This window comes from Coenobita brevimanus, chromosome 77, assembly GCF_032717465.1.
Source record: "Coenobita brevimanus isolate Jiangsu-jjx chromosome 77, ASM3271746v2, whole genome shotgun sequence".
In the NCBI taxonomy this organism is placed as follows: Eukaryota; Metazoa; Arthropoda; class Malacostraca; order Decapoda; family Coenobitidae; genus Coenobita; species Coenobita brevimanus.
The window spans coordinates 3,370,216-3,442,304 of record NC_137030.1 but is presented as its reverse complement, the minus strand read 5'-3'; the positions used below and the strand labels follow the sequence as shown (position 1 = coordinate 3,442,304).

Here is a 72,089-nt window from a genome sequence, read left to right as displayed (position 1 = left end):
ATATGTCCTAGGAGCTCGAGTATTATACAAACCAATATTAAATGAGAACTAATGTAGCTGAGACATAAAAGTCTACAAATGTTACATGAACCAACTTTAAATAAGGACTAACCTGATGCAATCCTGCAGGACTGGTGTGGGCATGGCGGGTGGGTCGTATCAACCGAGGACACCATCTTGTCCTGAGCATTGTATCCGGGACCTCACTATTCCTGCTCCTCCTGTCCCTCACCGCATCCCCGACACCAAACCTCCAACGTCACGGTGCACGTCACTTGGCCGCAAGACGGATACAACAACAGGCCGATGATTACACTGGGTCCAAGATCACTGGCAACCTGGATGATGCAAAATTAATGAGTAATGATGCTCTTGCCACCTTTCAAGCGGGAGAACTTCTAAATCATGCAAACCTGACAAATACAGGCAACAGAAAAACAGGGATACCATTCCCTGATAACACTAATCCCCAAGATGATCAGAATCCCACTGGTTCACATGGGCCTCAAAAGACGGATGGTGCAGAAGCAGTGCTCCTTAATTTACCAGTTTTGTCTCAGCCAGTCTCATCCACAAGACAGAGAGAGGTAAGCACTTCTTCATAAATTCGGTTTAGGAAAGTGCACCTGCTGTGAAAGCTGTACTGGAATCTATACCCAAGTAATCCTACTTGAGTAGTAGTAGTAGTAGTAGTAGTAGTAGTAGTAGTAGTAGTAGTAGTAGTAGCAGCAGCAGCAGCAGCAGCAGCAGTAGTAGTAGTAGTTGTAGTAGTAGTAGTAGTAGTAGTAGTAGTAGTAGTAGCACCTGCGACCCCAGGTACATCTGAATGTGAACCCAATGGACTGCAGGCTGAAGCTGCCCTCCTCCTGCAGTCCACCATCCTCTTTTCAGGGAACAGAGGGGGAGCTGAGGGACATTTGTATAACAATGGATGGAAGCAGACCATACTGCATATCAGTGCCATAGCAAGAAAAAGGGAAATGTTCCCCAAAGCTAGACTTATTAGATTACATAGCCCTGCTAGGTGACAGGAAGGCGCTACCCCTCCCAGCATGGCAGTTACCGGGCGTGGCTCAAACTCACGACCCGCTGGTCCCGAGTCTGACACACTACCACTGAGCCACCCTGCTCCCTGCCATTGCAAGAAGGCATCCATCTTCAGCACCAAAATTATTTATAAGTAGCAAGTGGGTAAGCTTTACAGTGACATATGGAAACTGATTGCCTGCCAGCACAAGCCTGAATTATGCTAGCTTGCCAATCTGCTTGATACAGTATTTTGCTGCTTCACTATACTCTGTCCAGTTTAACTTGGCCTAAAACTCCATCTCTTAATACTGACAGCTGAGCTGTAACAAGGGATTAACAATAAAATAAGGCACTAATCACAGAGAAGGGCTGTGCAGAGGATGAAGAGCTATAGTGATATCTTTTCCCCTATGAAGCTATGTGAATTTCCCGTCAAAAGATATAAAAATCTTTTCCAACTTAATGAGGACAGAGTGTAGGCAACAAATCCCTTACTGAAACATTACACATCCACCTAACCATTCTCAGCTTTAATGCCTCTGTTCATTAGCCTTCTTGACTTCCCAGATTTCACTACCATAAGAGATGCTCAGTAGCAGCATAAAAGAACATAAACAAAGCAATATATATATAATAAGGACTTACACAGTACTGTACAAACAGTACTTAAGTACAAACTTTGTTTATAAATAAACAATTATCCCCACACAACAGATTGACACAGGAATCGGACAAATTCAGCAAATTCACCCAAAAATGCAAAAAATGACTGACGGAACCAAGACAGCATCAGCGGTGAACCTGGGCCAGTTACCTGGCTTCTCACCAACCTACCAGCACCTGACTCCATCTGACCATAGTTTGTCACCATCCAAAAAAGACATCTTAGTGTCACAGAGGAACATTTTCCCATCTGGCCTTTTCAGCCCTAGTGATGCAAGGGAGGCATTGTCACAGGTGATATTGTGAGGTTTACAGAATGTCTTTTTCTTCTTCTTAGTCTGTGCCATAGTCTCATTACTTGGGGTGGCTGCTGTAGTCTCTTCCCTATGGTAACATTTTTCTGTTGTATTCTTTCTACTGCCAGACGGGTTTATTCGACATGAGTGAGACCTCTTGTCACAGTGGGACTAACAATGACTATACCTAACTCCTCCAGCTTGAAAGTTCCCTGTAGCTGAATAAACTGCTTCTACACAGTATTGTAGGAAAGACTTTTCAGACTAAATGGTATGGATATAGCCTTCAGTAACCCCTTTATTGCTAAAGCTCTTCTAAAACTACACATTTTCTCCACTTTTCTGCCCAACTTTCCAATGCAAGAGTTAACTGACACTCTCAATCTTTCATGTACATAAGTGACCAACTCATGGAAGTGTTTCATTCTGTCTTTCCCATTCCCACTGACCTCCAGGTTTTAAATTCAAAGTTTCCGGGCCTCTTTAAATGAAATGGTCTTAAGCATGGGATTCTCTTCATCAAGTTTACAGTCATGTCTTCCACCACCAAACAATGCTCTCTCATACCTCAATGCATGTCATCCTTCCTTCTGAATATTTGTTACCCTCAAGAATTTCCTTTTACTGGTTCCTTTGATGTTATTTTGACAAGCTTCCCTTTTTTCCTTTATCACTGCATGTTACAGTATTTACAGTGATAATTTAGAAAGCCCTTATTATAAATCACCATTGTTTTACTACTGTTTTTGCCTATCAGATTGCTACTGCAATTATAAAGACTAATTTCCCAGTCTCCCTCAATTTAGTGTATAAATCATACGGCATAAGTTGTAATATTTTGGAGGACATCCCTAATTTATGAAAAGGACTGCATGAATACTAGCACAGCACTGTACATGGGCAATATAAAACAAATGCAAAACAAAATATTATAACAGAAATATATTATAAACCTAAATGTTTTGCCCAAAATCCAGCTTGCTTTAGAGATCCAGCTAAATTCAATCACCCCAATTCCTGCTTGCATTAGAGATCCAACTACATTCTTTCATCCCCATTCCAGCTTACATTAAAGATCCAGCTACATTCTTTCACTTTTATTGCAGCTAAATTCTTTCATACCCATTTTGGCTTGTATTAGAACTCCAGCTAAGCTCTTTCATACCCATTTTAGGTTGCATTAAAGATCCAGCTAAATTCTTTCACACCTATTCCATGCATCTGAGGCCAAGCTAAATTCTTTCATCCCCATTCCAGCTTGCATTAGAGATCCCACGTACAATCAGTGAGAAACAGCAGCTAGTATCAGCCCAAGAGCGAGCCCTGGCAGCACTTCAACACGGGTACAGAATCACCGAGCAGCAGAAAACAATGCTGGCTCACCTCAGCCCTCACACCAGGGCTGCACTGGAGAAGAAAAGTTTAAAGGTAACACTGAATTTGTAGTGTACAGTGCAGTATTTCATATTTATGATTTGCGAAAGGTGAGTAGTAAGGAAATCAGCGGACACTAAAAAGATTATGCCTGGATGGCATGGTCATGTGGAGAGTATGGGTGTGAACAGCATGTTGAAAAGAGTGTATCCAAGTGAGTTTGAAGGTGGGATGAGGTGTGGAAGGCCAAGAAGGCAAACTGGTATGGTAAATGAATGTGTGAGAAAGCAAAGTATGGAGGTTGATGAAGCTAGGGAAGTGACAGTGGATGAAGTTACTCAAAGAATTATTAAGGATGAGTGTATAACTACAGCCTGCACCTCTTCTTCAACCTGATAGTTGAAAGAATGATTATTTGGGACATTTATGTAAAGTGTACTGTTAAAGAAAATACAAGCAAAATATGTGCAGTTGGCTAGACTTATAAAGTGGATCTAAGGTTCCGGGGTCTTGAATGATGTGTGATAAATTGTCTGAACCATTTCAGAGGACACACTGTTGATATTTCTCCCACTTTCATAATTTCCATGCATTTGGATCCTGCCTTACCTCATCTATGGGGGGAAAAAATTTCATGATGGTGATGATGATGATGATGATGACACTGAAGAGGAGGATGAGAACGGTGATGGTGTAATGATAATGATGATGATGATGATGTGATAAATTGCATCCTCAACAGACAAGGAAGGAGCAGGATAAAGCATACATAAGGCACCTACGAAATAAGCGTCAGATTTTGCCTCGTAAAGGCGGTGGTGAAGAGATCTACTCCAACCCTCGTATGACCGTGCGTTTCCCAGTCATCCTCAAAAAGCTGCATCCTAAGGAGTGGGAAGAACAGTATGCTATTTACACCAACCTGTGAGTATACCTGACATGGTTTTGTGTTTGTGTGTTTTTTTCTTGCTTCCTCCAGATGATTTCACTGTACTGTACTGTATTAAGATCTACAGTATTCCTATCCTTGCATATCCATCCTCAAGAAGCCACTCCTCTGCTATCTGTTCAGTTATCACGTTCTGAACACCTAGCCATGTTTGAACCAGTCAAAATATTTGTAATTACCAACACTGTACTGTAAAATATGAACAATACAGCAAGCATACCCTATTTTCATAAACCTGGCATCATGTGATGTAGGTACCAATGCAGTAAACCATTGCATGAATTTGATCTGAATTTGGCTCCTTTATTTTTTTTACATGGACAGAACAACTGTGTGGGCTTCTAGCCTTTGGTTCCTTCTTCCTTGGGGAAAAAAAAGAAAAAAAAAAAGAAATGTGCTGATGCACCATCAATTGCAATCTGTGTGAAGTCTGTGGTTCTTATTTAACTTTGACATTTTCTTTACAATAATGCAGAAGCATTGTACACAGCAGTTTCCAGCCATTCCGAATATATTTCAGGAATGCTAAAAGCTTATTAATGTAAAATGGAATGATCTCAACTCTGTGTTTAACAGTAATACTTCTGCTTCTGCAGGACTCATCACCCCTGGGCAACTTCAGTGGAATGCATCAACTACACCATCACATTCTACCCGCCCTCCTCCCACTCCACACGAGCACTGGCATCCTTCCCATCCTCCGGCAACACTTGGATCAGGTCTGTCATTTTACGGTTTTCAAATAAACTCATAAGGCATCACCACTTCATCATCATCATCCTAGACCTATTCTCACTAGTAAATGGGATGATTTAACTTCAGAACAAGAAATTAATTGCATAATAAGTGAATTGTCATGCGGCTACTTTTCAATATACAGTACTGTATCTATATGTCACCTCATTCTTCATTGCCCTATCAAGAGCACAAACATTTAAGGTGAAGGTAACCAGCTGCTTGCCTGAGTACCATTATATAAGCAATAAATTCCATCCAACTCTTCTTTTTAAACTCTTAGGGTCCACATCTAATTGGTATGCCTTAACTCATTAGACCATGATGCATCCAAACCCTGCTTTCCAGAACAGAATTTTATGCATCATAATATGACATCCAAAAGTGATTCTTGGCAAAATATGGCTGATGCTGGGCGGCCATTATTCACATGTTGTTTACACTGAGCCCTGTAAGAGCTCAGTGGTTGTTTAGGTCAAAAGTCTTTTGCTTGATGAGAACTTTCAAGAGGCTTAGTGGCAATCCTTGGTGACCAAAATTTTTATGGGGAGTATTAGGGGGCAAAACTAATTGGTTAGGTTAGGTTAGAATGCAGTATGCACTGATGTGTCCAGTCAGTGAGATCATGTCTAAACACACTGTCTTGGGGTGTCTTAACCCAAGGCATCCCATCAACGTATGGGTACGTCGCAACGTTTTGTCATAGCTAGTCCTGTCGACGTACTGATATGTTGCGCAATTGCAAGGTTCATAATTTGCACAATGGCCATACCACGTTGAGTACACCGCTTCCCATCCGATCAGCGAAGTTAAGCAACGTTGGGTCTGGTTAGTACTTGGATGGGTGACCGCCTGGGAACACCAGATGCTGATGGCATAACGTTCTCCCTACGTGTCAAGTGGGGTTGGTGGAGGATTAGTGCCCCTCCCTGTAAAACAATTAACTCTAAGCCCTTGGCCACCCCATTTGGGATACATGGCATCTGGCAATGAATGAATGGATGAATAATATAAAACAGAGTACAATGTCAGATATGCACATTATTAACTGATTTGTTTTTGTTTGTTTCTGTCTGAGAGGAAGTGTCTAACAACTTCCTGCATACTGTAATGTGGTACTCTTCCCTATTTTCTTAATTATATGGTACTGTACTGTACATTATTAAGCCATCAAATGACCTTTTAAACAATCCCAATCGTTTAATCTACATCTTTTCTCTACAGGTACCTAATTGAGGGAGCAACTGGGATATTCACTGGCTCACTCTATGATGACAATTCACTCACTCGAAAAGGTAACAAACACCAGCCATTGTGCTGTCAGCGGTTGCTGTAGTTATTCCATGTTATATGATGCCTTTTTTTTATGTCCTTTTTTTTGCAAATATATTGACAGTAAATTACAAAAAGGTTGTCTATTAAAGTTCCACTGCTACCAATAAAACAAATTTACCAGTCTCCTCCAATTTACAATACTGTACTTGTACCTGCTGTATGAAACAAGTTGTAAAATTTTAGAAAACATCCCAGGCTTATAACATGGAATGCCTGTACTGTATATTACAATTAATGCATTCTAATTTAAATCTGGATACACTTAGCACTCATTCTATCATTTTTTTTTTCTGGCTCTCTGGACCCCACCTCAACTCACCTTGGGGTAAAGGGGGTCTGAATGATGATAACGATGATGATGGTGATGTTGATGATGATGACAGAGAATCCCTACATAGTCCAAGTGTTGAACAGAGCTACTCAGCTACAGTTCTCTCACTTCAAATTGGTTCAGATTTTCATCGTTTTGCAACATATTTCACACAGCTCAGTGGCAGAAAACAATGCTGTGGCTTAGTACAGTAATCCCTTTATCATCCAGACACCCCACTACCTGGACATTTTGGGACTGGGCCTTCGGAACCCAAAAATGGCCAAAAAGAGAGAGAGAGAGAGAAAAAAAAAATCCAAATTTTCTCCCACCCATAATTTGAACTTGGCACGTGGCGCCGAACAGCTGTGTTTATGCACGGCCACCAGCCCCCTGCTGCTCCTCCCCTCCCCAGTTACCGCCGTACCATCGTGAGTAGATGCTCATCGCAATGGATGCCGCACGTGCTTGATTTTGCGAATAAGCAGTGAATAAACTGCAATACCTCGCCACCAGACCACATGGGAATTCACAGTGTTGTGCAGTGTTAAGAAATTAAAATTTAGAGTGCAAAGGATTAAGTATGGAGTGCAAACTGGCAGTTGAAATTGGCATGGCGCAATTAGGAACAGAATGTGCAATGTTAAACAAGTATAACTCACAGTGCAAAGAATTAAGTGCAGCACAACACCAGATTACTGTATGTGCTTCAAGAGCATTTTCACCACTGTCGGAGCCTTAGAGGAGGCGGCCACGGACGGGCTGTAAGTACCCTGTACACTGCTAAATATTTTCCATACTCACTTCTAATTCCTCATTCTCTGGTTCCTTTTCATTTATTTCATGCTTTATGTCCCTTATTTGTGTGAACAGGGACTTAAATAGGTGCTATGCATGTCCAGTAGGGAGTTATTTAGGTGGCTTTCAAAGTTAGGCTGGGTTAGGGTCCTTAAGTACCAGGCCAGGAGGCAGTGTCCCAGTATCCGGACAAACCCACTTCCTGGACATGCCTTTGGCTGTATTACATCGGATATTGGGAAGATTACTGTATCTTTTTCCAACGTACTTCTTCATAGCTAGCAAACTTGTTATAACTCAGTATTCAAAATGGAGATATGGCAATTTTAGGCCAGGTTAGAGTAAAAAGAATACAGGCATTTCTTTCATTTCCGCTCTTCTCCACAGCCGTGGCTCAGTGGGTTAGAGCGCTTCGCTCTGACCAAAGGGTCGGAGGATCGAATCCACCCAAGGGTCATTGGTAGATATCAGGAAGGGCATCCGGTCATAAAATGTTATACGCTCCAATCCAAAAGTCCTCTACCCATGGGCAACGCCTTAGCCCTTCGGGGATACCTGGCGTAAAACCAAATTATTATTTTTTATTTATCTTCTCCACAGGTCTGTATGGTGAGGGCCTGAAGTACGATTCTGGCATGACAGTGGCTCAGAAGAGTCACGGATACACAACAGGAGATGCAATGAGTCTTCCACATGACCAGAGGGTGAGTACTGTTTAAATGAGTTCAAGTCTGGCAAAAGTATCTCCATCCAGACAATAAATGCAGGTGCACAGTGGGAAAAGTGGGTTAGAGAAATGAATAACAACAATGATGATGGTAGTGGTGGTGACAGTTATGATAATGATAATGATGATAATGATGATGATAAAGATGATGATAATGCTGCTGCTGCTGTTGATGATGATGATGCATATTTTCCTTTGCCAGCTGGACAAGAACCACATGGCCGAGCTGAGCTACCAGGGCATCATCGTGATCCGTAACCCGTTTAAGGCGCTGATCTCCCACCGACACCTCGATGTTGGAGGACACACTGGATACGCGCCCAAGGCTCACTTTGTTGGTGCAGGTATGAGGAAAGGAGAGGAAAAATGGAGGGAAAGTAGAAAACATGGGAGGAAGAGACAGGGTTGTATCCAGGATTTATATTTACACACTCGCTTGAGGGCACTAGGAGAAATGCTCTGAGATGGTTTAACCATGTGGAGAGGACAAAGAATGACAGACTGAAAAGGGGAGCGTACATGAGTGAGGTGGAGGGGGGAAGGGGGAGACTGAAGATGAGATGGAGGGATGGGGTGGAGAGATATATGAAGGAGGGGGTGTGAGTTGGAGAAAAGGCAGCCAAATGATGGGAGGGAAAGAGTGGCTTGGAGACTAGTATTTGCTTTGTGGCCATCCTTTATGGGATTAAGGCATCTGGCAGCACACAGAAGGGTAGACAGATAGAGACTTCTCACCAGACAACAACCCCTTTTTATATGTCACCTTTTCTAATGTTAATTTTATCTAATAGGATCAAAGAACATTATAGAAAAGTTGAATACTAATGTTACACTGATGAACCGTAAGTGTTGATTTGCCAGTTCCCTCAATTTGTGATATTTATTACCACATGACTGACTTATAAAAATGACTGACAAAGCTTTGGGTCTGTCAAACACAGCCTCCTCAATAGAAAAATATTTCACATGCCACAAAGCTGTTAGCACAAGGCTCACTTTATTGGCATAAGTATGAGATGACGTTAACCAAAACAGAGGTAGAATTACAAAAGTACAGATCGTCCCTGCTACAATGATGAGATGAATTTGGGAAACCCATCACTGAGCTGGGGTATCATTAAACAGTGACGTTAAAACATAGAAAGTATAGGGATGCATTTGGAAGCCTTGGGATTCCCCCCCAACCAAGTCCAAAACCCACCCAAATGAGTTCAAAAACAAGTTTCTAGCTAACCCAAATCCCCAAATAGCTTTAAAACAAGCTAAACTAAGCCTAAAACCAGTTATAACTTACCTAAACCCAAAAATAAAATCTGGAATCATCAAATATGTCTGGAAAAAAATTAAACTTAGTACACTGTACCCAAAAATAAATGTCCACCCCACCTATGACTAAAACACATTAATCTAAATAAAGTCTGGTAATAGATAGATAGATAGATAAATCAACATAAACACAACATTTTAGTTTAAAACATCATCAAAATCAGTTCAAGAAAACAAAACTTATCACATAACTGGGGACTGGTCATCATTAAGCAAGGAAGGGCGTTAACATTTTTACATCGCTAAGGCAGGGTATCGTATAAAGGGAGATTGTATATAAAATTACATAATAATATCCCTTTCAGTTTGATCATTTCTTTGTTACAGTAATTTCTTTCTACCTCCAGATACTTTTCTTAAGCTTAGGAGAGACTTCTGAACTGAAGGGATTAAATCGACCTTCACTTACTCTATCACTAAAAGAGGTCTCCCTTTAGCTGAATAAAAATGCTTAGAGGTACTGTATGAAGAATACATATTGAAGACATTACTGGAAAGGGACAGCTTCAGAGTACAGTTCATTGGATTCCCATTCAGATGAACCTGGGTCCACAAAAGCAACAAAAATAATTTTCATAACACTGAAAAAAAATCTTCACTTTCTATGTATTCCAACATTCTCTTTCAGGTTGGGCAAGTTTTGTATCACTGAAGATTCGACTGTGGCAAGACTTTTACCTTGACTGGATAACCCGAACAAAACCAGACAAAATCCACATCACCCACTATGAAAACCTGAAGACTGACCCAGCTGGCGAGATGCGTAAGATCCTGGCCTACCTCAGGATTGAACCTGACGAAGGAAGACTCAGCTGCCTAAGGAAAAACACAGATGGATTATTCAAGCGCAAACCATCCAAACATGTGCCTCTAGACTCTAATCCATTTACCCAGGAGCTGAAGGATCTAGTGTATGAGGCGATAGAGAAAGTAAACACAGCTCTAGGCCAAGCTGGCAAGGAGCAACTGCCTCTGGACAGGTATGAAATATATGACCCACGGGAAGCCAAGGTTGCCAAGTACCTCAGGAAACAAAGATCATGAGGGTGGTATGGTCATATTCTTAACCCCAAGAGTCTGGTGACTTATTTTACTGGTTTATTCTTGCTATCTCCACACTAACTCACATAGGGACAGAGTTCTTGTTGAAAAGGGATAAATGAAGGTTATATCTGACTCTTCAATTCAAAAAGTCTCTCTGAAGCCGAATAAATAGTCTGGTGGTTGTAATAATAGAATACAGGTATAAAGTGTGTCATCAGAGTAAGAGGTTAAATGACAAAAAGACTTCATTACGCTGAAGGGGTTAAATCTGAGAGGACAAATGTGTTTTAAAGACCCCAATTTTCGACAGTCATTTATGGGACAGTTGTGTGTGCAAGCTATTCTACTGATAATTTATAATACATCTGGCTACCCTGCATGCCAAAATACAGACAGTCAAGTATGGGAAAACTATCTGCAAATCCATCACTTTCTGATGGCCATTTATCATGCATGTGGCTAGTCTGCATGCCAGAATATATGAGTAGCCATTTATGAGATATATGTGTATGAAAGCCCCCACCGTCTAAAGGTCAGTACTCATGTGACCAGCCTGCATGCCATATTACAGCACATTTACCAAGGGAACAAACAAGCCAAATATGCTTTACTTATGAGTCTCACAATTTACTGTCTAAAATTGGGGTCCTTCCTACACTCTTGGAACCTCTGTAAAAAAAAAAAAAAAAAAAAGTATGACTGTTAGTATTATTTAAATGGGATAATCCTCCAGTGACTACAAATACTGAGTTTCAAGTGTTGTAAAAATAAACTAAGATACAAGAGGCCAGTAGAGCTAATCTTAAAACTAACTAAATAAATAAATAAAAGCCTTAGAGCAGTCTTGGTACACCAGAGTTCCTGTCTGAATACAATACACTATGCTTCTTTATGTGCTGCCTATTTTTATGTTCTTTTTGCTGTTAATTCCATGGTAAATTGCAGACATTACCAATCACAATTTTGCTGTTACTCTAAGCACACAGTAGGACATTAATGTGCCTTAAACTATACTCTTTTTACAATAACTTGGCTTAAAATTCCCATCCCTCCATCTTGAATACACAGATGTAACAAGAGATTAATATACTGTAAGACCATTGTGCTAGTCACAAAGAAATACTGTGGAAAGTCTGTAGAGCTGCAATATACTACTGACTTACTCTGCCATCAAGCTAAAGGAAGTAATCTGCAAAAGGACGAGAATCTCTGCCAAGTTAAGGTAAAAGAGCTATAGCCACACAAGCCATAAATGACTTACAGTGGTTCTGTGGGTGACAAATTCACTTTAGTGGCTGAAGGTGGGCCCATCTCTCTTCATGATGGAATCTCTAGTTTTGTACCTGTGCCAAAAAAGTTGTACAGATAATAATGTGAAAATACTTGTTATTAAAAACAGTGGTTAGCATTTATAAAAAATTATCAACAACCACAAATACTCCATTAAAACACTACACAGTGCTCTACCTATGATATTAATGTCTTCTTGGATAGTTCAAACTGGGATTAGACTGACCAGATTACCAATAAGTCACTTGTAAATATCATCTATCACAAACACAGTCAGTGGTTCATCTGCTTATGACAACTGTAGGTTAACACGTGAACTAATGCCATTCCTGCCCTCTTTCCCACAAATAAATGGGGTGGACAGGACAGTCATGTATGGTGCACACTGTATTCTTCCATTTCTCAGTCTTACCCAACCTATTTATTAATGGGAGGGATGATAATGATGATTTTCAATACAGTACTGTACTGTAAACATCTTTGGACAGAAAAAATGCTTCATTGTTCATTGTCATCATCATTACAACTTCTATCTCACCCATGTATGGGGTGAGGTAGGGTCCAGAGGGATTAATTATTACTATGACTTATTATCAGCAGTGAATGTAAAGGCCTTAACAAGTTTCAACAATAAAACAATGTTTGCATGAAAGACTTTAACAATGATATTTCACTATGTGACTTGGCAAATACTGCTGATACAATTATGGTTTAATAGGTAAGTGGTACACACACAAAAAAATACATACATATATATATATATATATATATATATATATATATATATATATATATATATATATACATATATATATATATATATATATATATACTTGTATCTATATTAGTGCACAGTTTTCATGATGTAATAAGAGACAATGGCTATTGTAAAATGCCTGATGATTCTACCCCTCAATGGTCTCTATCTGTCTACATTCTGATGTCTTAATCCACAGGGGAAGGTAACAAAGTAATTGCCTCCTTGTCATCATCTTGTCCTCTGCCATCAGGCTGCTCTCCCTCCATGTCACACCATCTTCATTCATATCTCTCTCCACCTTATTCACATTATCTCTTCACCTCATCCTCGGCCTACCTCTCTGCAGTCTTTCCCTCACATACACCTACTTTAATAAAAATGCCATACTATTTGCCTGACGGTTCCCTGTCAGCACTATTATTAAATGTACATTTAGATAACAGATTCATCTTCTTAGGACATTACAAGCTATACTGATCATTTAGGATGCCATCGGACTCCTCCTAGTCGATACGTTTTACTATGTGTACCTCATCTAGGGATTACCAGATACTTGTGTAATGTTCTTAAAAATACAATCATGGTTTTGTAATTTCTTAGTTCATAATCTGCATTTTTTAAATCTGTGTACTGTATGTAAAGGCTATATGTTACATTTAAGAGTACAGTGATAGAGCACATTTTAAAATATTTTGTGTCATTCACATTACAAAAATACCAATATGACATACAAAGGTTTACTACTATGTATTAATCCCTCCGGTATGAGAACATCTTTTGTGTTTTTCATTCATTCATTGCCAGACGCCATGTATCCCAAACGGGGTGGCCAAGGGCTTAGAGTTAATTGTTTTACAGGGAGGGGCACTGATCCTCCACCAACCCCACTTGACACGTAGGGACTGCCATTAAATACAAAAGACCCCTCATGGCAAAAAGGTTAATAGTGACTGTTTCTATTCTCTTCATTAAGGAAGGTATTGTATTATCATCCAGTGGTACAATGAAAATCACAATAAATGTCATCATACTGAAGAGGTGCAGCGTTTCTGTACTGTGAAACACTCATAACACTGTTTTACATTTAGTTCCCCATTAATACATCAAAGTATAAACTGATGTTATACATATACCTTGTGTTAAGTACCCAATACTGTATTAATTCACAAAGGAATTTTCGTTTACATAACTAGCCTTCTTGTACCATATAAAGTGAGATTATACTTATTTTTTTGTACGGTGTCCACAGTACCTCCATAACTACCTATAAAACTGATATGACAGTTACCCCAATTTACAGTAACAGTTGTAAGGGAAAAAAACTAGTGATTTTTTTTATACAAAACGAGGCCTTACTGTACTCAGGCCACCTCATTCTACTTCATGTTACAGGCAATCTTATATACCAAGGCTACCATACTTTATCCATCATCCAATCCAGTAAAGTTAAAGTCCCATCAGGAGCATAGAGGCCTGGTGTCTAGATACTCATTCCAGGTATTATGGTAAGAATGACTATAAATGATAAACCCAAACCACATCTGGCACGAGTGCCTTACCTCCTCAGACCAATGACCACAAAGTGTCTAAAAAATTGTATGAGGGCATGGGGTTCAGTGTACAACAACAGTACACAGCATGAAGGGTCACCTTCGATTTAACTACGTGCATCTGAGAACCATCCTATGAAGGGAAAAGTGCTTGTGCAACAAGGGCTCCACAGTCAAGAACATTTAACAGTATGTGACAGACTGCTTATAGTTCTATTTTTGTACTGTACTTCTGTTGTTTGTAAATCCTGCCTCATGCCGTATACTCTATTTGGAATTAGGGTTGGATACTGACTGAGAGTATGCCTCTTGTCACATATCTTAATCTCCTTAAATAATGTATTTTGTATCATATCCTTACTAAAGATTCTATTCACCTTAGAGTTTTCTATCTGTAAGGGTTAGGTACTATACATCACAACAGAATCATTCAGAGGTACCAAATATAATAGCATAGCACCTTAGGGAGTTAAATACTCCAAGCCCAGAAAATAACCAGTAGCCTTTCCTCAACTTCCTCACCCCATTTGAACATGATAAACTCTGTTATGGTGATGATAAAACATTATCTTACCTGTTTAATTTATGAAGTATGAATATATTGCCAGTTTAGTGTCCATATTTGGGGTGGCTGACAGGAAGTATCACTTGAAGAATGTTGATATATGTCTCGGAAAATCTTATTTATGGCTGTGAAGTAATGAAGCCAGGCTGAAAAATAAGAATGGGCTAGAAGGCTTAGGTTGGTATAAAATAAGTCATGTGCAATGAATGTGTTGTGGAATATAAGAAATTAGGATACAGTAAATATATATTTTATTACCAACATAAATGTAACTGTGATGTCCAGGTAAAAGAGACACTGATAATGTTTGTTTACAGTTCAAAGATAAACGCAACTGTAATGTGATAACAAGTTTGATCTTCAGTTTACAGTAGATCCTCCTTTTAGTAAACTAAATAAGGCACTTGAGTGTTAGTCAGTGATGGAAAAACTAATGAACATTATTAAATGGTCATATACCAGAAATTACAATAACTTTGACCATATATGGATAACAGTAAACTGAGTGTTTATTAGTGATCTACTGTAGTAAAAGATCATACTATCATATCTTTAATATTTAAGTCCTTGTAGCACTAGTAGTGAAGTTGTTATTTTACACATGTACACAATACAGTGTACACAGATTTTGTCCAGATCAGACAATTTTTAAGAAAAAGAAAATTGAAAAATAAACTTGTCATTACTATAATTGAATATCTCAATTCCTCCTCATAAATTCTGTTTATTTAGCCACAACCATATAATTTAATTCAGCTTAGGCATGAATTATTCTCTTCTTCTATTTCCATTTAAATGTCATGAATGAGTTTTTGTAGCCATATTAAAGCATGAATACAAGATTTTGGACTGACATGAGAGCTACACAAAAAGCTACAATGAAGGTGTTTTTGTGCCATATTAACACATGAACTTTGGTGTGGCATGAGAACTATCAAAGATGTTATCATACTGAAGGCGTTAACAGCCGAATCATACATGCCCCTTTGTTCAGCTAAACCCTCCAAATCTGATAAGGCATTTTCATCTTGTTCTTTCTACTGCATTTCTAGATAATTTTATTTCCTGGTACCTCAGGAAGAGTCCCCCGGTTGTGTATGGGTTAATGGAGGCTACATCTAACCTAGCTACCTCTAAATTTAGTATAACTGTCAGGAAGTTAGTGAGAATAAAATAAATACAGCATTAGAATGAAGAAGGTAATGTCTTATGCATCATATTGCACAAAACGTATTATAACTATTTCACTTAACTTGGCCCTGATTTCCATCCTTTTGTGGCTTATTTTGGGTAGCTCAGTGGCAGAAAAAGACAATGATATGACATTATATCCTTCCTTAGCACTGCTTCATGACTAGCATCATATTCTTCTGTCAATCCTTTATTGCGACTTAGCATTCAAGATGGCAACTTTAGGAATGTTAGTGTAAGACGAGTACTGTACCAAACTACATATTCAGGAGTCAACAATTACTCTCCTAACTTCTTATGCCTCATCTTTTACATACTGCACTACTACTACCTCAGTCTGTACAAGATCCAACAAATTAAACTACAGTACTGTAAAAATTACGGTATTACAAATACAGTATAACTATATAATACATTAGCATTTTTCAACAACTTTATTACACATTAAACTCTTGAATCCAATGATGCACTAAAAAATCTATTCTTGCTACCTTTAGATGATTTTATTCAACTATGGAGAGACATTTTTGAACTTAAAGCGTAAGATACAGCCTTCATTTACTATTTCACTAAAAGATATCCTCCCTAGTCTGAATAAAATTATCTGATGGTGGACAGATTATGACAAAAAGCACAGCACTGGACTGAAATGGTTAAACAATTATTTCAATAATTATCTAGCTACTTCATTAAAACAGAGAGCTGAGGAAATCACCAAGTGTGTTGTTCTGTGTACTGTTGCTTCCCTTCACTATGTTTTTTATCACTGAATTCTTTAAATATGAAAGTTGTTTACCTTTCTGCTTCTTTGTTTTTAAACCAGTGCCACTTGGTTCTGTGCCCGGCAGTTTTTGTGATCTGTCACTTAATTGTGGAGTCTTGGAGGAGCTTGATATATCCAAAGTGAAAGATTTGGTGATACTATTTTCAAGCCTCTGAGCCAGTGTTTTATCAAGTTCACTTACTTCACCAGCCTTTTTCCCTTCCTTGTTTGCATTTTCTGTGAGTTTCTTTTTCTTTTTTGTGCCATCTGTTCTGGATAAATTAACATCCGGCTTTATGTTGGATCTTTTTCCAATTTCTACTCTACTGACAGAATCTTGTGTCTTGGGTGGTAGAGTCAAACCAGCATTAACCTCCTTCACTGATCTCTTCTTCTTTTGCTTTTTAGCAACACCTTGGGGTATAATCTTTTTCTTCACTGGTGCAGGAAATAACTCTCGTGTCTTGTGGTGGCAAACAAGACACGTTACCTCAATCGTGTTCTTTCTGGACCGGAAAGCTTCAAGGAGGGATTTTTCTCTGGAGGTCAGTTTTTTGGGCCACTTTTTCTCCTTTTTAATGACCCTTATAACATCCTGCTTCTTACGTGGGCAGCCCAAAAGACGTGATTGGATGAGGTTTGCAATACGAGGGGTGTTGCATCTTGGACACTGCACGTGGCTACCAGTCAGACGTTTCCGGCCTGCAACACACAGATACATGAAGAGAAATACACAATATTGATAGCAAAAGAGTAACTGAAAATCAGGCTAAACAGACGACCAAACTTATTATTCCTTTTTGTGTGTCCACCTACTAGCATAGGCTCAATAATGTAATCCCTGTGATTCAGCAATTATTGTAGGTCCCACACACTTTCACACGTCATCACTTCAGCACTGACATCCATCGTCCATAATAAACATAACCAGGGGCTATCTCATTCCTGGCTGGCGTGATGGTATTAGTTCATGTATTTTTAAGACAGGTGGGTCTTATGGATGATCTGAAAAGTCTTGTTTTAACAAAATCAAAAGACTCTGACCACTTCCAAGCCTTCAGAATAAGAGAATTTTCCTAAGTTAGATGAAACAGCCTTGGTATTACCAACAATAAAATAAAACTGATGTCACCCACATTCAAGGGGTGGTAGTCGTAGTAGTTGTTCCCTAGGCAGACATTCAAGGGGTTAAAGGCTTCACCCACTTCAACTTGAGGACATACCAGTATATCTTATTCTTGACACCACCAGGCATCTGCACTTCAAAATTAGGAATAAAAATCATGTTGTGAAGAGAATACTGTAATGGGGAATGTTTCTCATCCTGTCACTCCAAATGGTCCTTAAAGCTAAGAAAGGTACCTGCAGGTAGCAGGAATAAACTAAATGAAACAGCTACTTGGGCTGAAGGGGTAAATGATTTATGGTTATATTATTAATAATGTAAGAGCAAAGGTATAAAAAAAAAACGAATTACTAATAATCACTTACAGAACCTATAATTGTCAGCCATGATCAGCCTGCACTTCACACTAGTTATACATGGGTACATTTCTGGAATTACAGTGCACTCAACTAACCAATACTGATGTTAATGTACTTAGCACTTGCTTTATGCAATTTAAGCAATTTTTGTTAGGTAAATATTTGTTATTTTTTAAGTATTTAGTAAATAAGGCAAACTGGTGGTATTCCTTGTTCCTAGCTCTATCAGTGATCACATCTACATTAATAACAGCTACTACCCTAACCTAATCAATTCTAATTTTATCATATAAACAACACCAGACTGGTCTTGGAGCTAAACATCCCTCCACTTCTAATTTACTTACTAGTTTTTTAATGGATGTTTATATAAGGGAAATTGCTTAGAATTGTATAAACTAAGTGATATGCATATTACAGTCGGTACTTTCAGGGTCTAAGTTGGGTTTAATTCCAAAGTAATACCCAACCATGTTCTCTCATCACATATAGTTCAGAATTTGTCCAGAACTTAGAGTTTGTCCACACTCTTGCACTCTTAGTTTGGGTAAATTTGCAGTCTTGGACAGTCAAGGTTATTCTGATGGTCTATTCTAGCCTAGCCTAGCCTAACCTTTTCCCTAATTAATCTACCCTTACGATACAGTACTAAAATACATGTTGAAGCGACCCTAATGAGAGAGGGCAGTGTTTGGAAACTCCCTGTACTGTTGTTTGCACATGATGCTGTATTGTTAAGTGAAGACGAAGAGGAACTGCAAGGCTTGGTGGATGAGTTTGGGAGAGTGTGTAAGAAATGGAATCTAATGGTGAATGCAGGGAAGAGTCAAGTTATGGTCTTCGAGAGAAATGAAAGTTCTGAATGTACAGTGAAGCTGGATGAGGAGGAAATGGAAAATGTGAGTGCGTTTACATACTTGGGTAGTGTGATGAGTAAGGATGGAAGTTTAGATGTTTTTTTTTTTTTTTTTTTTTTTTTTTTTTAATGCGAGGAAGAAGGAACCAAAGGCCATGAGCCCGCAGTAACAGTTCCCTCCAAGAGAAAAACAAAATACAATAGAGAGCCAAATTCAAGATCCGATCATTTTGAGATGCCTGGACACACTGCGTTTGAAAGACTGGAGATCATAGGCAGGAGGAAATACAGACAGAGGGAGACAGTTCCAGAGCTGACCTGTTGCATGAATGAAAGACTGGGAGTAATGGTTAACTCTTGCATTAGAGAGTTGGACAGAAAAGGGATGAGAGTTTGCTGCCAGACGGGTGCTACGCGCCCGTCATAGAGGTGGAGGAATGCAAGCAGACAGTTCAGAGGAACAGTGACCATTAAAGTAGCGATAGAAAAGAGATAAAGATGCAACAGTGCGACGAAGAGACAGAGGTTGAACGGAGTCAGTAAGAGGAGGAGAGTTAATGAGACGAAAAGCCTTTGACTCCACCCTATTGAGAAGAGCTGTATGTGGGGAGCCTCCCCACACATGAGAGTTATACTCCACACAGGGGTGGATAAAACCCCTGTATAGAGTCAACAATTGTGCAGGGGTAAAGAAAGAGCGGAGTCGGCTTAGCACACCCAATCTCTTGGAAGCAGATTTTACAAGAGATGTAATATGATCTTTCCAAGATAAGTCCCGAGTAAATGAAACCCCAAGCATGTTCAAGGATGATGCAGGATTAATCTGAATATTATTAAACATTAGTGGGTATACCTGTGGAAGATTTTGTCGGGTGAAGTGCTTGAAAAGGTGCAACAAAGAAGAAAGGTTGTTGGTTCTTTGAAAGCAGTGATAAGAAACAGGGAAGTAAACATGGAAGTACAAAGTCACTGCATGACAGTATTGTGATACCAACTCTTAACGTATGGAAGTGAAGCTTGGACCTTGTTGGGGGGACACAAGTCAAGAGTAAGAGCAGTGGAAATGAGTTACTTGAGAGGAGTATGTGGAGTTACATAGAAAGACAGATTGACAAATAAGGAAGTGAAGGAGTGTTGTGGTGTGGATGTAGATGTAATAGAAAACGTTAGGAGAAATATGCTGAGGTGGTTTGGCCATGTGGAGAGGATGGAAAGTGCGAGACTAACAAGGAAAGTGTATATAAGTCAGTGAGATGGAGGGAGGGAGAGTGAGGGGAAGGCTAAATGAGATGGAGGGATGGAATGGAGAGGTATATGAGAGAGAGGTGTAAGCTGCAAGCAAGGCAGTGAAGTGGCATTGGACAGGGAAAAATAGAGGCAATTTGTTTGTGGCCACCCCATACAGATTTGAGATGTCTGGCAATAGACAGATAAATAGACAAACTTAAAATGATGAAACCTAAGAACCTAATGTAACTAATCATTAATTCTTTACAAAACAGGTGTGCCCTTTCCATATTATCTATTGAAATGGGTCTTGCACAGATTACTTATTTTTCCTGGACAGCCACAGCTACAGGGCATTTTTATAAACTTACCTCTGAAAGTTATAAATTAGGATTTTGAATATGTAAGTACAGTATTCCACTGACATCTACCAGTAGCTGGCCATATTTCACATTCCTATCCTGCATTTTTTAATTTGAAAGCCGACTGTCACACGCAAGTTGGGTTAGGTTGGAATAGGTTTGGTTAAATAATTAAGTTTCCCATAGCTTTGACGTGGGCTACATTGGCACGTCCAGTCAGAGTGATGGAGTAGACTGTAGCACCAGTCGAGCAGGGCAGTACTCCCGAGGTGGATGGAAAGCTGATGACAGGGAGTGCTGGAGCTCCCGTTTCATCAGCCCTCAGGACTAGTTCCTGACCATCCCCCTTTGCTGAACTTTTTCAGTGTCTCAGTTACACAGAGAGTAGGCCAGCATGCTCTCCAGTACAAATTTCTCTAACTATCTTCACCAATCTACATGCACAGTACACACTACACTTCCTATTCAAAAATCAACAAAAATGGCGTCTACTAATCAAGCCTCGGAGTCCCCGGGGGGGGGACCATAAATGCCCCCGCCATCTGCCCCTCTCCCGGTGACGACTCGAGGTGCCTGGAACCACTGTCTGACTCTCTTCTTCTTCATTTCTGCAACATTCGCGGCCTTTCATCTAACTTTCGCTCTGTTGAGCACCACCTCTCCTCCTCTAAACCTCACCTTCTTTTTCTGACGGAGACTCAGCTGTCTGAGGCAACCGACAGCAAACCCTTTTCTGTATCCTCCTACTTTCTCTATACTCATTTCAAAGCCAAAGGTGGCTGTTGTGTATACATACGCAACGACTTATCTTGCTCTCGTGTTCCTGAACTTGATTCTTCTGAATTCTCCACACTCTGGCTTCGGCTTTCCTGTCATTCTCTGACTAAATATATCTGTGCTGTTTACTTATCCCCTAATTCTACTGACTATCAAAAATTCTTCGACTATCTTACTTCTACGATGGAACACATTCTGTCCATTTCTCCTTTCTCTGAAATCTCCATTCTTGGAGATTTCAATGTTCACCACCACCTTTGGCTCTCCTCTCCTTTCACGGATCCACCTGGTGAACAAGCCTACATCTTTTCTATCCTTAATGACCTAGAGCAGCTTGTACAGCACCCTACCTGTATCCCTGACCGCCTTGGAGAGAGCTCCAACATACTTGACCTCTTCCTCACAACTAATCCTTCTGCTTACTCTGTTAATCTTTTCTCTCCGTTGGGCTCCTCCGATCACAACCTTATTACCTTAACCTGTCCTATCACTCCGGTACGGCCTGTGGACCCTCCAGGGAAACGTCGTCTGTGGCATTTTGGAGCCGCGAACTGGGAGGCCCTCAGGCAGTACTTCTTTGATTTTCCCTGGAATGATTATTGCTTCCTTGGCCGTGAGCCATCTGAGTGTGCCTTGCGCATTACGGAGGTTATTCTCTCGGGTATGGAAGCATACATTCCTTTCTCATATCCTTTGACTAACGCAAGAAAGCCTTGGTTTAATCACGTTTGTTCTAATGCTGTCCGCAACAAGGAGAAGGCCTACAAAAGGTACCGGAGCCAACCCACCCCTGAATCACATCATCTTTACGTTTCTGCCCGGAATCGTGCTAAGTCTGTTCTTCGCTCTACTAAAAATAATTTCATCCATACTAAATGCTCTCAACTCTCCAACTCGAATTCTTCCCGCTCCTTCTGGCACCTTGCCAAAAATCTTTCTAACAACTTTACCTCATCATCCTTCCCTCCTCTTTTCTACTCTGATGGTTCTGTAGCTATTTCTTCTACTGATAAAGCAGATCTCTTTGTACAGACTTTCTCCTCCAATTCCACCTTAGACGATTCCGGTGCTGTTCCTCCATCACTTCTCCCCTCTGACTTCCTCATGGCTGACATTAAAATTTCTTCAGTTGATGTATTTTCTGCCATCACTGGCCTCAGCACTAACAAGGCATATGGGCCTGATGGGGTCCCTCCTGTTGTTCTCAAGAACTGTGCTTCTGTGCTTACACCCTGCCTAGGCAAACTCTTTCGCCTTTGTCTGTCAACTTGTACCTTTCCTTCTTGCTGGAAGTTTGCTCTCATTCAGCCAGTCCCAAAGAAGGGTGACCACTCCCAACCCTCCAACTATCGTCCAATTGCTTTAACGTCCTGTATTTCAAAAGTTTTCGAGTCAATTCTTAATAGAAAAATTTTAAGGCATCTTTCCTATCACAACCTTCTTTCCGATCGTCAGTATGGGTTCCGTCAGGGACGCTCCACTGGCGATCTTCTCACCTACCTTTCAGATTCCTGGTCATCCTCCTTTCGGGACTTTGGCGAAAGCTTTGCCATTGCACTTGACATCTCAAAGGCTTTCGATCGAGTCTGGCATAAATCTTTAATTTCCAAACTGTCCTCCTACGGTTTCTATCCTTCTATCTGTGCCTTCATCGCTAGCTTCCTTTCTGGTCGTTCTATAGCCGCTGTTGTAGACGGCCATCGTTCTTCTCCTAGATCTATCAACAGTGGTGTTCCTCAGGGCTCTGTCCTATCACCAACTCTCTTCCTTTTATTCATCAATGATCTTCTAAGCTGTACATCTAACCCTATCCACTCATACGCTGATGACTCCACCCTTCACCTTTCCATTCGGTTCCCGCAACGCCCATCTCAACAGTTACTTCAAGAAACAAGGGATGAGGCTATGGCACACCTAATGTCTGACTTGGCTCGTATCACTGACTGGGGTAAAAATAATATGGTTGTCTTTAATGCATCTAAGACTCAGTTCTTACACCTATCAACCCGACAAAATCTTCCACAGGTATACCCATTAATGTTTAATAATATTCAGCTTAATCCTGCATCATCCTTGAACATGCTTGGGGTTTCATTTACTCAGGACTTATCTTGGAAAGACCATATTACATCTCTTGTAAAATCTGCTTCCAAGAGATTGGGTGTGCTAAGCCGACTCCGCTCTTTCTTTACCCCTGCACAATTGTTGACTCTATACAGAGGTTTTATCCGCCCCTGTGTGGAGTACAACTCTCATGTGTGGGGCGGCTCCCCACATACAGCTCTTCTCAATAGGGTGGAGTCAAAGGCTTTTCGTCTCATTAACTCTCCTCCTCTTACTGACTCCCTTCAACCTCTGTCTCTTCGCCGCACTGTTGCATCTTTATCTCTTTTCTATCGCTACTTTAATGGTCACTGCTCCGCTGAACTGTCTGCTTGCATTCCTCCACCTCTACGACGGGCGCGTAGCACCCGTCTGGCAGCAAACTCTCATCCCTTTTCTGTCCAACTCTCTAATGCAAGAGTTAACCGTTACTCCCAGTCTTTCATTTATGCAACAGGTCAGCTCTGGAACTGTCTCCCTCTGTCTGTATTTCCTGCTGCCTATGATCTCCAGTCTTTCAAACGCAGTGTGTCCAGGCATCTCAAAATGATCGGATCTTGAATTTGGCTCTCTCTTGTATTTTGTTTTTCTCTTGGAGGGAACTGTTACTGCGGGCCATGGCCTTTGGTTCCTTCTTCCTCGCATAAAAAAATAAAAAAAAAATAAATAAATAAAATAAAAAAAGTTGGGAAGATCGTCAATAAACAATGATGCAGGTGACCTGGCCACTTTCTTAAATACCCCAAGATAGGTTTGATTTCTTCCAATCACTTCCTGCACACACAATTCAACAGTTAACTGTGTTACATAGGTACCAGTATCACTTACCTTGAGATCATGAGTTTGTTAGGGTACCGTATAATATTCGTAGAATCACCACACCCATTTGGTAAAAAATTACCAAATAATCTAACCTACCAGTACCCATATTAAGCAAACATAACTAACTTACCAAGAGGTGTGACTAAAACTGCAAATATACCTCAGAATAAGATGGATTTTACAGCTAACCTGCACACTGAGCCTTGACAATGGAGGTGGAGTGTGAGGTGAGGAGAGAGCGAGCCAAGTCCAAGGGCAAGTTCCCAGCCTCGGACAGCAGCTGCCAGTTGTAGAGGTGATTGGCTTCGTGTATTACCTCATTCATATTGACTCTGCCACAAATGGTACTTTCCTGAAAAACAGTAAAAAGTCACAAATACAAGCCAATCCCTTATTACTCACTCAATATAACCATAATAATAGCAACAGAACTTACCAATAAAACACTAGTTTGCATTAACATTTACCTGCAAAAATTAGGCAAACAACTTTGCTCTTGCACCCTTACAAATAAGTACAGATAATCTGGTTCACTGAGAGTTTAATACAATAAAAATAACTCACATAATGTCAAGAATCATGGTAACATTAGGTCACCAATGACAATTTCTAGCCAAACTTACATTATCCCATAATGCTGGATGAGATGTGGAAATAAACTTCTACCATATATGACTACCTTAAGTCAAAATCGTAAGTCAGTCCCATATTACCCTCTCCATGAGAACTTACCAACAGGCCTAGCAACAGACCTTACAAGTGTAACACACGAGTTTACTATCATCCAGTTTTCTGAGCTTAATATAATACCGAAAACTTGTAAATTTTGTTCAGAATTACGCAAAATACGGCACCACCAAAGACGAAAATCTAACCTTAACGTTACAGCATCATCCCACAATGATGGAAACGGCTTGTAACAAACAATTACCTTATGAACTGTAGCTATGCTTTTGAAGTTTATGTTGTCTGCTTTAAAGATCTGCAGACAAGTAGAGGTAGGACAAGTAAATCCAACACAGCAAAGTTATAACAAATAACATACCTTCTTGGGTCATGCCCGCCTTACAGCGTTGCCAACACCTGTCAATCAAAAGTTGCTATTTACAACTAAAAGTCGCTAAATTTCCCCTTCAAAGTTTACCGTACATAAATGACTTCACACACACAAACACACCCACCCACATACATTCATATAGATATATAGATAGATAGGTAGATAGCTAGACAGACATTCTAATACAAACATCCATCCATCCATACATATATAAAGATAGATAGGTCTATAGATGGATAAATACATACATACATAGAGATAGATAGATAGGTCGATAGATTGATAGAGATACATACATAGATACACACATACATACATAGGTGCCTGTACTTAGATTTAGATATAATGTAGATAGATAAATACGAGTAGATAGAAAAGTAGGTAGATATAGATAGATACTTAGATAGATAGGTAAATAGATATAAATAGATTGATAGATATTGATTATATGGTTTTTGTCTGGTTAATGCTATATACAGTATAAATACACACAGATAGGCAGATAAACAGATAGATAGGGCCTACAGATAGAAAGATAGGGATCAATAAATAGATGGATATAATTTTTTTCTGATCAATGCCAGACCAATTCAGCTAGGGAAGTCCAAATTATGAATCAAATTAGAGAAATTGCTTATGAATTTTCGTAAGAAATATATTACGGTTCTAAATAGACAATCCTTACTACAGAAATAACTCCTCCTCGTCAGTCTCGTCAGCCTCCAGGAGCGAGGGTTGACTGTATGTGAACTGATCACTGCTTGAGGCGGCTTCTAGTGTGTGTGTTCTGTATGTGTTCTTACCTAATTACCCAGTTGTTCTTACCTAATTGTATCTTAACAGGAATGAGTCAAGCTCACACTATCCCGCGTATTAAACCATTTTTATCATACATATCCTTAAGTTTATGAATAGTTTAGGCACACTATTTCATTCGATAATGCATTCCACTGATCAATTGCCCTATTTGGGACACTGAATTTCCTTACGTCTTTATCGCCTCTCCTTATATGTAGTTTTTTTCAGTGCCCTCTTGCTTATGCTTCCCCATTGGTTACATATTCTTTTATGTCTATTATCTCTTTGCCTGAGAAACATTTATGTAGCATAATCATGTCTCCTCTTTTCCTTTTCTCCTATAGTGTTGGTAGATTCAGTTTTTCTAGTCATTCTTCGTAGCTTACATCCCTTAAGCTTGGTACCCATCTTGTAGCTGCCCTTTGTACTTTTTCAATCTTATCTACGTGTTTTTCTGAGATGAGGATTCCTGACTACTGGTCTGATGAATGATGTTATCCTTCTCAGATTGTTTTCATTTATATATGTGAATGATATTCTCATATTAGCAAGCAGTGTATACATGTTACCCTTCTCACTGAAGTGGTCAGCCGGAGATAGTCTGTTATCGATAATCACTCGGGTCCTTCTGCCTTTCTGTTATGTGTAGGGTTGAACTTCCTAACTTATATTCCCGGTCTGGTCTTTGTGTGTGTGTGTGTACTTAAGAATTCTACTCAGTTTGACTACTTCAGCTGGCAGTTTATAGGTGTGGAAGGCTTCTTTAACTCATCTAAAGCCACTCCAGACTGTAGGCAATGAGCTGACTGTTTTCAGTTTTAGTCTTTCTGAGCTCTGATAGGTTATTCTTACCAATCAGCGTGATATGCTTTTACAAGATTTAGGAAGCTAAAAAGGGGGGGAGGGATCCAAAGTCTGATCATCATGTGTTCGTCTTAAAAAAAGCAGGTGTCACTAGAGGAAACTGGATATATGTGATGTTTGAACAGTTAAGTAGGCTGTAATTCACATAACAATATAAGAGCCCAGTAATTCATAACAGAAACCTATATATGGTGAATACTTTCCAATGGCTTCGCTAGATATTCCAACAAAACAAGACAAAGCTAACTGAAACTTTCAAAAAGTTGCAGTTACCCATGGCCTCCACAGGGGCGCTAGTTTCAGCGATATTTTCATTAAATTGGCAACGCTGCTGCCTAAAAAACGTAAACAAATACCGTGTATATAAAGTGACCAGGAAATATAAAATGAGTCATTGTTGTAAAATGTTTTATTTTCAGTTATAGCTATTTATATTTACACAACATAAGAATTTTAATACAAATTCAATATTTGTGTTCCAGTGCCGTTTTCGTACTTTGCAGCGTTTGTTGGCGCGTGAAATATGTATTTTTATGTATGGACCATAGTTACGGACGACTAATCCCAACGAGGAAGTATCATATCTCTGCTCGAATATGACAGGCTAGAATATATTTTTGCACAATTGATACACAAATAAATTTATACGATGAAACTTTCACCAAATACACTATATACAGATATACTTGCTGAAGATCAATATTTATGGCCATATTAATTTCACTTATTTTGACGATAAATATTTTGTTCATTCTTAATCATATGACAAGAGTTATTTTATACAATATGCAAACTGGCATCTTTGCTCTGCCTAACAAACAGACATACACACTGGATTGTTTTGCAAGACGGGGGAAGATAATTTCAGGTTTTTCGTATACAAAGTGAGTAGTATTCTCTTCAGTGACTGATCATGCCTCACCTGGAACGTGATAGAAGTGTAATTATTTAGTGTCAGAGAACAGAAGGTTATGTAATATATGAAGCCAAACAACTTATATGGCTAACATGTTGACGTTCTGGATTAAAAAAAGCAGAAATTTAAGGCGCTAGAGCTAATTTTGGTCCTTGCACTTCTCATTCACCATCAGTAATATTACTGAAGGTATAAAATTACGTTGTTATGTGCGTGAGGAGCCAGGATGAGGAAGAACCAGATCACAGCTGTTCCTACTCATGCACTCGTGATGGAGGACTTTTGACCCTTCAGCCTGTGGACATTATTCTTTATCCTTGCAACCTCCTGACAGCGTTAGATAAATTTGCAGTTCACGGAAGTCAAGGTTGTACTTTGGAATTACACCAAGCTAACATATCTTGAAATTGTTGTTGAAGCTTTTTACAGTATTTTATCATTCTGTACACTTCCTTTGCAAAACACCTTTTAGTATTTTGTAAAAATAAGGAGTGGTGGGGTGTCCAGGCCCTATCTCCATCCATTATCACATCAGTGTTAAAACTAAGGATGGGTTAGGTTACGTTTGGTGAATTCATTAGGATGGGTGACCGCCTGGGAACACCAGATGCTGTTGGCATCCCTACGTGTCAAGTGGGGTTGGTGGAGGATTAGTGCCCCTCCCTGTAAAATAATTAACTCTAAGCCATTGGCCACCCCGTCTGGGATACATGGCGTCTGGCAATGGATGGATGGATGGATGGATTTTCACATAAATGTAATAAAAGACAGGGGTTAGGTTACGTTTGGTGAATTCATTTTCACATAAATGTAATAAAAGACAGGGGTTAGGTTACGTTTGGTGAATTCATTTTCACATAAACGTAATGAAAGACAGAGATTGGAGCTAGAGAAGCTCTTTCACCAGTTAAAGTGTAGTATGTAAAGTGTATATAATGTGTACAGTATATAAATCTCTGCAGCCAGAGATGAGCAGCATGGAAAGCCACCATTAGGTGACCAAAGCTGGTGCATGCAAGTGTGTTGGAGCTTTTACACTCTCTATCTATTGCCAGATGCCTCAATCCCGTTTGGGGTGGCCACAAACAAATCGCCTCCACGTCACCCTGTCCCCCGCCATTTCCCTGCCCCGCTCCCAACTCACACCCCCCTCTCTCATATACCTCTCCACCCCATCCCTCCATCTCATCCTCGGCCTCCCCCTCCCTCTTCCCCTCTCCACCTCACTCACATACACTCTCTTCGTCAGTCTTTCACCCTCCATCCTCTCCACATGGCCAAACCACCTCAGTGTATTCCTCCTAACGCTTCCCATCACATCCACATCCACACCACAACACGCCTTTATATCCTCATTTGTCAGCCTGTCTCTCCATGTGACTTCACAGGCTCCTCTTAAATACCTCATTTCCATTGCTCTCACTCTTGACTTGTGTCCTTTCAACAACGTCCAAGCTTCACTTCCATACGTTAGAGTTGGTATCACAACACTGTTATGTAGTAACTTTTTCACTTCCATGCTCACTTCCTTGCTTCCCATCACTGCTTTCAAGGAACCAGCAACCTTTCTTCCCTGCTGCACCCTTTCAAGCACTTCACCCTCCAAACCTCCATCCTTACTCATCACATTACCCAAGTACTTAAACGTACTCACATTTTCCAATTCCTCACCATCCAACTTCGCTGTACATTCAATGACTTCACCTCTCTCAAAGACCATCACTTTACTCTTCTCTACCTTCATCTTTAGATTCCGTTTCTTACACACTCTCCGAAACTCATCCACCAAGCCTTGCAGCTCTCCTTCATCTTCACTCAACAACACAGTATCATCTGCAGACAGAAGTACAGGGAGTTTCCAAACACTACCCTCTCTCACCAGGGCTACTCCAACATCCACTACCCTACCTTGTACCTCTTTTATTACCCCATCCATATACAGATTGAACAACCGTGGAGACATGACACATCCCTGTTTCAACCCAACCTTCAAAGGGAAAAATTCACTCAGTTCACCATCCACACTCACTGCATCCTTAGCACCATCATACATACTCTTCACAGCATTCAACAACTTCCCATGTACTCCATATATTCTTAATACTTTCCACAATCCTTGTCTACCCACCCTGTCATGTGCTTTCTCCAAATCCATGAAAGCCGCATACAACTTCTTTCCCTTCTCTAGAAACTTTTTCACTAAAGATCTAAGAATGAATATCTGATCTACACAACCTCTTCCCTTCCTAAAGCCTCCCTGTTCTTCTCCAACTAATTCCTCTGTTCTTTCTCTAACTCTGTCAATAAGTATCCTACCATACACTTTTCCTATTATACTAAGAAGACAGATGCCCTTATGATTACTACACACTTCTTTTTCACCTTTTCCTTTGTACAAGGGAATAATTATACCTGACTTCCAATCCTCCGGGACTCTACCTTCATCCCAGGCCAATCTGCACATCTTCCACATCCATTCTACGACTATCTCTCCCCCATGCTTCAGCATTTCACCACACACTTCATCAATTCCTGGGGCTTTCCCCAATTTAACTTTCTTCATTGCTTCCACAGCTTCTATCCTACTGATTTCTTCCTGTCTTCTCACCTCCCTCCTCCTCCCAGCCATTCCCCAACCACTTATACTCGTATTCCTTCCATCTTCTATGTTCAACAATTCCTTGAAATGTTCTCTCCATCTTTTACACACAAATGAATAATATAAAGTTCATTATATGTCACATGTACTACTATGCAGAAAGAAATGGATAAGGTACGTCTGTGAGTTTAGATTACACATCTTTTGAAGTTGTGTCTCATTACATGTTAGTTAACAGGGTTGATCACCACCCTTGATAGTCATACCTCAAGAGTCAAATACCAGTAATTATTTCTGGTGGTAGCTGCTATATTTTTAAATTACTGGTATGAATATTTCCTGCTTTGAATTTCCTTTTGACTCATTTTGGCAAATAAAATTGAAAACTAGCATCAGGTGGTTAGTGTTTTGAGTCCTAACAATGCAGTTAGGCCTATGCCTTCATTTTTTGCCATCTGACAACTTGACTTAGCTTTGGATAGGTATTTTGATCAGGACGTGTTAGATATAGCCTTAATACCCCCCCTTGACCCATGCAGAAGGCCTTTCATAAGTTTAATTAAATTTATCAGGTTATAGCATGAGTATACTAAAGCAAATGTCAGCTGGTTTTGAGGGGTTAACTTCTAATGCATGTTATCAGCACACTGGTAGTACCACATGTATGTGATAACTGTGATAAGAATCTTTACTCTGGAAACATTTCTCAGGGTTCAGATAAGCACATAGACCCCCATGTGTTTCCTAACCCATTCGTATTATTGGGGTGTGAACAGTAAATCCTTGTTACAAGTACAATGTTAGTATGGTTTACTATCTATCTATCTATCTATATACCTAGGCTGCTTCCCCCAAGGAAAGGGAGGTAGCCGAGACAGGACGACTCACTCTCCATTTACTCATCCATTCAAACACATTCATTCGCATCTTAGCCTTTTTACAGTACAATATAATACTGCTTTAAGTGAAACAAGTTTAAGTGAGGCATCCTGTTGACTTATGACTTAGGTGTTAAAAGTTCACAAAAAATGTATACCATAGTTCAGAACTGCTTATACGGTAGTGAAGAATTTTAAATGAAGGCTGCCTGTATTTGCTTACTGTATTTATTTATTTATTTATTTAATTACTGGTATGTATTTTACCGTATGTTGTGTAAATTGTAATGTCTGACCTTTCTCACCAGCAGCACCCACCATAGAGATGAAAATGGATAGATATGTAGTTCTTACTGTACTATTATTTGTGCTTATATTTTGTAGTTCTTGTTGCTGTGGCAAATTTATGTGAAGCAAATACAGTCATATTTCTGAAGCATAAATATATTAAGCACATCTTCATTTTTGGCAAGAGGGATCATTGTGATAGCTAGTAATTTTTGGTGCCATAGATTTCTCATCAGGAAAGGAAAATGGTCTAATAGCTAATAACCAGTATAAAATGCCAAGTAAGTAAGTAGTAGACAAAAGATTACAGATATGAATTGTAGCCCTTTACTGATCATATAATCCAGACATTTTCTTTAGTATTTGGAGTGTACTGTACTTTTCTTAAGTCTGTGAGTACAGTTATGTTGTTGGTTGGTTTTCATCTAACAAAGCTAGGCCACTCCCACAAAGATTATACCTTACTAAGTTGCGTGTACATGAAATTTTATGAGCTTTAGTTATGATGTAGTAATGAACCCCCATAGTTACTAGTTAAAAGACTTCCATCTTTGCTGTCTTCAGCCATCAGCCAGGTTGGAAATGGTTTGGGATCTTTGTCAAGTGAGAGTAAGTGTATTGTAGCTCTAAGGTGTGAAGGATAAAGGACATACAAAGCATACTGCAGCTTAGCAGTTAACTGCTGTTGGACTTGCCTTTTTCACATACCAGTACTGTAATGATTGACTTGCCACCAACAGCACCTACAAGTATAGATGACGTCGGTGATCAGCGAACAGATCGGTGTGAGTTCAGTGGCTGCGACAGATGGGCTGGACGTGACTCAGGGGGAGGATGCGCTTGAACAGGCTGTGGGAGACAAAGTAAACAAATCCTCTGATGCATCTCAAGTGTCCACCACCACTGAGTCTCTTAACAGGTTAGTCACTTAAATAAATACAGTAAATCCTTCAGTGTACGGTAGCCAGTTCTCACCTGACAACCATACTCTTTCCACTTTAATACTGTATGGATAAAATTGGCATCTCTCCTCACCTGATAACTATATTCTGTTCACTTTATTATGGACAGAATTGGCACCTTTCAAATGTCAGTGCTAAATTGTAACGAGATAAACACTATAGTCGTGACGTGCGACTCTGAGGTTGTTATTATCGTGCCCTGGCAATCTACCATTGAAAAGTGCGTCTTATTTCGTGTATAATATGAGATGCGTGTGATTCATGTATAATATGTTCGTGTATAATAATATTCGAGTATAATATATTCGTGCATAATAATATGATACATAATCAGGTGTACCATACGTGCTCCCTACGTCTCAACAAGTGGGTTGGTGGAGGGTTGGTGCCCCTCCCTGTAAAACAACTAACTCAGTGTCAAGTGGCCACCCTTTACGGGACTATGGTGTCTGGCAACAGATAGATAGATAGAGACTTTTGAATGGTAGGTTGCTAGGGTACGATAATGACAACCTCAAAGTCATGCGCCGCGACTATAGTGTGGTCTGTAAATAGTGCTCCACCAGAGACTCACCTGAAGGTATTATACAGTATGTGTTGTGTGGATGGCTTAGTCTCCTGGTGTGGGTGGGGATGTGACAGTGGGAGTAGGAAATTAACATATGATCCAAAATAGACATTCATAATATAGGGTGAGCCATCCCCGCAACACAAAAAATTTCTTGGTGGAGTGGAAGATTATGTATGAACCACTCTATATCACTAAGAAATGCTGTTCGGTATTTGATTTATATTTCGTGTTGATAAATGAATTCTTACTGTATTATTTTGTTGATAAGGACTTAGCTACTGTATTCTGTATATATGTAGTTTGTGTTATTAATGAGATGTTAGCCTTATTTGTGTTTATATGAGGACACAACTTAGTTTATATTTTAATTATGTAGATGCCTCTGAGATGAATTCAGACTTCCAGGGGCTTGAATGGTGAGTGAATGACAGTGTGGCCCATTCAGCTGAGAAGACTAGTTAGTTACCCCCCCCCTCATTTTTTTTTTTTCTTTTTCTTTTTCCCCTGGAACCTGCCTTAACCAATTTAGGAGTAAGAAAAAAGGTATGGATGATGATGATTATTAATGTTATTAAATTGATGGCTTTGCAATACCATATTTGTTGTTTTCTCTAGTGTTGGCAGTGATAGTATGGACACGTCACTGACCTCCACCAGCGAGTCAGCCGCACAGTCTCCTGATTCAGCCATAGGAGGGACCCCGGACTCCACCCCCACCTCCTCCCCAGAGAAGGAGGACCCCGCCATCATCCCCAAGAAGGCAGAAATGAACAGCACGCGGGAAACTCCAGCTCGGATAGAGGAACAGGTACAGCATTTTGTTTCAGATTACCCATGTAACACCAAGATGTCTGTTTTTGCATTGCTGAGTGTGCCATCTGATAATTACCAGTATAACTTTGGACTAACCTTTCACTGGGCCAGGAAACTGACTCCTTTTTATTTTATTCTTTTTTATTCTATTTTTTCCCCTCCCTGACCATTGATCTCCCAGTAGGGCTGGTTGGGTAGATGAAGAGGTAGTTTTTTTTTTTTAGTTGACCTTTTCTGTACAAGGATATCCATTTTTGCTTTACTTTTCCTACCATCTGATGATTACCATTTTAACTTGAGGGAGTCCTACCTTGGATAGAACAGATATTATTTACCTTATTGCTCAAGGTTAGGTTACTCAATCCCGACTTTTAAAACAAAAACAGCCAGTCACTCAACCCTGAATGGCATTATGTGGGCAGTAATCCTCAACCAACCCTTGGATGTAAACTTTCATGAACCATATCCAATTCAGAGTACCTTAACCCACTAGACCACCAACTGCAGCTCCCAGTATTATGGTTCTCTCAGCAACTTGGTAATGAAGGTAATGGGTCAGGCTCATACTCCCATTAGTCACATCTTTCATGTTTTGCTTCCATTTGGTGATTTAAGTGACTCAGGTTTTATGTCTAGCACCATTCATTACTGCGAAGTGGTAGGGGAGGACGCTCACCATCCACTTACTCAGTGTAGTGCTGCTCTCGGGTGACTACCATTTCCTCTCTTTCTTCCTTCTTTCCTTCCACCCTCTTCTGTCTTTCTTTCCTTCACTGTTTCCTCTTCCATGTGCCTGTGGATGACTCTGCACTTCCTCTTCTGTCTTTTCTTCCTTCATTCTTTCCTCTTCCTTCTGCCTATGGGTGACTACACTGAGTGACGTCAAATGATTGCTTGTACACCAGGAAACTGTTTAATACACTGGGCAGTAACCATATAACCAGATTATGGCACCTGGTGGTTTACTGGGTAATTAAGGTGCTCCAATCGGCTTGAGCTTGTGTAGGTTTATATTCAAAGGATGGTTGGGGTTTATTGCTCACTAAATGCCACTCGGATGAGTGGGACTGTTCACTGTCATCTTAAATGTCAGGACCAACTTGCCTAGCCCTGGGCTGCTATGCTCCTCATGGGGCAACACAGGCTTAGATGATGTTGAGGATGACCAATATATATATATATATTTTTTTTTTTCTCCATGTCACTGCCCGACTATGAGTTAGGAGAGACCAGGTGATAATTAGGATTGTAGGATACTCTCTCTCTCTCTCTCTCTCTCTCTCATGCCAAACAGTTACCGTAATATTATTAGGCATAGGAGAGATTTCTATTAATGAGTGGGATATGGTATTTATTAATTTTATATATTTATTTATTGCAGCCTAAGCTTCAGAACCAGAATGAAAAAGTGAAGTCACCAGAGAATGACATGTTGCCATCACCTTCGAGTCAAGCATCGTCACTACACGAGGTGGAGGTAAGGTATATTCCATCTTCACATCCATACCGTCCAGTCTGCCTTCAAGGATGCTGTTAACCCTTTCCATCTAGGTGGCCTCCTTTATTAGCATAGTCTTTGTCATCAAGCTGTTTTATTCATCATTGGCCTCTCATGTTGAGATGTTTGGGCGTGTTGAGAGGATGGAAGACAACAGTTTGGTGAAGAATGTGAGAGATTTGAACATTGGGGGTAGGGTTGCTAGAGGCACACCAAAAACGTCCTGGGATGATATCATAGAGTGTGACCTCAGGGATCAGACAATAAAAGATCTGGGATGATATCATTGAGTGTGACCTCAGGGATAAGGGACTGAATAGGGAGGCTGCCAGAGACTGTGCAGCATGGAGAGTCACCATTAGGTGACCAAGGTCGACGCATGCAAGCATGTTGGAATCTTTATAAATGAACAAAAATAACAATATTAATACTGTATTGATATGGTCTTTTGTTTCTGTAAAACACCAGTTCTTCCTAAGGAATTCATTAATGCTTGAAACACATTTATACCTCTATTCAATAATGTCTTCTCAAGAAGAGAAAGACTTTGAGCTTTTCCATAAAATATTCAAGGAAAGACAAGTGTCCCATAGATAACAGTAAATCAATTATACCTGTGTATGATGGGGGCTGTGTATGAACTTTTCAGGTAACAGTGCATCTTTTGTAGGTAATTTTTGTGTAGTTAATGTGGACCTCCAAATTTCAACCTACAACTGTTCAAGTCTAATTGTTACAGATATTTTATGAACAGAGGATACCAGTAATCTGGTGTATGGATTTTTTTTTTTACCCATTTGTTTTTCCATCCTCCGTTCTGTTATTTAAAAAAAAAAAAAAAAAAAAAGGTTGCAGAAATGAATGGCAAAAATAAAAAGCAAAATATTAGCTACAAGGAATTTGTGTAATATAATTGAGTGATGCTTTGTCTTCCACCAGAGTTCATTGGATGTAAGAGCAGGTGACCGACTGAACGAGGATGGGTATGACGAGGATGATGAAGGGGAGGATGGAGAAGAGGATGACTCCCTAAGTGACCCAGAGCTGGTGGTTTCAGGTCAGATGCAGTTCTCTCTGGCACAGAAATGTAAGTCTAGCTACAGACTCGCCGCTTTTCTCTCCTTCTCTCTAATTCATGAGTCAAACTGCTTGGTCATTATGTGTGCAGCTGGTTAACTCTGGAACTGTCATCCTCAGTCTGTCATTCCCACTGTGTGTAACCTCTTTGTCCACACATATTGAAAGGAACAGATGTTGAACTAGGCTTTTTTCTTTTCATTTCCATCAGGAAGGAATGATTTTTGCAAGTTTTAAATATTGGTTTCGTACTCTTACACACACACAAAAAAAAAAAGAAAAAGAAAGAAAGAAAGAAAATGCCATTTCATATTTCACCAAGAGGTAACTGGAGGTTATTAGATCATGTATTGCCATCAGGAATAAAGTAGGCTGATTATCTACCCTGAAGTATATTAGATGTAAGTAATCTAGCCATGAGCTGCTTTACCTTAGATAGCGGTACTCTGAATGGACGTGTAGTGTATTTCAGATGGCACTCTGAGAATTGCACTTGTTTTGCTTTTATTATCATTGGATCTCACCCACCTTATATAATAATGTGATGCTGAGTAGGGATGATGGTGATGAGGATGATGATAGTACTGTAGTGATAATGATGGCAGTGATAATAGTGATGATATGATGATGATGTGATAATGCTGTAGTGAGAATGATGGTAATAATTAAAGTGATAATAATGTTGATGATTACTTATCTCCAGCCAGTCACAATGTGAATGAGGCAGCCAGCACTGAGAAAGACAGTCAAGAAGGCCCTGGTGAGGTCACAGCATCCCTGCCAGAGTCAGGTCAGGGGGTCAGCATACAGGTCAACAGCCAAGTCACCGGCTTGTTGCTCAAGGATGGTAAGGAAGAGCAACACAAGTGCAGATAATCCTTGTTTATAGTTGTATTATTCAGATATTTTTCATTAATAAATATTTTAATCTACTTCCATCTTCATGTCTATCTGTATGGAGCCAGATGCCTTAATCCTGTAAGGGGTGGCCACAAACAAATCTCCTCCATTTCATTCTCCTCTATCAGGCTGCCCTTTCTGCAGCCCACACACCCTTCTCTCATAAGTCTCTCCACCCTATATAACCATCTCATGCTAGTTTACTTTTTTCTCTGTTTGCTTCTCTTTTATTCTAATGTGTCACTACCATCACCACACCTGAGTAGTCCATCGCAAGAGTGATGACGAGGGCAATGATGACCACAACCAAGTCAGCTCCGTGGTCCCTTTACCACCAAATGCCACCCCACACTCCAAGCTTCTATAGGGGTCCCAGTTTAATCTGTTGTACTGTATTCTCATTCACGCTCTTTTCCTTTTTTATTTTACCCTTTTTATCTTATTCTGTTTTACTGTTTTATTAAAATTTTTCACCTTTATTCTGTTTTTCTCATTTATTTTTCTTTGGTCTTTTTTCCATCATTCAGGTAGTCCATCAGGATGCGAGAGTGACGTAGAGGACAATGATGATGATGACCAAACCAGCTCAGTGGCCCCTTCACCGCCAAACGTTACCCCGGCCCCAAAGCCTCTGCACGGATCCCCAAACCGCATCCCGTCCTCCGTGAAGTTGCCTGATACTGTCACACGGCTGGACACACCCCACGGCAGTTCAGTGTTCCTTGTGGGCACCGCGCATTTCTCAAGAGAGAGCCAGGAGGATGTGGCTGAGGTGAGACATTGTTGAGAGAGAAACAGAGAGAGAGAATGTGTGTGTGTGTGTGTGTGTGTGTGTGTGTGTGTGTGCATACATCTTTTTCCACACAGGCTTGTATAACTCACAGCAGTTGGTGTTCCTGATGAGCACCACACAGTTAGTTTGGGACTATAATTTTTTGTACCGGGTACTGTTTCAGGTAGGTAGGATGATGATGATGATGATGATGACATTGGAAAGAGGATGATGATGATGATGATGACAGTGGAAGTACTGTAGGATGATGATAATGATTTTTTCCACAGACAATCCGCACAGTGAAACCTGACATCGTTGTAGTGGAATTGTGTAAAGCTCGAACTGCCATATTGCAGCTGGATGAAGAGACCATACTTCAGGAATCTCGCAGTCTTGATTTCAGTTAGTACACTTCCATTTTATAGATTGATGTTTACTGGTTCATTTTTTTTTTTCCCTAGTGTCTAATTCTGCAGTAAACTGAGTCTTTGGTATGTTACTCCTGTTAAATAGTCTATACTTTCCTATTGGAAAGTAATTAGATGGTTTTCACACATGGCTTTGTTTCCAGTCCATAGAAAACATAAATTCAGCCATGGTCAGCCTCAGTAGGAGGATGTTTTAAGAGGAAGCTTGGTATCATTTGACTGATTGACTTGTTGAAGTCGGTTCTTCAGTACTAAAATTTATTAAAAGAAAGGAGACATCATAAAAGGAATTGGTTAAAGTCCCATTGCAACCTTTAAAGCTGATGTACCAGTTTTTCTTGATTTACAGTATCAGTTGTATGGAACAAGGTGTGAATACATCTCTCATATACAGTGTGGCTGCAGTGTACTTTACTTTTTTCTAATGTTAATCACTTCTCACCTTTTACAGAAAAGATGCAGATGATAATACGGCAGCATGGGAAGATACAAGGCGTCCTGTACCTGCTGTTACTCTCCGTCTCAGCACATATCACCAAACAGCTGGGAATGGCACCAGGTGGGGAGTTTCGAACAGCATTTGCTGAGGTGAGTACATGCACAGATCTCATCCATAAGCCAAAATTGTGTGCATTCATTTCAAGGACAGTTTTAAACTATATTTCATTATTACTTTCTTCAGATAATTAAACAGTATCTAGTTTGGAAGAGATTTCTAGACCAGAGGTGTTTGATAGCCTTCATTAACTCACCCTGTTCAAGAGCTCTATCATGAACTAAGTAAAAACATCTGAAAGTGACTTGAGTGAAGGAAAAAATATGATGTCTGATCCAGAGGGTAAATATTTCCTTCATTCAGTCATCCTATTCTAAACTTTGTGTTCTGTAATTTGAAGTCAGACTGTGGAGTGTCCTGCCCAAAATTTTTCTGCTTGTCTTTAGTAGGGAAGGCAGTCAGTTATTTATCCTTGAATGTCATTTCAGGAGCAACAAACAGTAGTAACCCAATGCACTTAAGTAGGGTACTTTGACATCTTCAGGAGAGAGTGTGATGATGTTAGAGATGATAGGGTGAGAAAGTGGTGGTGATGATGACAAGAGTGAGAAAGAGGTGGTGGTGGTGAAAAGGGGTGATGATGAAAAGAATAAGAGAGTTGGTGATGATGATGATAGTGTGTGTGTGTGTGTGTGTGTATATGATAACAAGGGTGAGAATAAAGTGACGATAGTGATAAAGAGAAATATAATAACAGTGCTAATAGAGGAAGATAAAATTACAATACACAATATTATTACAGGCTCGGCGATCTTCCCCTGGTTGCCTGATCCAGCTGGGTGACCGTCCAATTCAAGTAACCCTCTCACGCGCCCTCGCCTCCCTCTCACTGTGGCACAAGCTCAAACTCACCTGGCATATCCTCACGTCAAAGGAGCCCATCAGGTTCGTGGCAGTGTACCATACTTGGAAATGCCCCTCTGTACAGTGACGTCACTTTGGCAGCTTCACTCTATGGATGTAGTTTTTATTTTTTGTTCCTACCTGTACCTCCCACTGTCATTTTTTCTTGCACTCTGGACCTGACTTCACCTAAGAGATCCTTTAAAAAATAGAGCAGCCATCAGCCAGAGATATTGCTTGAGATAGATCAGCTGTCAGGTGACCAAGGCTTGTCCATATAAGCACAGCCAAGACATGTAATAACGTACCGTAGCTGTAAAATTGTTAAAGACTCTTCAAGGGAAAAGATTCGAAGCAGTCTCCATTAAACTCATCAGTGTGCCTCGGTAGATACAAAAATAAATTGCTCGTACCCTCCCCAACAGCAAGGAGGAGGTTGAGAAGTGCAAGCAGCGGGACTTCATAGAGGAGATGCTGGCAGAGATGACCGGTCAGTTCCCAGCCATCAGTGAGGTGTTTGTCAAAGAACGGGACCTGTACCTGTGTCGCTCCCTCCAGGCCGCAGCTCAGCCTGGACCAAACCCCCTTTCACCCTCAGGTATATTTTATTCTTGCTGTCTTGAAATACTTCTACACACCCTAGTTTCTCCTATAATTTTTTCTCTTTCTCTCTCTCTCTCTCTCTCTCTCTCTCTCCAAATCCTGCCATACCCCATGCAACAGTGGGAAAAGAGGTTTGTATGATGATGATGCTGATGGTAAGAGAAATTCAAGAGAATATCCATTTAACTTCTCTCATAACTACTGGTAATGTGTCCTTCAGGGCTGCATTTTCTTTGCATTATCATCACTTATTGGTAATACTGTTCTTTCATGTTATAAGTCAGTTTGTATGACATTCTTTTTTGTTATAAACCCTTTCAGTAGACTGTAATTATATCCATTTTTTTTTTTTTTTTGGGGGGGGGGTTCATTTTGGTACACTCTAAGAGGATTTTATGCAGCTTACCCAAGATGTTTTGAATTGGAGGGGTCAGATGTAGCTCATTGTTTTAAGGGGAAATGGCAATTATTTATTTATTTTTTTCTCTCATGTTCATTTTTGTCATCTCAGCAGGCATAACATCAAAGGTGGTGGTGGGTGTTGTGGGTATCGGTCATGTTCCCGGCATTGTGGAGCACTGGGGCAAGGTCACAGATGCTGATATTGCACCCATCATGAGGTCAGTTGCAAGTTCAGTGTCATCGACTTTGTTGTTGTTATGTTTGTTGCTGTTACCGTTGTCATTGTCGTGGTTATTCATCATCAACTTTATCATCGTCACGGTCATTATTATTACTACGGTATTATTATTATTATGATTATTATTATTCCGTAGGCTTGAATGATGAGTAAATGGAAGCTTGGCCCATTAAATTGGGCAGACTTAGGCTGTCTAGACATTGCTACTCCCCACCTTGCCCTAGGGTGGGAAACGAGGTCTGGGTGATGATGATTATTATTATTACAGTATTATGATTATGATTATTATTATTTTCACTCATCTTAAATCACTCTCATCTTAAATGTCAGGACCAGCTGCCTAGCCCCGGGCTCCTACGCTCCTCATGGGGCAACGTAGGATTGGATGATGGATGGATGGAATTATTATTATTATTATTATTATTATTATTACCTTCATCATCTCTCTCTATCAGTGGTAGCCAGTGACTGAATGTCATAATAAGTTTCAGATGTTTTATCCTATTTTCATTTTATCAAGTTTGTTTTTTTATTGCCCACCGCACCCTATCTCACATAATTCTTCATAGGGAAAAGAGGTCTTGATTATGAGATGATTAATGATATTAATGGTCATTATTTCAACAGGATTCCTCCACCTAGTCTGTCCAGCAAGCTACTGAAGGCAGGGTTAAGGGTATCAATGTATGGCTTCATCGGTTATGGTATCTACAAATGTCTTCCAGGCTCGGCAAAGTCATCACTCCACACCACTGTTCAGTCCATTTTTAATTCAGCCTCTACTTTTGTACCAATACCATGGCGGAAATGAACACAGGTGAGGTTATAGTAGAACTGCAAAAATGTTATGACTCGTACTTGACCCTTCTTCAGTATGAGGTCATTCATCCTTCATTCATCATCCAATCCTTCTCGTTGCCCCGTGAGGAGCTTAGGAGCCCGGGGCTAGGCAGGTTGTTTCTGACATTTAAGATGAGAGTGACCAGACTCACACATCCCTGAGTGACATTACGTGAGCAATAAACCCCAACCATCCCTTGGATATAAACCTTCACCGGCTCAGTCCGATTGGAGTGCGTAATTACCCACTAAACCACCAGGCACCAGAATTTGGTTATATGGTTACTACCTAGCATGGTAAATGGTTTCCTGGTGTACAGGAATCCACTTGGCATGTCACTCAGTGTAGAGTCACCCACAGGCAGAAGGAAGGGGAAAGAATGAAGGAAAGAAAGACAGAAGAGGGAGTGTAAATTCACCTGTAGGCAGAAGATGAGGATAGAATGAAGGAATGAAAGACAGAAGAGGATGGAAGGAAAGAAGGATGGAGGAGAGGAAAGGGCAGACACCCGAGAGCAGCACTACATCGTGTGGGTGGATGGTGAGCGCCCCCACCGACCACAATGTATGAGGTCATCATTTGTATTTATTTTATTTATTTGTATTGTTTTATGCTTCTAAGAGACAGTCATAACCATTTAGGAAGGATCTTAGGCAATGAAGGGATGATGGCTATATATAACCCCACCAGGTTAAAAAGTTTGTCCACAGCTGCATAAAACAATCTGGTGATTATCATATTATAATAAAATATATCATTGGATATAATTGGGAAATATCATGATTGTCTTATATTTTGTGTCTTGAAAGTTTAACACCTCATCACCCATGGCAGAAATATATATAGCTGTGTTGTGGGATGATTTACCGTGGAATGACTTGTGGGATATTGCTTACCTCGTGGAAACTGATGGCATGTTTTACCATTTGTTCTTCCTATCACCTGGCAGTTTAGTTCATCATAGAAGAAACGTTTCAAACTGGAGGGGTTAGATATGGCCCTCATAAATGTCAGGGGACTTCCCAAGCTAAGTATAATCATCTGACGGTAGCAAAAGTAAACTTTATAGTGTAATATGTACTGTAAATAGACTGAAGGGATCAGTAATGAAAGTATTATTATTCATATCCTCACCCCCCCCTTTTTTTTTTTTTCATTTTTTTTTTTCTTTCTTGCATTAGACCCATATACCATGAAGGGAATAATCTGTGATTGGCTGTTTTAGTACTGTATGTAACTATTGTACAATAATGTTTTATTGGCAACATTGAGATAATGCGTTGATTATTTACAACAGAATTTCAAGATACATCAGTGACAGGTAAGAATGTGAAAGTAACGGATGATATCAAAGACTCATCTCCACGCGAGGCAACGGAAGGCATGAAGAGTAGAAAAAGAACGGAGAGTAACAAAGGAATGGAGAATGATGAAGGAATGGAGAACAGTCCCCAAGTTGAGACTAAGGAGTGTTGTAAGTCCATCCATTGTGTCTGTCCACAGTCCTTTAGCTCAAGTGAGTGGGTGGGATCCAAACATGTTGTGAATGAGATGAGAAAATTTGTGGATAATATGAGAAAGAAAGATGAAGTAAATGACAGACAGTTGAGAATGCAGAATGAATTAAAGTGTTGTATGGACATGGATTGTGTTGAAAGTGAGTGGGTTAGATCGAAAGATGCAGTGAATGAGGAGAAAAAGTCTGTATATAACCCAAGATGTAAAAAGGATGAAAAAAGTGTACGAAAGATGTGTGTCAAAAGTGAATTCTCGCATTGCGTCTGCATGGAGAATGATGGCATGAAAATTGAGAGATTAAGCAAGAGGGTGAGATCCAAAGGTGTTGCAAGTGAGGAGAAAAATTCTGTCCATGACCTAAGAAAGAAAAAAGTTGAAATGATTGAGACAGACCTGGTGAGTGTTATGAAGAGTGAATTTAAGCCTAGTACATGCATGAACATTGATGATACAGAAGGAGAATTAAGTACAATTACAACAGTGTCTGAAAGAGAAAAAGTTAGTCAGGAAACTGAGCACTGTACTGAAAATTATCATGTACAGTCCACTTTTATATTTCATGCTGTTCATCAAAGGTCTGTTAAGTCAGGTAACAGTGACATTTGTACAGATATGAATGCCAGGAGTAGCTGTGAGGGAGAAAGATTGACAACAGATGAGAGTCAGCTTGTAGAACATGACGTGGAAGAGAATATAATGCCTCCACATAGACGTAATATTCCTGTGCCAGGTTATGATCATACTATTATTCCTTGTGCTTCTGCATTATATCATGTACCAGGTAAATGTTACGGAGATTGCATTGCTGACCGTGAGGTAGTTGATGAGTCTGAGAAGAAAAAGCTAAGCATGGGTGTGAAAGATAAAAATGCTTTAAAAAATTATAGCAAGAAGAGAAAATTGGATGTGAATGTAACTGATATGAATGATGATGGTAGTGGTGGTGATGGTGATGAAGTAAATGGCAAAAGTGCAAATATACTGAGTGCAAGTCAGGGTGAGGATGAGTACGAACATGTGTCAGCCGGCCTAGTGTACGTGGAGACATCATTCCCTGGTACGGGGTTGAATCAGGAAGAGTTCAATCAGGACATGTTAAGAGGATGTACGTGTAGTGGTGTTTGTAGCTTGGATTGCACTTGTTCCCGCCTTCATGGCCCACCGTACATTCAAGGAAGGCTTGTACCAGACCACAAGTCTCGGCCCCTGTTTGAATGCAATGATAGCTGCTCCTGTGGGGATGCTTGTGGCAGTCGGCTTGCTCAGAGGGGACCCATAAAGGATCTTCAGATAGTACGAATCCCAGGCAAGGGATATGGCATTAGGACTTCCCAGTTCATCCCCAAACATTCATTTGTATGTGAGTATGCCGGGGAACTGATCAGCAGGGAGGAAGCACATAGACGATTTATTCAGCAGGCTGATGATGACTGCAATTACATTCTAGTCCTAAGGGAGCATACAATTGGCCAGTTGAAGGAGCCCCAACTCACCATAATTGACCCAACTGTCGCTGGAAATATTGGCCGTTACATCAACCACTCCTGTGACCCGAATCTGATGGTTGTCCCACTCAGAATCAACAACCTCGTCCCTCATGCTGCTTTGTTTGCGATAAGGGATATATTCCCGGGGCAGGAACTTTGCTATGATTATGGTGATGGGCAAAGTGATGATGAAATATTGGAACCTTGGCAGTTTGTTGGAGTATTGGAGTCGGAAAGTAAATCAGATCTTAATGAGTCAGATAAAACAAAAAGCCCAGATAATATGCCCCTATTTTATGCTGAAAAAAGGGAAACTGGACTCTGTGATTATGCTTATGGGGAAAATGGTGATGGCTTGTTGGAATCTGAAAGTACATCAGATCTTAATGAGTCAGGTAAAGCAAAAAGCCCAGATAATTTGCCTCCATTTCATTCTAAAAAAAGGAAAACCCAGCTTGATTGTGGTGATGGGGTAAATAATGATGGAGTATTGGAACCTGAAAGTACAGTTAACTTTGATGGGTCAGGTAATGCAGAAAAGCCAGATAATTTGCCACTTTCATTTCATGGCACAGAAATGAAAACTGGAATTTACAGAATGCCAGACAGCATTGCATTAAGCTCAAGAAACGCCAAGAAGCTGAAGCCATGTTTGTGTAATGCTAGCAATTGTAGAGGTTTTTTGCCGTCGAATGGAATGTTACTTCACTGATTTAGATATTTGATTTGTTTTTGAGGATAATCAACATTTCACAAGTTTTAATAGCCGTTACTTTTGTTGTGTAACAGTGAAATTACTTTATATATTTAAGTTAAAGGTTACAGAGTTAAGTGTGTGGTCCAACTGTATAGGATTTCCATTACAGTATAAAAGAAATTTGTAACTTATATATTTGGCATACACACACAATCATGTTGCAGCTCAGTACAGTCCTCAAATTTTGCACCATACTTGGTGATCTGTACAGTAAATCCTCCCTTACCTTTGTCGGTGTGTTCCCCAAATCTGCCTCATTTAAGGGAAGCTGCTCAGAATGAGGTTTAGGTTTGGTCAGGAAGGGTTACCATCTCAGATTTTAACCCCCACCAGGCCAGCCCCATGAGAGTCTTGTTATTGGAAGCTCAGTGTTTTGGTTAAACCAGAAAAGAAAATTAATAAAAATAAAAATAAATAGATGTACTGTCTATCCAGTGATGCCTTTCTAATTTCATTTTTGCTACCTCCAGACAATTTTATTCAGCTGAGGGGAAACACTTTGACGGGGAAGAGATGGATATAGCTTTGATTAACCCCACCAAGTACTAGATGCAGGAGCTTCACAGCCATTCAGTCAGTGCCATTGGTGTTGGTGGGTGATTTTACATGGGATGGTGTGAAGGATGGTTTGGTGAGTTAGGTGGCTTGATGTGGTATGGTGTTGTGTGATGTGGCTGTTTAAGCACACCACCATGTCAAAAAAAATTATATCAAAAGACTGGCAAACAGACCTGCCACTACAGGTGTTTCTGCATCTATTAAAAAAAAAAAAAAAATACGGTATATGTATCACTTACTGAATGTCAGTAATTAAATGACTTTAGATTAAACAGCTGTGGGGAGTGGCTGTATTGTAGCTGTGCAGTATTGTGTGTGGTGATGGGGAGGATGCCTTCACTTGATGGCATCTTTATGGCCAAACTGTGGACCTTGCTGCTTGTACAAACGTCCCTCACTTCTCTCCTTCTACCCCAAAAAGAGAATAGTACAGTACACTGCATGAGAACACCACCAGTCTGCAGGCTACTAGGTTCACATTTTCAGATGAACCTGAGGCTACAATTGCTGCAGCTACTAGTACTGTGTATGGTATGAATTATTTCAGTGACTTGACAGAAGTTTTTCCTTATAAACGATACAATATATTATATTCCATGTGTTTCAGTACAATTCATATGCTTCATTTTCACTAGTGTTGATGCTTATGATGCATGGTATTAATCCAGTAGCAATATTTTTAGTATTTCATTAGGCAGTGTTGTACTTGCAGTTTGACAAGCGTGCCTGTTAGTAGGTTGCATATGTAATCTGTTTTACGTTTCCATGGTCCAGATTCTCATTGGTTAAGGAAACTCCCTAACGCCTCTTCCTTAGCGATTTATTTTTAGGTATGGCTAGTTAATATCTGTATGTTGTATAGTGATATTTGAATGATTTAAATGACAAGGAAGAGGATAATAAGGAGTACTATGTAATCCATCCATCCATCCATCATCCAATCCTACATTGCCCCATGAGGAGCGTAGGATCTCAGGGCTAAGCAGTTGGTCCCGACATTTAAGATGAGAGTGAGTACTGTGTAATGAGCAAAATAAATCACTTTAGAGGAGATGTTAGGGAGCTTCCTTAACAGACAAGAATATAGACTTAAGAGATGCCTTTCCTTTATTCCTGCTGTGTGAAAGATGTATTTTAAAGGAAAGGTGATGTTACAGCTCTTTATTATTTCATTTTTATTTGCACCACATGTAGAGTGAGCCTATAAAATCAAGGTACAAGAAAAGTGAGTTAGCAAAGATGATAGTGAAAATATCGGATGATTATAATAAAAAACATGAAAAGAGTTGTAGAAATAAGTGAAGAAGGATGATGATGATAGTGAGGAAAATTGTTGAAAAACAGTTGAAAAGAGTTGAAATGTAAATATTGGCAAAAGATGAAGATCCATCCATCCATCATCCAATCCTACGTTGCCCCATGAGGAGCGTAGGAGCCCGGGGCTAGGCAGTTGGTCCTGACATTTAAGATGAGAGTGAAAAAGATGACTGAAAATAATAGGTGAGAAGAGTAGAAATATAAGTGACGAGATGATGTCGGTGATGTGTATAAAAATTGAAAATAGAGTTGAAAATGAAATATAGAGTTACAAGAGTGATGATATGGACTTCTGTGCTTGTGCCGTCTCAAAGTTCATTCAGTTTGCAGCTGGAAATTCAAAGATTTGGTGTGGTGTGGGTATGTTTTGCCAAGTAAATATCAATGGACAGTAGTAACAGTATGTAGCACTGAACACTTTTCTTTTCTTGAGTTGTATTTTCAGACGTGTGTTAACCTGTTCATATTTTACATGTTTTCTCATTAGCATATTGGTTTGCTAGTTATGGCTGTGTAGTAGTTCTCATGTTTTATGGATTTTGTGTTGTTTTAAGGCACCCTGGTGGTTTAGTAGCATGAATGCTCCATAGTCTTAATCCCCAAGAGGTGACAGGAGGTTTTTGAGGCATTTATGGTACTGTAATGCCACCCAGGGGAGTAGTCTGGCCATCTACCACTTGACTGTGGCAGCGTACCCGAGGGTCCCACATCTTGAAGGGGTAACGGGGGATCGGCATTAACCAGTGTTGTTTTTAACCTCATCAGTGATTTATTATTATTATTATTATTATTATTATTATTATTACCACCATCATTATTATTAGTGTTATTATTATTGCCACCTTTAGATGACTATTCAGATTCTGGGGAAGCCTCACCTGCATCCTGTGGTGGGAAAAAAGTTCAGGATTAATGAAGCAGAAACCTCTTTCAGTGAAGGGGTAAGAAGCAGTTTCCATTAACCTCATCAGATTGTGATGTACTGTATTTTTAATTTTAATCAGCTGCCATGATACAGTTTAATGCACGCATATTCTTGTGTAGTAGTGAGGAGTTTAATTAAGGCTGTATCTAATGCCATCAGAATGTAAAGGCATTGGAAGGAGCCAGTGGTAGGGAAAGAGTTGTGGATGGATGGTGAAAAGCCTCCCCCTAAGCTGAATAAAATAAATAACATATAAATAAAAAACCGATTGAAGTAAAAGGTTAAACTTATTTACTAGAGTCAGTTTTGATTTCTCCTGATAGACCACACCCAAAAGCTGATTACTAAGATGCAGTTGTGTGAAATTAAACAAGCCTTAGTTATGACGCAGGAATGAGTCTCCTTGGTTACTAGTTAAATCGACCCTCTAATGTGACTACACCTGGCCATCAGTTAGGCTAAAAATGAGTTGCAGATATTTGTCAGGTGAAAACATATCCCCAAAGTTACATGCAGTCATCAGGTGGTAATAAGAATAAAGTAAGAATTGCATCCCTAGAGCTTTACATGGACCTGCAGCCAGCCTTCTGTGTCATATAATTGAGTTGTGTGTGTCTGTGTGATTATAGTTATTTTTATTTTACGTGAAGCGAAGGCCTCATGGGTTGAGTTCCTGAGAGGAGACTGTAGATTTTTTTCATCTTGTAATGGCATCATGAGAAGTAGGTTGGTCATCAAACTTAAAATATAGTGCAATTGTAGGTACCTGTACTACTTTTGTTTTGATAGAATGCCTTGTGTAGAGTGATAGCCTTTCGTTGCTTGATCCCTAAGAGGTGACAGGAGATTTCTCTGTCGTATAATGCCATCAGGGGAAGTAAGCTGGTTATATATACGTCTCATAGGGGATAATATGGGATTGGCTCTAGTTATTTTTGTTTTCTGACCTTGCTTTAAAGTTTAATCCCATAGTTCTCAGTGTCCTTGATTTTTTTTTTTTTTTTTTTTTTTTCATGTTTGTGTGTGTGTGTGTGTGTGTGTGTGTGTGTGTGTGTGTGTGTGTGTGTGTGTGTGTTTTATTACTGCTGCAACATTCTGTAACCTCTTCAAAAATTTGGTTATGTATTTTCATTATATTCTTTTCTTCTGTAGACAATTTTATGCTCCTTAATACTGACTTGTTGACCTGGAGGTGTTAGATATGGCTGAAGTCAATCCATTCTCTACTACAGCTGATGTAAATGCTGAATAAATTCATCTGGTTGTAGGTTAAGTGTAATGAAAAATATGTCACCTGACTAAAGGATTGTTATTGGATACGTCTGTTCCACCCCACAGTCACTATATTGAGGGAGGTAACCCCTTAAATTCAGTGATGAATTTTATATCTTATTCATGCTATCTCCAGACAGTTCTACTGTACTGTATTTGAATTTTGAATTAGGCAAGCATTATTTTAGCCTTTATAAATTAAACAAAACCAGCACCTCGTCTTTGTGAAGGAGTTAATGAAAGTTATATCTCAAGCCCTTCCAGTTCGAAAAATGTATCCTGAGATGTGTAAAATAGTGTGATGACAACAGTAATAAGTAATATCATTGTAGTGAAAGGACCATGGTGTTAAGTATAAGTTAGGAAGATATACATGTATTAGAAACCTTTGTAAAGTTAACAAGAGTGGTTCCTAATGGAAGAATTTATCCATGGTGGCTACAGTGAAAAGCCTTGATCACTTCTCTTACAAGGATATTGGATTATTAAGCCATTGAGTTTTGGGATGTCATTTTCATTGTTCAGTATTCTTACCATTGCCTGATACTTTGAGTCAGCTGAGGATAGACTTTTAGTGCTGGAGGGGATAAGTGATAGTCTTGTTAAACCCCTTAATTAAGAGGACTTTCTTTCCTGAACTGAATAAAATTATCTGGTGCCAATAAGAGTACACTAAAACAGATGTCACCCAGATTTAATAGGTTAAGCCTACCCTTTCCTGAAGTAGGGATAAGTGAGTGTGATAATCGTATGACAAGAACATCCCTTGTTTGATGAGGATTTTACATGTCTTTGCTTCTTTGGCGGTAATACATATATCTTTGGATTGTTTGTGTATGACTGGGGTGGCCAGAGCTAGGTTCATGAGCTAAATGTGAATTAAATACAGCTTGCAATACAGCATTAACACATCAGTACATTACAGTTGTCCCACCAGTACTCATACAGGAGATGCAAACTACAGTACTTACTGTACCAGCTTCCATTCTCAAGAGTATACAGTACTGTAATGTACGTTGTTGCAGCCTTAGTAAAACTGACCTGTCAGCTGTAAGAGTTATTATTTTTACAATACAGGCTACAGTGCACATATCAGGTTTAGAATGTTGGTTAAGCTGTTTAGAAAAGAAAACATGTGTTTGCACTAATTATGTCTGTATGTAATAGGCCCAGTATACATTTACTGTACTCCTTTTACTTTAGCTTGGCCTAAAATTGCCATTTCTCCATCTTGAATCCAGAATTGCAAGAATATATGAGCACTAGAATATAATGTTTGTCACAAAGAAGTGCCATGGATAGGATATAGAGATGCAGTCTTGTCTTTTTCTGCCATTGAGTTATGTGAAATAAGCTGTCAAAAGATGAAATCTAAGCCAAATTGAGGCAAAAGGGCAATATTATATGAAACTTTTTCCATCTTGTGTCTCTCAAGTACCGTACTGTAGCTCAGGTCCTGAAGCTTTGGCCACCTCTGATGTGTGGTGTATCTGTATTGATGTGCTGTATGTTGCTTTGAGAGATAGAGAAAGAGAGAGAGAGATTGTGATAAGTGATTCTAGTGAATCTTTACGAGAGAAAGAGAGAGATTGTGATAAGTGATTCTAGTGACTATACGAGAGAGAAAGAGAGAGTTTGTGATAAGTGATTCTAGTGACTAAGAGAGAGAGAGAGAGAGTTTTCTCTGATGTGTGTCTAAAAAAACAGCATTGTACTGTATATACAGTATTTACTATTTTCATTATCACTATTTTTTTTTTTCCAGTCTAGTGCAGAGACTGATTGCTTTAGTAAACATATTTCTTTTTAAATATAGTATAATGAATCCCTTAAAAGGTGACTGAGACAAGTCTGAACCCTCCAGAACAGAATAAAACTGCTGGTTGTTATCAAGAATGGAATATAATACAGGTATTGGAGTCTGAGGTTAGCAAGAATAGAATACAAAATTACCAAAGTATTGAAAGTTGAAAAATGTGTATTGTAACAACAAAATTTTGTATCTCAGGATTGATTATATTTGTACTATTGCCTTTTCTCACTTGTTGGAAATGAAAACTTAGTTTCATGAAATGCAGCTGTTGATTACAAAAATTTAAAGTTTTTTAAATGGCAAACTTGATCTATATGGCTGTCTTGTTATAGATGCTTTGTAGTAGTGTATCAGACAGTTGTAGATATTCAAGGATAGTTATTTTGAAATACAGTTATAACTACTTTTTATACATTATTTTTTAATATCCTTTAACTTAATCATCATTGTGCTGCTGTAGATGGATGCCTTCTTGCGATGGTACCAATATAACCAGTCAGCTTCGCTGCCCAATTATACAAACACCCATCAGTAGCTTCCCTGTATCCCAAGAGGATAGTGGACTGCAGGAGAAAACTTAAGCCTGCAGTTATCTGAGCTCACATTTAGATGAGTTTAGACTTGCAGCTACTACTACTATTACTATAACAATTACTACTACCACTACAGTAAACTCCTGATTATCCGTCGTTGCAATATCCGACCCAATGCAATTTCCGACACTGCTAGCTTGGCTGCATTAAAGCAATATCTGGTGAAATTATGCAATATCCATCGCCAAAACTGGATGATACTGGCGGTTCTATGCAATATCCGACGTTGAGACATATCAACTAGATCAAAATTGGTAGCCAACTGGCACTGTATTACTGTACTACTGTACTTATCATTACTATATTGTATTTTATGATTAGTTTTCATCTTTTCCTCATAGGAAAGTTTTTAGGATAGAGGGTCATGACTGATAGTAAAACAACATCTGGCTTAACACCGAATGTTGAGCTGATGGGGGGGGACTAAGCAATATCTGGCATTTCACGTTACTGTATTTGGAGCAGGGCTTGGCTGAACTGCATTGGGTACCGTAATTTGAAGTTTACTACAGTATGTCATGATTATTGTGATTGCTACCATGATTTCTGGAAGAGAGATGGGGTGAGGTAGAATCCAGAAACAATAAAGGAGAAAGAACAGAATTAGGTGTAGCCATCTGTCTGGCCAGTGAAACAGGCCATTCATTCATCCATCTTGCTGCCTTTTCTGGGATCCACACACTTAGTGATAATAGTAAGTTAGACGATATACAAAATAAAGCTACATTGTGAATCCAAAGCACTGGCATCTTCAAACAAGTCATATTTTTAAATGAGCCATTCAATTTAAATTTTATCCATCAGATCAATTTAGAACTGGTGTTTGGAAGTGGAGTGATTATATATATATATATACAAAAAGCATCTCCCAAGTCAAATGAAATTAACAGTTAGAGGCAAGAAGCTGAAAAAGACATGACTTAGGTGGAGCTAATATTCCCCCTCTTGGCACTATATTCCTAATCCCAGGCCCCTGTACAACTAACAAACTGGACTGTCCATGAGCAGCTGTTTCTGTGGGCCCCATATTGATTAAAATAAAGAAATCAGTAAGTCAGATCACTAGATGTGTGACTGATAAGGAGAGCATCCAAACATAACTTTGCAATACTGTACAACACAACCATCACTATACAGTCCCTCCTGGCAATCTTTGAAGGCTTAAGGTGATTTTTTCTGTTTTGATAGTGGAACGGGAATTAAAATGAAAATGTTATTGTAAATGCATAGATTATGCTGTATATGTTACTGAGACAGAGTAATCAGTAATTTCATGAAATCCCTAGTGAATTCGTCAAATGAATTTAAACTGGGATGGGTTAATTTAGGCTCCAGTTAGGTTAGGCTGGGATAATCTAGGTTAAGTTTAGGTTATGTCAGGCTAGGTTAGGTTAATTTAGATGAACACTGAACATAGCGTTCATTTAAATTAACCTAACCTAGCCTGATAGAACATAAACTTAACCTAGATTATCCCTGCCAAACCTAACCGCAGCCTAAACTAACCCATCCAAGTTTAAACTCGTTTCACGAATTCACTATGGATAATAGATTTCATGAAACCATTGGTTACACAAATTTCCCGTAACTATATGCATTCAAAAGGAGGTGGTGGATTTTTTTCTCGGTGCTATGACAAGCAATACTGATACTGAAATTTTTATTGTTATAAAGGTAAAAAGGTGACTGCTCTTGCCTCACACCTCTTGCAAAAAGTAACAAAAGTAAAATGGGATCCAAAAAAAAAAACACCGTACCCCGAAACCACACGGGTACCGTTCACGTGGATCGTCTGCTGCCGATGTAAACATTGAAGGAAAGCTTGCAAGGACTGAAGATAATTTAGCTACACGTGAGGACTTGGGTTTTCTGTTTGTGAATGGGAACCTGATGTTGGACAGAAAATGAGCCCCTCCTTTAGTTTACTGCGTCTGGTGCCGAGACAAGGATGGAGGGAGTCCCAGAGGAGTATATTATCACTTACAACATTGAGACGAATCAGCTCCCGGCCTCTCGGATCACATACTCTGGATCATAGGTAATATTATTTTATAGTTTGTTCGTAGTAACTTGTCCAAAATTTCTACCTTTTGCACCCAAAGTTTCTTCCTTCAACCTTTTCTGCGTAGATTAGTGGCAGAACAAGATAATGATATGGCTCGACATCCTTTCCATTGCACTACGTAGCACCAGATTTAATTGCTAATCAGTTCTTAGAACTCAATACGGTATTCAAGATTAGATGGAGTGATGGGATTAGGATTTTACAGGTCCACTCTGAGAGGATATCATTAAATATTTGCTTCAAGTAAGTTGTATTCAACACAAATGTTGTACGGTAATTGAATGTGATTGCATTCTATAAGCAGTTCTTCAGGTGTAGGCTATATTATGTTGCTTAAGTTAGATCTGCATGCAGTCCATAAAATGAGAATATGGTTTGGGATGTTTAGGTTCTGTTTTGGCAGTTTCCAGGTCGGATTTTGAATAGTTTTGTGCCTGAGAGGAACATATGGCTGTTAACACATTATCATAGAAAAACCTATGGTATTCTTGTATCAGGATAGCTGTCGGTGATAAAATGTATGGATTATATTGTTATTCATTTTGTTTTGTGTATGAGATCTTTCATTCAGTATCAGCTTTTTAGTAAAATTTAACTGATGAAGATCACTATTTTCAGTTTATTTTCATCTGATGGAACTTAGCCATTCTCACAATTTGAAAAGTTGCTGATTTGTGGTTGCATGAACTTTGATGGACCTTAACGAGTTAGGATTGAATCCTCGATTACCAGTTAAATCAACTCTCCAACATAACTATACTTGGTCATCAACCAAGCCAAAACATTTTAAGAGACCTTTGTTGGGTTAGAGTAAATGCACTTTACCTAAATATATTTGCAATGACTGATGAATGCATTTACCATTCCAGAGAGCGATGGAACAGGTTGGTGTCGGGGCATCTGCCAGATGTCCGTGCTCCCCGACGACTGAAGCACTGGAAGGGTGGCAACAAAAAGGATGATATATCACACCTCTTTATTCCTGTACCAGTCAAAGTTAGTACAGATTACCTTATCATTAGAGGCACCTGGTGGTCTACCGGGTAAAACTCCAGATGGTTCATTTTCCGTTATTTGCGGATAGTTTTGTCCAACCTGATGCCTGGTAGTCTAGAGGTTAAAACTCCTAATAGTGTACTCACCATAACCTGGTGGAGATTTTTATCCTACTTGGAAATCTCTAGCGAGGGGATTGAGCTCAGTAATAGCTCAAGATCATTTCCCATAGAGAACCAGCATCATATGACAGAACCTACACTTGCTGTACTTTTTTTACTTTAACATGTCCTGAAAGTTGCCCTCTCTCCATCTTGAATGTACAGGTGTATCATTAGATTAACATTAAAATATGATGCTAGTCATGAAGAAGTGCAGTAGATATGATGTAGATTTGTAGCATTTTTAAAATCTGCCATTGAGCTATGTGAAATAAACTGCAAAAGAACAAAAATCTGGGCCAAGTTAAAGTGAAAGGACTACAGCATGGTTGTTGATCTTTAAAACTTAATGTATGATACAGTATTTCCCCTACCTCATTGGCAGAATGTCAGTACCACAGCTCACCATCCATTTCATAGCACTTCGTCATGACCAGCATCATATTGCAGTGTTAATATTTTGTTTTTAGCTCAGGATTCAAAGTGGATACAGTTATAGGCAACCAGTGAGTTAAAATGGATATGCACTTGGGTTCAGTTCTTCAAGAGTTGACAGGTGTGAGCTGGAGGGAGGGCAGCCTAATGGAAGAGGACAGAGTGATATGGAGGTGATTTGTTTGTGGCCATCCCATATGGGATGAAGGTGCAGATAGGTGGATAGATCATATCAAGTTGAACTTCATGTTTTCCATAGACATACAGTTAACACAGGCTGTCAAATTCATATTCATGACTATGCTAGAAAGAAAAGTTTATTTTCAGAGTCTTAGTTGTTGCCAAAGGCCCATTTGAATGTGTAGGTTAGGCCTACTTTAGTGGACTGCAGGCTGAAGTTGCCATCTTCCTTCACTTCACCATCCTCCTTTTGCAGGATTGGTAAAGAATTTACAGACATTTGTGTAAATGGAAAGTGGAACCATCTGGTTACATCGGTGCCAATGTGTGACGGCACCCTTGAGTAAATTGGAGAATGTATCATCAGCCTGAAGGGGTAAAACAAGGACTAAAGTTTGCTATAACATTGCCGAAATGTTCATTATTTTGCAGCAAATTTCCCCCAGCTCAGTGGCAGACTTTGACAGTACTACAGCTCTACATTCTTGCCATGACACTTCTTCATGAGCACCATATTCTAGTGTTAATCTGTTACATCTTGTTGGCAGAACATGACAATACTAGCACTACCTCCTTCCATTGCATTTGTTTGTGTCTAGCATCATATTTTAGTCTTAATCTGTTGCTGCAAATTACAATGCAGCATTCAGGATAGAGAGATGGTAATTTTTAGGCCGCGTTAAGTGGGGAAAAAAATAATAACTAATGCTAAACTCATTTTCAGGCTAGACAAGATGAGATGAATTTGGGAGAAGAGATAGCTGGCCCTCTGAAAAAAGCTGAACTTTTACAAGTCCTTAACAAGTTCTACAGTGATGCAAATGTTAAGGAGTTAGCTAAGGAAAATGGACTTGAAGGTGAGCACAGTAGTTATCATGAATAGCATTGTATGTTATACTGTATTTATCCGCAAGTCCTTAGCAAATTCTCCCATCATGTGAATACAGTATTAATGAATTAGGTAAAGAGAATGGACTGTAAAGTTAGTGTACTGTAATTATCACTGCATGGGACAGTACTGCAGGCAAGGTTGCTGGCATGTAGTTAATGGGTCTGCTCGATCAGACAGACTGGAGTAACATAACAACATCAACAACAACCCAGAAGTCGGGTTTGAACTTCAACTTTTTTTAGCTTTGTCAGTAACGGGAAGACTGTGTAAGCTAGACAAGTTCAAAATATGTGGTGTGTGCTGTGAATGTATTTTTTTTTATATCCCCTGATCGCACTTGTTTAGTTAGTAGCGGAATTTGCATGCGTATAGAATACCCAGGATATGCCTGTTTGAGTCTGAAGATATAAAAAATATTTCTGTTGTTACATATGAATGTTATGTGTAAGTTTTCACCAGTTTGCAGCAGCAGTTGTATGTAAGGAATTTTTGTACAAGTGTGTAGAACTCTAGCTGATACCGGTAGCTGGTATGAAGTGCTAGGTGTGGATGCTTATGCCTGTGAGTGGCATTAGGATCCTAGGGGCTTGAATAGTGAGTGAACGGAGTATGGCCCATTGAGTTGGCCAGACTTTGGTTAGTTTATCATTCTTCAGTACTTTTTTTTTTTTTTTTTTCTGACACATTGATCCCCCTCTCACCCCATCCTAGGATGGGAAAAGAGGTATGGATGATAATGGTGATAATTTTAGTAGTGTATAATCCCTAATCCTATGCTCAGAGGAAGAACTGCCTGTATGTTGAGGGAAATTGTACGTTGTGTTATAGAATGCTAAGTCCTCATGGTGAGTACAGTTGACAGTTGAAATTAGCATCGTTTCCTAGCATTGTATAAGTCTTTTACCTAGTACAGTACTAATAACAGTATCAGTAACTCCAGATGGCAAAGAGGTGATGGATGTGCTGTAGACAACCAAATATGATTTTTATTTAAGGACTTGATACAGGATATTTTTCTTGAATGTGGCAGACTTGCTGCTGATACCTTGAAGTGAATTTCTGTTGTCAAATATACATTTGTTTTACATTCATTTTCCTTTCTTTTCCAGATCACCTATATCAGCAGTCATTTGTCAGCTTCCGGAAATTTTGCTTGGATTCTGAAACACTTCCGGTTGACCTGCACATCATCATTAAAGATATTATCCTTGTAAGTTTTTGAAATTCTGGTCTTCTGTCTATCTATCTATTGCCAGACGCCTCAATCCCGTTTGGGGTGGCCACAAACAAATCGCCTCCAAGTCGCCCTGTCCCCTTCCATTTCACTGCCCTGCTCCCAACTCACACCCCCCTCTGTCATATACCTCTCCACCCCATCCCTCCATCTCATCCTCGGCCTCCCCCTCCCTCTTCCCCCCTCCACCTCACTCACATACACTCTCTTCGTCAGTCTCTCACCCTCCATCCTCTCCACATGGCCAAACCATCTCAGTGTGTTCCTCATAACGCTTTTTATCACATCCACATCCACACCACAACGCTCCTTTATATCCTCATTCGTCAGCCTGTCTCTCCACGTGACTCCACAGGCTCCTCTTAAATAACTCATTTCCACTGCTCTCACTCTTGACTTGTGTCCTTCCAACAATGTCCAAGCTTCACTTCCGTACATTAGAGTTGGTATCACAATACTGTCATGTAGTAACTTTTTCACTTCCATGCTCACTTCCCTGTTTCTTTTCACTGCTTTCAAGGAACCAGCAACCTTTCTTCCCTGCTGTACCCTTTCAAGCACTTCACCCTCCAAACCTCCATCCTTACTCATCACACTACCCAAATACTTAAACGTACTCACATTTTCCAATTCCTCACCATCTAACCTCGCTGTACATTCACTAACTTCACCTCTCTCAAAGACCATCACTTTACTCTTCCCTACATTCACCTTTAGGTTCCGTTTCTTACACACTCTCCCAAACTCATCCACCAAGCCTTGCAGCTCCCCTTCGTCTTCACTCAACAACACAGTATCATCTGCAAACAACAGTACAGGGAGTTTCCAAACACTATCCTCTCTCACCAGGGCCACTCCAACATCCACTACCCTACCTTGTACCTCTTTTATTACCCCATCCATGTACAGATTGAACAACCATGGAGACATGACACATCCCTGTTTCAAACCAACTTTCAAAGAGAAAAACTCACTTAGTTCACCATCCACACGCACTGCAGCCTTCGCACCATTGTACATACTCTTCACAGCATTCAACAACTTCCCATCTACTCCATATATTCTTAACACTTTCCACAATCCTTGTCTATCCACCCTGTCATATGCTTTCTCCAAATCCATGAAAGCCGCATACAACTTCTTTCCCTTCTCTAGAAACTTTTCCACTAAAGATCTAAGAATGAATATCTGATCTACACAACCTCTTCCCTTCCTAAAGCCTCCCTGTTCTTCTCCAACTAATTTCTCTGTTCTTTCTCTAACTCTGTCTATAAGTATCCTACCATACACTTTTCCTATTATACTAAGAAGACAAATGCCCCTATGATTACCACACACTTCTTTTTCCCCTTTTCCTTTGTACAAGGGAATAATTATACCTGACTTCCAATCCTCCGGGACTCTACCTTCCTCCCAGGCCAATCTGCACATCTTCCACATCCATTCTACTACTATCTCTCCCCCATGCTTCAGCATTTCACCACACACTCCATCAATTCCTAGGGCTTTCCCCGATTTAACTTTCTTCATTGCTTCCACAACTTCTATCCTACTGATTTCTTCCTGTCTTCTCACCTCCCTCCTTCTCCCAGCCACTTATACTCACATTACTTCCATCCTCTACGTTCAGCAATTCCTTAAAGTGTTCTCTCCATCTGCTCACTTTTTCTCCCTTCTCCACCAGTAATCTACCATTTTTATCTTTCACTCCCCTGCTAACTTCACTTCCACCCTGTCTTACTCTTTTCACTTCTCTCCAGAACATTTTCTTACAGTCCCTCCACTTTACACTCAAATTCCTTCCAAATTCCTCATCCACTCTCTTCTTACTCTCTCTTACCAATCATTTCACCTCTCTCTTCCTTTCCACATATAACTCTCTCTTCCGCCTCTCAACTTCTTCCACGCCCCTATTTCTCACCCATTCATTGTATGCTTTCTTCTTTTGTGCCACAGCCTGTTTCACCTCTTCAGTCCACCATGCTGTTCCTTGCACCCCCCTCCGCCTTCTCTTCCTTCCACACACCACATCGCATGCCGCACATATTTCTTCTGTAAATATCTTACACACACCTTCCACGTCTCCCATCTGCTCCAATTCATATTTGCCCAATCGTTCCTCCACTTCTCTCTTATACTCTGCCTTTTTCTCATCCTCTTGTAACCTTTCCACTCTCCTTGCAACTACTCCTTCCTCTCGTCTTTCCCTTCTTCTATTCCTCCATCTCACTTGCATCCTAATTCTGGCCACCACCAAGTAGTGGTCAGAAAGTCCGGTCTTCTTTGTTCATTTATGTTTTAGTGAGAGGTAGGGTGATGACTTTTTTCTCTTTCTTCATTCCCAAGCTAACTTTTATCCATTTATATTTTAGTGAATAGTGTTATAATGATGATACAGTAATAATAATGTGTATTTTAGTGATTAGTTCTAAGATGGTGATGATGATGATGATGAAAATAATGTTAACATGTTATTTACTGATTATGGTTAGGATGGTGATGATAATAATGATGATAAAGACAATTTTCCTTTCCTTTTTTCAGGGTAGTGGCCATGTTCATGACATCTACCCAAGCTTCTTAAAACATGCCAAGAAAACCTACCCCCACCTTATCTGTATGGACGACCTCTACAAGATATCTGACTTGTCTAATCCGCCCTTCTGGTGAGTGGCGGGAAGGAAGTGGAATAAGGTACAGTCATTATCATCATCATCATCATTATCATCATCATCATCATCATTGTTGTCATCATCATCAGTCATCCATCATCATCATCATCTGCCCTTTCCCCTGCATTTCCAGATATACGAATCACACAGTACAACTCTCACAGGTATCCCGAAGCCCGTGCCCTCAACCGCAAGATCATATTTCACGCAGGTCCAACCAACAGTGGCAAGACCTACCACGCCATGCAGCGCTTCCTTAATGCTGACTCTGGCATCTACTGTAGCCCTCTCAAGCTCTTGGCCAATGAGGTCTACGCTAAGAGTAATTCATTGGTTAGTGGGAGTGTACAGGTTGTATGTTTAAGCGTAATATCATGAAGTAGAATACATGTTAAGATTGGAGAATGAATAGGCTGACTAGAAGAGTGTATTGGGAGGGAGGGGGAGGGGGAGGCCAAGAATCAGATGGAAGGATGGGATGGAGAGATTTGTGTGAGAAGGGGTGTGAGCCAGAGGGTGGGCAACCTAAGCAAAGCTAACTCAAAATTAAGTTAAGCTAAGCCAGACCAAACCAAACCAGATCATACCAGACCAGACCAGAGCTAACCTAACGTAATCTAACCTGAGTAACTTAGTCTAGCTTAACTTACCCAAACTTAGCGTAGCCTAGCCCAAGGTAACCTAACCTCGTATGCATTTTCAGGGCACACCATGCGACCTTCTGACAGGGGAGGAGCGAAAGCAGGGCAACTCGGAGGGAGATACTTCTAACCACTTGGCATCCACCGTTGAAATGGTTCCTGTTAACATTCCTTGTAAGTATTTGTGGATTTCACTAAGCTTAAGGAGATTTATTAATGTAGTGTTACCATCTAGTGACTGCACTGAGTGGCTGACCAGATGGTTTTGTGAGACGGAGGGGGATGGAAAGGGTAAGAACAAGAATGAGATGGAGGAATGAGGTTAAGAGGTATATGAGTGAGGGAGTGTGAGTTGGAGAGAGGGTAGTCAAATGGTGGAAGACAGAGTGACATAAAGATGATAAGTTTGTTGCCTTCCACTCCTAAGATTAAGGCATCTGTTTGTAGATAGACAGATAGTAACCTGGGAAACCATGCATCACGTTGGGTGGTAACCTCATAGGCAATAAGTGGATGCCTACTGACATTGGAACTTTTGAGGTGTCTAGAAACATGGAAGTTTCCCTTGTTCTCAAGCTAACTCTCCTACATGAATGAATGTGAATATGATAATTACACTCAGACAGTAGGTAAATTAGTAAATGAGTCATAGCTAACTAAATAAATAATGTTCGGAGTAGAATACATTTCATGCATAATTATTGTTATGGTAGCATCTAAAGGAAAAGGAAGAATATGTGAATAGGAATTTAGCATATCCAGATGGACCTCAGTCTACAACCATGGGAACAACAACGATGATAATGATGATGATAAAAATTTCTGTTATTATTGCAGTATTATTATTATTATTATTATTGTTGTTGTTGTTGTTACTGTAATGTTATTATGATCATTACTTGCAAACCCCCAGATGAAGTTGCTATAATTGACGAGGTACAAATGATCCGTGACCCACTGCGAGGGTGGGCATGGAGTCGTGTGCTGTTGGGTGTGGCTGCCAAGGAGGTGCACGTGTGTGGGGAAGCTTCGGCCATAAATCTCGTCACACAGCTGGCAGAGGCAGCTGGGGAAGAGGTTGAGGTTAGTTCTTCTTCGTACAGTACTTCATTCCAATGAAAGTACAGTAGACCCTCTCTATACCAATAATCCGGTAAATCTGATGCCCCCTCCCCTGAAGTGGGATTTTAAGCACATGATGGAAAATAAATGAGTAAAATAGCATATTCTAGTACTAAAAATGAAAACTACATCCATTTTGCACTAACTTGGCCCATATTTTCACACCTTTGTCAAAGCATTTCTTCATGACTAGTCCAAGCTGGCGTAAAAAATTGCTGCCAGTGTAGGTAACTGCTTTCTTAGTCACCCCAAGCACAGGAAACGATGCGGTAGGTGTTTGTCATACGCCCCAGGTAACAGATTGTTAGATGCAAAACAGTATCCAGTGGGCCCAGAGTTGTCTGGTAGGTCACGTGGTTTTTCCTATTTACCAGATGGTATCCAGTATGTATGACGGTTTGCCCGGGGATCCTCAAAGTGTTCGTTAAATCTGATATCCAGTCTAGCGGGGCATAGTAAAATGAGGGTTTGCTGTATTCATTTATTTTCCACACCCTTAGGTTAGGAGAGGCTTGTTAAACAGGTGTTAGATATGGTTAGCCTTCATTAACTCCTTCAGTACAAGAGATCCTTCCTAAGTTAAATTAACTCATCTGGAGGCATCACGAAAAAGCAAAGAATAACTGAATGCGGAGGTTGCCAGAGATTGGGCAGCGTGCAGAGCCACCAGTAGGTGACTAAGGCTGATGCATGCAGGCACGTTGGAGCCGTTAGAAATGAAGCGAACAAAAGGGTTTAGCAGTGATTGTCTGGATATAATTGCTCCCATGCTTGTAAACCTAAATGGTTCTGAGTGATGGTGTGTAACTTGAAAAATTTTTTAATGTTGTAATAATTCTCCAATACCTGAGGCCTAATATTGCACCCTCCTCTGCAGTTTAAGTTGCTGAAGTGGTAATTTATATCAAGAAAGTACTGCAGGTAGGTATTGCTACTTTAGTAAAGTAGTTTTGTAGAAAGGTAAAATGGTAATAAGAACTGTCCTGTACGGTACACAGTACAGTATCTTGAAAATTTTGTCGAAAGTAACTCGGCAAATGCTTCTCAGAAAAGGGAACAGCTGTATTTCATCCATCCATCCATCCATCATCCAGTCCTACATTGCCCCATGAGGAGCGTAGGAGCCCGGGGCTAGGCAGTTGTTCCCGACATTTAAGATGAGAGTGAAGCTGTATTTCATCAAGCTAATAACAACTCCAGTCCTTCTTGTCATGTAAATGGCAGAAATGGCTGGATCATAAGGCCCTTCAGTTCCATGGATTTATTTGTATTACTTTATTGAGGGTAATACCTACGTTTTTTTTTTTTTTTTTTTTTTTTTTTTTTTTTGTCCACAACCATACCTCTAGTTACACTATTGATGGTGGTGGAAATCAGTTATTGTTGTTTTTCACTTTTGTTTTTAGTCCTTATAGCTCAGTAGAGTTTGTGTTGCTCTGCTGAAGGTAATACTTGCAGTTCTTTCATGTTTGGATCCATTGCCATACCTCTCATCATATGATTGGCAGGAATCAAAGTTAGTTACTCTCCCTTTTTGACCATATCCCCTTCCTGGAGACATTTAGGTACAATCACAAGAAAATATTTGCCAACAGTTCCCTTTCCAGCACAGTATTCTTTTCTGCTTTCCTCATTTCTCATTCCTCCCTGAACAACAGAGAATATCCTTATTTTCATACTCTTTTTTGTTATATATTTGCTTCATACTGCCATGAGATAAAAATTGTTCCATTGCCACAACCAGCAAGGAAATGTTGGCAAACTTTTCATTTTGATCCAATACTCACTGTATTTTATTCTATTTTTGTTGAAATGAGGAATTATAGTACTGTATAATTAAGCTGATTATAGGTCATGTTGAGCTCATCTTTAAAAAAATGCCCCCCCCCCACCCCACCCACACACAAAAAAAGTAGATGGCCGTTGATGTGAGGTTGAGTCAAAATTCCAGGGGCTTGAATATTGAGCACTATATAAATGTGTGGCTCATTTCACTAGGCATGTTGTTGATTTTATTTTTCCCTCCTGCTTTTGAAACAATACCTCACTCCATCCTTCGATGGGAAACAGATGGGGATGATGAGGTTGATAATGACAGTGATATTGATGGTGGTGGTCCATTCCAGGTACGGAGGTATAAACGGCTTACCGAGCTGACGATAGAGAACTACGCCTTACAGAGCCTAAGTAACATTCACCCAGGCGACTGCATTGTGTGTTTCAGCAAGCGGGATGTTCACCAGGTCACACAAGAGATTGAGAAGATGGGACATGAAGTGGCTGTGATTTATGGAGGTGGGTATAGGGTGTTCACCTTAACTTGGCCTGGGTTTTTGTCCGTCAACCGATTCAGGATTAAGATGATGCTGATAATGATAATAAGAACAGTCAGACATGAACACATGCACTTACCCAATAATATTCAGTTGTGTTCTTGTGTGTGCTTATTTTATCCATGACCTTAGCTCATGTTTTACTTTATAGGCTTACCACCGGGCACAAAACTGGCACAGGCTCAGAAGTTCAATGACCCAAATCATCCCTGTAAAATTCTTGTTGCCACAGATGCTATAGGAATGGGACTAAATCTGTAAGTAATATTTTACTCATTTACAAGTAAGTGTGGATGTATATCCCTTTGAGGTGGAGTCAGGATTGCAAGGGCTGAATGGTGAGTGAATGATAGTGTGGCCTGTTCAGTTGAACATACCCCACCTCACCACATCCTTGGGTGGGAAAAGAGTGATAGGTGATGAATATGGTCCAGAAACAAGGAAAACATAAATGTATGGAACTGTCAGAAGAGTTTAGTTCAATAATGATAGTAAAGAAAAGGTAACAACCTATCCCATATTATCCATTTTGTACATAGTGGCCCAAGGCTAGCCTGGGGTAGTTCTAAACACTTAAGGATGGCAGACTGACCCATGTGTCTGGTATTTTATGTATTTATTTATTTTTTTTTAGATAATAGTGCAGTACTAACCCTTCCCATCTTTGTGTGTGTGTGTGTGTGTGTGTGTGTGAGTGAGTGAATGAGAGAGAGAGATAGTGCTATCCAGTTAACTCTTTGTTGAATGTTACTGCACCATAGAATGGTAAAAATTAACATTCACAGGAGCATCCATTGTATTATCTTTAGCATTTAATTGGTTGTGTGAACCTTCCTGATACTTAGCCTTTTGTGAATCCCTCCTAAACTGAAGATCGTCTGTTATTAGCTGGAGTTTTATTTTGTATTTTTTTTTAAATTATTTATTTATTTTTCCTCACCCTGCCCTTGAGTGGGAAAGGAAGTCTGGATGATGATGATGATGATGATATATATTTTTTTTTGATTGACCTTGATAGAGTTAAATATCTAACATGAATAGTGCTACACCACATACTGACAGATGCTGTTATTTACAGGAGCATCCGACGCATCATCTTTTACTCACTGATCCGCCCCTACATCAACGAGAAAGGCGAGAAGGAAATGGAAACACTAAGTGTGTCATCAGCCCTTCAGATTGCTGGCAGGGCAGGTCGATATGGTACTCAGTTTGAACATGTAAGCCATTCACTGCAGTGTTTTCTTGAGAGGTGCTGTAGTTGGTTTGTTTTCATCAGACAGATTTGTAACCTTTTTCAGCTCAGTTAATGGCCAGGTATAGTCAGAGTGGAGAATATATATGACTAGTAACTAAGGCGACTCATTCCATCCTCATAACTAAGAGTCATCAAATTTCATGGAACCACAATGTAGTATTCAAGCTGTAGGAGTGGCCCAGTTCCTTCAGTAGAAAACAAGCTGACTAATCTGTAAGAGTGAGTGCATGCTATCAGCATTTTGTATTAAATATAAATAAAAAGAAAAAATTTGAAAAAATTTGGCAGCATTCTCATTAATCACAGTCAGTTTTAATGAAATTGTTTTAATTCATTAGCAACTGAAGGAAATGATGTAACAACTTTTAAAACTAACCTAACCTAATCTTGCCTGGCCCAGCCTAGCCGAGTTTAACCTAATCTAACCTAACCTAATGCAGCCAGATCCATCCCAGCCTGACCTAACCTAACAAACCTGACTTCCCTCTATACCTAACCAAACCTAAGTAAAAGTAATAAAAATAAGGATTATCTGTACTCTTTCCTGTAGGGTTATGTGACAACCATGAAGTCTGAGGATCATTCAACACTCTGCAAGCTTCTGGCTCAAACTCCTGATGACATAGAGCTGGCTGGTTTGCACCCAACTTCAGATCAGATTGAGCTCTTTGCCTACCATCTCCCCAGCTACACTTTCTCAAATCTTATTGTGAGTATGTCATGCCTAACTGAATATCTAGAAAGTGTTTTTGATCTTTTTATGACCCCAGGTTCATCTGGATGTAAACCTGGTGGGCTTCAGGCTGAAGTTACCTCTCTCCTGCAGTTCACAATCCTCCTCTAAAGAGATAAGGGGGAAATTGAGGGATGTTTGTTTAATAGGGCAGCTCCTTTTGAGTGCATGCCATATTAGCACCTTTAAGAACTGTGCAGGAAAAATGCTTCCTTAAGTGAATCAGCAATACGTGATGTGCTATGGGTCACAAGAGTATTGGTGCACAATGTGTGTGAAACATTTAGGACCATAGAAGGAAGGTTACTGAAATATCAGTGTCCAACTTACCACACATTGGTAGCCCTGATGTCAGGAGGTGTCACATATTGCTGCCAACTAGCAATATCCTCTTGCAAACATATAGCAGATGTTATGTTTGTATAAACATTGTTCATACACAGAGAGACATTGGTAAACATCAGCAGTTGTTCAGTTGTTTTCGGTAGGCATTGGACCCACTGTTCACCAATACGTTTGTGACCCATAGTACATGCTTTTGGCTGATAATTGGTCATAAGAAAAACAAAAAATAAATAAAAAGGCTGTACATAATTCCGACCAGAAAAATTTTATGGTGATTCATAAGGTTTTTTGTTAAAAATGATATAATTTTAATAGCAATTTGATAGTGTAATAACAAAAATCTGTAAGAAAAAACTATTTATTGAAAAGTTCCTATATGTTTGTGATAGTTGTCCTTCTGAAATTCTCAGTGGCTCTTATTTCCAAAGTAAAGCAACTTAAGAAAGTCAGTAACTCTGTTCCAGCCAGTATTACCCCTTTCAAAGAGTAGAAGCTTGTGATGTTGCAATAGGTTCATCCGGATGTGAATCTGGTGGATTGAAGGCTGAAATTCCCCATCTACAGTTCACCATCCTCTTTTGGGAGGAATACAGAGGGAGCCGACAAATGTCTTATACCTTGGCAGCAGAGCGAACCATTTATATTAGTGTCATTGCATGAAGTCATCCCTCTCCAGCACCTAAATGAGGAGTATACTGTTTATTCATATTCTCTTCCCAGGATGTGTTTGTATATGTGTGTACTGTTGATTGGTTATCGTTTCTATTATTTGCTCCCACTGTCTCCCCAGGATGTGTTTGTAAATGGGTGTACTGTTGGTTCATCATTGTCTATAATATTTACACACTACTCCTCCTCTCTTTAGAATGTGTTTATGAGTGTATGTACTGTTGATTTATCATTGTCTGTACTATTTACACACACACACTCTGTCTCTCCAGGATGTGTTTGTGAATGTGTGTACTGTTGATTCCTCATTGTACTTCATGTGCCTGATGGAAGATTTCAAGTTTCTGGCGGACTTGATCCAACACATTCCGCTGTCCATGCGCTCCAGATACGTCTTCTGCTGCGCTCCCATCAACAAGAAGCAGCCCTTTGTTTGTGCCATGCTCCTCAAGGTGGGTTGTTAAGATGATGTTGATGTGGCCCTAGGTTATGTGTATGTGAACCTGTTGGACTGCAGACTGACGTCCTTCTCCATCCCTGACTGGTATAACTGTATGTGAGCAATAAATCCAACCATCCCATAGATTTATACCATTACCAGCCACACATGGTTGAAATACCTGAACCTGCTAGACCACCAGGTGTTGAAGAGAACTATACTCGTTTTACTGTAACTTGGCCCAAACTTTCCTGTTAATGATTGTGCTGTTGGTAGCAAGAATGTCATTATCATCATCAACCCAGCTATGTTCCCCCACTTAGGGATAGGGTGAGGTGGGGAATATAAAGCAAACAGCTAGAAAAATGTGAATGATGGAGAGCTCAACAGCAGTGCCATTGAAATGGATCACATACTCATTCACTCACCATTCAAACCTCTTGAATCCTGACTTCACCTCATATGCATGACCATTTGCATTTTTTTTTCCCCTTATTGATGTGCATCACATTATCTATCAGAAAGTCAGTCTGTCAGTTGTAAGGTAAAAAAATATGTACTCCTCCTTACATGATTTATTCAACCATCTGATCTCCTGTCAGTTTCCCAGCCTTATCTTCCAAACCTGTCTTTCTTGCATGAGAGTAACAAAGTAAAACCAAAGTAATAAAACAAGTGGTTCTAGGGTGAAAGTTATCATATTTGCTTGCCAGCCTAATTAATGCTATTAATTCCTTGGTATACAGTTTGCCCGGCAGTTCTCGCAGAATGAGCCGGCCACTCTGGACTGGCTGTGTCATCAAGTGAAGTGGCCACTGTCTGTCCCGTCCACCATCCTGGAACTGGTGCATCTAGAGGAAGTTTATGACGTCTTTGATATCTATCTCTGGCTCAGGTGAGACTCTTTCCAAGATTCACGTACTGTACTGTATACTATCAATAAGAGTGACATGCGTGTCATTTATTTATTTATTTATTTATTTATTTATTTTTATATATATAGAGCATCTGTAGGTGGGCAGAGGAGGGCACTTGCTTCCTTTAATGGCTCCCACATGTGCTCGGATTTGTCTGCACAATTCATATCTTCACAGACACAGTTGAACATAAATTCCCCCCCCCATATAGATAAGTGTCTGTACTTAGCTGTCCCAGAAACTAAGTGAATGATGGATTTAGTCAGCTTGTTTTCAGCTGAGGAAACTGTGCTACTCTCACAGCTTGAATACTAAGTCATGGTTGCATGAAATTCAATGAGCCTTTGTTTTGAGGTAAGCATGAGTCTTCTTTGTCTCACAGCAGTTGGTCATCAACTAAGCTTAAATATGTTAAGGATCTTTGTTAAGTTAGAGTAAATGCACTTTAGTTATTTTTTCCATTATCCTCATTTTTCATTTCTTTTTCTTCCCAGCTATCGATTCACTGAGATGTTCCCAGAAGCTGAGTTAGTACGAGACCTTCAGAGAGAGCTTGATGGCCTCATTGACTCTGGCGTGACTCAAATTGCCCGACTCCTCCGCAGTGCTGATTCTAGCACCTCCAACACTGCTGCTGAGACTGAAGACACATTCATTATGGACCAGCGCAAGAAGAGCTCTATGAAGAAGGGTAGGCACACTTGTTTTCATACTAACTTTTGGAGATATGAACTTTAACCTAGGTACAAATATTGTAGACTAGTGCAAGAAAGTATTGTTGCTTCCTACTTACAGACTTTCAGAGATACAAACATTTTACTTAAGATGCATTTATAATGAGCCAGCACAAGAAGAGCTGCATGGAAATGGGTAGGTACAGACACTTACCTACCAGACCTTGAAGGAGGACTAGTACTGTCTTTTGTTAGTAGAGGAAGTATAGTAGTATTTGTAGTATTTCAGGCATCATCGTTGTCGTCATTGTCAGATTCATCCCAACCCTTATGCCATCTTCTCCATCTCAAATAGAATCCCAAGTCACTTTCTCCACCTCAAGTACAAAACCCCTTTTCCCCTTCCCCAGGCCAGCCTCACCCCCTAGCCAGACCCGAGAGTTCAGTTGTTGAGAGCAGGGAGACGTCGTCATGGCAACACCGTGAGAGGAATTTGAGCCCTAGCAGCCTGACTGAGCGTCTTGTGGCCCAGGGTATTTTGTCTCCAAAGATGCTGGCAGAGCTGAAGAGGGAGTGGAAGAAGCAGGTGGGAGAGATAGAAAGAGAAAGTTAATGTGACTGAAAGTGTGACTTCCTGAATCTGGGTAACATCCTCTTTAGTTTGTTTTTGCATCTGCCAGAGTTTTATGCAATGTAAGGAAGACTGCTCGTACTGAGGGGGTTAATTATGGTTGTATCTAACCCCTCCAGTTTGAACAGTCTATCATCAACCATAAGATTGTCTTGAGCTGGCAAGAATAAATGGAGAGTGTCTCCAGGTTCAGTAATCAGTGTTGATTCGTTATCATATTGGTGATTCATTAACATTTGTTCTTCACCACTTGGTGCCTAGTAATTAGAATTGCCAGGTATGAAGCTTCTGACCCAGTAGTGCCAGAGTTTAAATCCTAGTCCAGACAACTGGTGCCACTCAGTTCAGGTGTTTGTCCACCCTTGCTAGGTTGGTAGCTAAAATAAGTACCAAGGCTAACATGTAAGAAAGATACCTCTGGTAAATAGATGATGCATTGGCCTTGTCTTGCACCACAGGTGTTGATCCATGAATTACATAGATGAGCACCACAGCTAATTGTCTTATGGCATATGTCCTCACTTTTACTTTTCACACACTCTCAAATGATACCTCACAGATGACAGTAATGATGTGGTATAAAGCCTTGAAACTGTTACATTGCAGATATTGAGTAAAGACAGTAACTCCCATTTGTTGTATGAATCCATTGACTATATTCATGAACATTCTCCTTGAGCCAACCAACCAACTGACAAGTGTCAGTCTTGCACTGCCCAGTACTGTGTAAGAATGTCTTCCATTAGTCTGTCAGTTTCATAGTTAATTTCTGTGTGTAACTGTAATGTACTGCAATATGTTACTGATTTTCTGGGTATTATTTACAATGATTTGTAGCACATATATTTATGTATGCAATTATTGATTTGTACAGTCCCATATTGAACCCAAGAAGATGAAGTGAGATAAAATTTTACAAGACAGACATGATCACTGTGTGAAAAGAAAATCTGGGGGGAAACTGGTCGAGTAAGTCTGTGTTAAATGAACCAGTACTATGCCCTGTTTTTTTGCTGTTCTCACTAAATTTAGAAAAAATTGTGCGACAAAACTTCATTGTTACCATTGAATGTATTTTTCCAGTCTGCTGCAGTTTACAGTATCTGTTGTATGTAAAAAGTTGATATTTAAGAACATATCCTTGTATTATAATAAGAACTGTCAATTTCATTCAAGGATTTTTTATATATATAACTGGAATTTCAGTA

General features: G+C 39.8%; 4 protein-coding genes and 1 non-coding gene across 7 annotated transcripts in view; 4 read left to right on the top strand and 1 right to left on the bottom strand.

Moving 5' to 3' along the window:
• The window catches only part of LOC145408478 (uncharacterized), a 37,397-nt gene extending 26,752 nt beyond the window's left edge, over positions 1-10,645 (top strand). Inside the window, exons 2-9 of the mRNA XM_080279213.1 lie at positions 130-587; positions 3,246-3,416; positions 4,105-4,286; positions 4,908-5,030; positions 6,271-6,341; positions 8,090-8,193; positions 8,419-8,560; positions 10,171-10,645. Of these exons, the coding sequence (XP_080135339.1) occupies positions 130-587; positions 3,246-3,416; positions 4,105-4,286; positions 4,908-5,030; positions 6,271-6,341; positions 8,090-8,193; positions 8,419-8,560; positions 10,171-10,586 (1,667 nt within the window). The 3' untranslated portion in view covers positions 10,587-10,645. The remainder of the gene's footprint in view (positions 1-129; positions 588-3,245; positions 3,417-4,104; positions 4,287-4,907; positions 5,031-6,270; positions 6,342-8,089; positions 8,194-8,418; positions 8,561-10,170) is intronic.
• On the top strand, positions 5,805-5,923 carry LOC145408555 (5S ribosomal RNA). Its single transcript, XR_013898947.1, has one exon. It is a non-coding gene; the product is annotated as a 5S ribosomal RNA (ribosomal RNA).
• Positions 10,646-16,419: 5,774 nt separating the features above from the next.
• LOC145408381 (uncharacterized) lies at positions 16,420-24,665 on the bottom strand. Its single transcript, XM_080279111.1, has 2 exons — positions 24,527-24,665; positions 16,420-17,407 (listed from the first exon to the last, which is right to left on the bottom strand). Exons 1-2 carry the CDS (start codon positions 24,660-24,662, stop codon positions 16,632-16,634), a joined length of 912 nt encoding a protein of 303 aa, XP_080135237.1. The 5' UTR covers positions 24,663-24,665; the 3' UTR covers positions 16,420-16,631.
• Positions 24,666-27,861: 3,196 nt separating this feature from the next.
• Positions 27,862-45,976, top strand: LOC145408468 (uncharacterized). Of its 3 annotated transcripts, none has more exons than XM_080279197.1 (14): positions 27,862-27,940; positions 32,478-32,656; positions 33,886-34,078; positions 35,465-35,560; positions 36,521-36,668; positions 37,362-37,505; positions 38,086-38,330; positions 38,621-38,735; positions 39,213-39,349; positions 40,060-40,202; positions 40,586-40,758; positions 41,278-41,383; positions 42,031-42,220; positions 43,542-43,669. In XM_080279197.1, the coding sequence occupies exons 2-13, from the start codon at positions 32,493-32,495 to the stop codon at positions 42,212-42,214; spliced, it is 1,848 nt and encodes a 615-aa protein (XP_080135323.1). In that variant the 5' UTR covers positions 27,862-27,940; positions 32,478-32,492; the 3' UTR covers positions 42,215-42,220; positions 43,542-43,669. The 3 variants fall into 3 exon arrangements, with proteins under 3 accessions (XP_080135323.1, XP_080135324.1, XP_080135322.1); XM_080279198.1 differs by lacking the exon at positions 27,862-27,940 and adding an exon at positions 28,230-28,339; XM_080279196.1 differs by lacking the exons at positions 27,862-27,940; positions 32,478-32,656; positions 33,886-34,078; ... (7 more) ...; positions 40,586-40,758; positions 41,278-41,383 and having other exon boundaries at positions 42,102-42,220; positions 43,542-45,976.
• Positions 45,977-54,294: 8,318 nt separating this feature from the next.
• The window catches only part of Suv3 (Suv3 RNA helicase), an 18,361-nt gene continuing 566 nt past the window's right edge, over positions 54,295-72,089 (top strand). Inside the window, exons 1-16 of the mRNA XM_080279113.1 lie at positions 54,295-54,522; positions 55,419-55,545; positions 57,046-57,178; positions 58,323-58,423; positions 60,992-61,113; positions 61,284-61,452; positions 61,823-61,934; positions 62,674-62,843; positions 65,009-65,177; positions 65,367-65,472; positions 66,294-66,435; positions 67,024-67,182; positions 68,493-68,672; positions 69,406-69,554; positions 70,071-70,267; positions 70,661-70,836. Coding sequence (XP_080135239.1) covers positions 54,389-54,522; positions 55,419-55,545; positions 57,046-57,178; positions 58,323-58,423; positions 60,992-61,113; positions 61,284-61,452; positions 61,823-61,934; positions 62,674-62,843; positions 65,009-65,177; positions 65,367-65,472; positions 66,294-66,435; positions 67,024-67,182; positions 68,493-68,672; positions 69,406-69,554; positions 70,071-70,267; positions 70,661-70,836 — 2,346 coding nt within the window. The 5' untranslated portion in view covers positions 54,295-54,388. The remainder of the gene's footprint in view (positions 54,523-55,418; positions 55,546-57,045; positions 57,179-58,322; positions 58,424-60,991; positions 61,114-61,283; positions 61,453-61,822; positions 61,935-62,673; positions 62,844-65,008; positions 65,178-65,366; positions 65,473-66,293; positions 66,436-67,023; positions 67,183-68,492; positions 68,673-69,405; positions 69,555-70,070; positions 70,268-70,660; positions 70,837-72,089) is intronic.

Coding starts and splice junctions, on each gene's coding strand:
- LOC145408381 (XM_080279111.1), bottom strand. CDS start 24,662: ATGAATGAGGTAATACACGAAGCCAATCACCTCTACAACTGGCAGCTG. Junction 17,408..24,526: donor TGTCAAGGCTCAGTGTGCAG/GTTAGCTGTAAA, acceptor TGTGTGTTGCAG/GCCGGAAACGTCTGACTGGT.